Consider the following 66,642-nt stretch of genomic DNA (forward strand, 5'->3'; position numbering starts at 1 on the left):
CACAGTCTGATTCGGACCGCGATGCCGTGATTGATATTTGAACCTAGCGAAGTAGACCATCCGTTTGGGGCCACACGAGCATTCCGGGTAGCATTCACACATTTTCGCTTCATAAACGGAGGACTCCCCGGTCGCCGGAGTCACCGGGTCATCAGAATTATCCGCCATGATCGGACGCAATTCCGCCGTCGAACCTCAAACAACCGAGGCTTTCCATCCATTCCGCTCGGAGAATCCATCGCAGCCAGTCGAGACTTCTAGAAATTCTCCTCAAACCCCGGACTCGATCTCGCACCTCGGTGACTCCGGTTGAGTAAGACCAGGTGTCGATGTGCGTTCTTCGTCCAATCGCTCTCCGATTCCCTTTCGTTGCTCATCGCGGGCGATCGATGAAAGCGAGGATGACACACAGCAATGCTCGATGAAAGCGGAGATACAGGAAGCATTCCTGTCAGCGCTCGACGACAATGCGGTGCCAGCGGCGCCATTTTCGGCCTCCGCTTCGGTCCGTGGTAAGATCCTCGACTCTGGACCTCGATCTCTGGTCTTTCATCTCAACCAACTTTCGAGTACGCAGCGCGAATCATCCGCGCCAGCGGTGTCCGAACCTCCCCCCGACGGGACGGTGGGAAAAAGAGAAGTCCGCCGTTGGCTATCGCGAGTCGTCCCGCATCCCAGTCTGATTGTGAGTGATAAGTCTTGTGCGTGACGCAGATATTTCATCACTGAATAAAAAAACAACTCAGAAAGGAGGACTCGCTGAGATTTTTGCAAGTCAGGTTCGGCTCTAATTATAAGAGTTGTTCGAGCGGTACGACGCGCGCCGACCGAAGCATTAACAGGTCAACGAGTGATGAATCCGGCCGGATCACGATTTTCGACTGAAGGCTCCTCGCATCCTCGTCTCGCTGTCTTCTACCCAAGCGAGCTCGATGTGTTATTTAAGGATGATACTCCCACTGCCGCCACCGCCGCAAGAACGTCAGAAATTAATTCTGACTGAGGAACTGCTTTGCCCAACCCGCCTCTTTTACCCATCCGGTGTGTTTTTTTCTTCTTTCGCTCTTACTTCCTGCCTCCCTTCCTTTTTCTGCGTCCGTACCTCCGGGTTCGTTCCTGTGTACACCCATACAAGATACGCCGTGTACAACTTGATCAGCACGATGCTCACCGACTTGCCAATTAAACATCCATTCAGCTTACCTCTCGAAAAGAGAGTTCTTCGAATACCAACGCCGCCGGCCGCCCGCGTAGCTCCAATGCCGATAGCGAAGCGGCTCTGGGCAAGTCGGAAGGACCCGGTTAGGAATCTACATTCGCTTCGTTACAAAGCCGCAACTGGGATCCCCGGATCGGAAGTTGATTACAGGGTTAATGCAGTGTGAGAAGGGTTCACTTCCTCTCTCTGAGCAGACAACAAAAACACTCTCCGCTCGGGCCAGGCGTCGTCCCATCGTCGTCGGAGCGGCCTATACGACATGGTATATGTACGTAATAATTTCAATTGAGTTCGCTCCTAAGCGTCAGCCTTCTCTTACGGTCTCGGAGGCGGGAATTTTTCCGGAATCGCACGAGAACGCCGCAAAATCGCTTATCTCCCTGCTTGACCGATCGACCGACCGGCTGATTTGGCGACCGACCGACGGAAAGACGAACAAATGGGATGGACTGACTGACCGACCGACTGGTTGGTTGGGCGAGCAGCTACAAGGCACCGACGAACGAAGATCACCAGAATCAAAAAGCGAAGCAGAAGCTCTAAACGAGAAGGAGAATTCCTCAGGAGGCCCAGTCAAGCAAGAACGAGCAAGAAGGCAGGCCCGACCGGCAAGCAGGCAGGCGGGCGGACAGGCAAGCCGGCAGGCAGGCAGGCAGACAAATTAAGCAAGCAAGCATGAACCAACGGGGCGAACGAACGACCGAGCGAGCAATCGAGCGAGAATCGCCGATTGCCTCCCCCGCACGAGCCAACAATGATGACAACAAGACCAAAAATGCGATTCACAAACACTTCTCCCGTATTGAAAGTAATATATTTAAACTTTCGCGGCGCCATTTGAAGAAAAGACTCCCCGTTTGTTTGCGAACCTCCGGCGAGTCTCCGACCCGGAATCCGGCCTCGGGGCTCGAAAGAAAGGCGAAGGGCTCAACCGAGACCGGATCGGTGCGCTGTTTGGATGGGAACACCCGTGCGAGCCGAAGAAAAAAGAAATTCCTCCGGGATACGAATCCCGTATGCGCCCAATGCCGTCCTCAGGCAGCTCTCGGAGCTTCGTCTGAGCGATCGGCGTTCCTCAATGAATTGATGAGGACTCGCACGGTGTCGGATGTATACGAGTCTCTTGGATTGAAGACGTCTTCCGCCATAGATCAGGCGCCGGCGTTTCCTCCTGAAAATTCACGCTACGCGCGTTGGCGGAGCTTCGTTCCCCGAGTTCAGTAAGTCACTCGGTCTTCTTTGCATCCCGGAGTCAGTTCAACGCCTCTTCCTGACGTTGGACGTCGGACAGACTCAATCTCGATCGGTCGCTCTTCGCGACTAAAGGTTAGATTTATCGTCGGGAGAATGTTAATGCGACCCATTGCGATACAACACTTTCTGAGACAAAACAGAACTCTGACGTCTGCATCTTTTCTCGATGTCGCTTGGACTGAAGAGCCGTCCCGACGTCGTCGTTCCATAAATCTACCGATCCGTATAAACTTTAAATTTGTTTGCATCCAATCCTTTCTCCGACACGGCCACGAGACTCTGATGCGTATGTAGTCAGAACTGGAGGTCTGACGGGCTAGTCAAAGGTGTTGAGTCGAGTGATTCTGAGCCGAGCACCTTTTTTTTCTTCCCAGAATCCCCTCTTCGTTTCTCATGAAGACATGCCTCACGTTGGGATCGACTTCCGATATGGCCTGTCATCATGAACTCCGGTGAGTTTCGGGAAAACTACATGTAGGCGATGTGTGTTTTTCGAATTAGCGCTCCGTCCGCTTGTTTGTCCCGCGCGGATCTTTCATCACGGCGTCTCATTGCAGCAGATATGCAGAGTATGCGACCAGAATTTTCGGAGCTCATCTATGAGGTTGGTCACTGCTATCATTATTGTCGAATGCACGGGTTCGTCTTTGTGACGACTTTGAAACGGGTTCGGGAGAGCCGGTCTGCCGAGCGACATCGTCCGAGCGTGCATTCCATGCTAAGAATGCGAGCCAGCATCGACCGGTGTAGCTTCTTCGATCCCGGAGTGTCGTGCAACGTCCTCTCCCGAAGGCATTCTCATTGCACATTATTGTGTCGTTTCTGTGACAGCAGCCGTCTCGACGACGAGTAGCGCGCGCGCGCGGCAGGAACGACGATCGTCGTCGATAGAGATGATGTCTCCGATGACGGAGTCGTTGAACGACGCGTGGCGCCGCGACAGAACATGTGCGCGCGCGTACACTGCGCTCGTCTCCCCCCGCTCGCTCGCTGGCCCGTTCTCTCGGTAGTTCGCTCATCCAGTCAAGCAGCCAGCCAGCCAGCCAGCAGTTTAGGTCTCATTCGACGCTGGCTCGAGCCGGCTGCTAGTTCTGGCCTCTCGGGTCCCGCTGGTGTTTCTTTGCTTCCTTCCTTCACACGCGACCGGCACAGCGGCGGACGCTGAATCGGCAGCAGCAGCAACAACAACAGCAGCTGGTCGCCGCCTGGCGTCTCCAGTCTTGTTTCCATTGATCGTTTTTGCTGCTCGCGTTCATCTGCTATTATTGACCTTTTCTCGAACCCCTTCCTGCCCAAGTGACTCGATCGCTGGCTGGACACCGGATGCTGAACAGTGGTTGTCTTGTCGCCGCCGCAGCCACGGCGGCTCCACTCTTTCACTTAGTCATGCGTGCATGCATGCAGGCAGGCAGGCATCCATCTCGCGTACATACATCAATCTTTCCAAACACACATCTTCACGTACCGCTGGACCAGCCATTCGGATCTATCCATTCATCTAATCGGTCGTCGCTTCGTCTAACATTTCGCAAACAGACCTTCCTGGGAGAGCCTCACCTTATGTGCTGATGTTTCTCGAAAGAGTTCCGAAAAGCCAGCCGTCTCAGTGGTCGTCGTAGTCGCGTGCCACTATTCGGAGGCTCCAAAAGCCAATTATTCCTTTCTAGCATCGAGACGACCGATGTTTGTTCTGCGAAGCTTATTCGACTCAGCATTCGATTTCAGCACTTCCGGGATCGGGTACCGGACCTCGGTCGACCGTACCCGGAGAAATCTACAGAAATGTCCACGCCGAGATCACGGCGCATTTTCCCTAATGAAGAATACAGTAGAACCTCGATTATATCAACCTTGATTTTCTCAACTTTTTCCGGACCGAACACGATTACATCAACCTCTATAATTACAACTCTCGACAATATCAACATTTTTCGGCAGTAATTGGTTGATATAATCTACTGTACCTCGTTCCTCCTTCGCAGGGGAGTCTCCACAGAGATCCTGGAAGGTCCTCCGCACGTTGCTATTTCCACGTGGAAAATCCAAGCCTGCACGTAAGGGTGGGCCGCTCTCCTGGATAACCGGATTTGCATTTGTAGGTATTCCACGCTATGGGACTTGAATTTCCGGAGAGTATCTCGACTCCGGGAAGGGTCTGTTCGGGATCGGAGGTGTCTGAATAATTGAAGCCTACCAATAATAGACCACGGGGATCGGAAACACCCCGGCTTATTGTGCCGAATAGTAGAGACATTATGTCATAATCGCAGGATGCTGTCGGCGGTCTTTTGTTTCATTGTTCCGTTCGAATCATCCCCATACGGGTCGGATGTACATACAAGCAAGATGGTCGCACGTGACCGGACCAGGTGTGCTCGAAGATCGTCCGGACTCGTCGCATTTATGAGCTGCCTTGCGGCTTATGAGTATCTCCAGAGTGACAGCCCGACGCAAAACGTAAAAAAACTATTACAAGTCTCGACGGCCGGATGCTGAGATGGAGGGAAGCCACAAAAAAGTAGGGGGACGGAGACGACTGACTGTCCATTATTGGAAGAAACAGATCTTTTTTACTTTGTGTGTCGTCGAGCGTTCATCTCGATATCGACCGATTCTGAGCCGGAGCGACCTCTAAAAATAGGTTTCGAATGGCGACAAAAAATATTCTTGGAGTGTGCCTTAAACTTCCAGATGCTTCCCGCCGACGATGACGACGACGGAATATCGCTCGACCAAGGGGACCCCAGGCAGGCAGGCAACCGCCATGGAATCATCATCAGTCCGACAGCCGACAATGACGACGACGACGACGACTCCTCTCGGGAATAGTGGAGGAGACGCAAAGCCGACGCCATGTGTTCTACCAGCAGTGATGAGCAAGGCGACACCGTCTATTTCTTTACTCTTTTTTGTTCAAGAATCTTCAAAAAACGAACGGCGATGTTCGTCAACAGACCATTAAGCCATTTTCAAAGCACTCAACATCAACAACGTCGCCGGCGGTGACGACGAAATCAAGGAGAACAAGGAACGCCGACGGATACGGAAGGGTGCCCGCGCGCTCCAGCCAGTTCATTCATCGAGATTCCCAAAGTAGATTATTCATGTCGATAATCCTCCCGACTCGTCGCGTAGTAAGTATTGTCTCTGTCATAGATTATTGTAAAGTAGCCGTTTCACTGATGTTTCGATGATCCGACGAACATTTCGGGCCAGAAATCGAGAATAACGCTTTCGAAAACAGTTTTCACTCGCAATCGCGAAGAAGCGTAGCGAGCGGGAAGGCCCTGACCCCAGTACTCAAAAAAGGATTTCAGTCTGTCAGACACACGAGTGAAGGAAATGCTTGCACTCGGAGCCGTTGATATTTCACTGTCCTTGAACTGCCATGCGCACGGTGTCCTGCCTGCCTCCCTGGATCCCTCGCCAGGACAGGCAAAAAACTCCTCGTTATCCAGTAGACCCCACCAGAGGAAACGGTTCGTATGTAGCTTGCCTTGCAGCCAGCTCCGACTCGCAACCAACCCTGGCTCCGCTGGCACAAGCTTCGGAGCTCAGAAAGAGAGCAGGCAGGCAGATGTACGAACTCTACGGAGTGGAGGCTTCACCAGCTCTCTGTAACTTGTTCTCGGTGATTTGACTTCAATTGATCTACTTTTCCAAGGCCATTCCTCACGAGAGTGCGCCGCTCCGTGTTCTGGTTTCACCACCTGGAATCCAAGTCCTCGAGACTGACCCATTTATTTTTGTAAGAACGTTATGCTCCTGCGTAAGCGAGAAACTCCCCTTAGAGCGCGTCGAGGTATCATGTAGGGACTTCTATGATTATTGTCTTTGAGTATCTCCTCCTCCGAAAATGCGGCTTGAGCATGATGAGCTCGCAAACGGTGCCACGAATTTCGTTGCGATTGATCTTCTCTGGTTGAAATCGATCCGTCGTCCTCCCTTCCGGGAACGAGTTGGTGGAAGGAATTATTCCCGACAGGAATGGAACTCATATGGGTGGCCGCTCGAGTACGAAAGCCTGGCAGCTCCCGAGAATTTCGGTTGCGTCACGATTGAGGAAATCCGGGGAGGGGGCATCGCCACCTAGCCTCGTCTTGGCGGATGACTCGTGCGGCGAAGTCCGACGGAGACGAGCCCGACGAAAAATTCCCTCCTCCGTGGCATGAAAATGTCCGTCTCGAGAGTAATCCCATTATACACAGGAATCGCTCGATATTTGCAGCGGTATGATCTTGAGAGCTCTTTCATGCAGCTGCGAGTATCCACTCATACGTCCATTCAATAAAGAGCGAACACGAGTTATGTGTAATTCTCCATGGACTCGAAATGCGGCGTCGTATCATCATCAACGTCCATAAATCGTGTGCTGAATTTCAGAGTCCAACAAAGTACGACGACGCATGCAGCTGCTAAGACCTTATTGAGGTCAATCTCATTGACTACGGCCATTAACATTTTTTTCGCTCACTATTAATACCCAGCGTCTCCCAAACCAAATGTACACCCACTCCCCCGCAGCTGAGTGCAGTCACGACTAAGTCTTTAAGCTTAAAACAATCTCGTATTACGAGTAAGCTTTGCCTGTAAAGCCTTTTGTGTGCGCCCGTGATAAATAAATGGCTATCCACCAAGACTGGAGGCGTGCGCACGAACACCCGCCTGGGGTGTCTTTAGAGCTCATTTTGTAGTCATCAATTTCTCCGTTTGTGTTCATCGATCCATCAGTCTGTGCACCAAGCAAGTCATTTGCTGTGATTTCGATCACGGCGTTTGCACGCGTCTCGTCTATTCACACTTGAGGAAAACCGATTCCGATGAGCGAGCCTGATGACTCGACGAAATGTCACTGAAGCGCAGCCGTGGCTCTGTCAGCGTTGCTGAAATTTCTCGTGAATGGTTATCTCCCGACTGTTAGGTCGAGCTTCCATTGCCTTGACCTGAACGGGGCCTCCTGAAATCGAAAGTTCTCCCACAATGTACTAATTCGTATAGTCAGACAAGGCATTTTCGTCACGTCGTGCGTCGGCTCCCAGTGTGTTGCGCCAGTCGCAGGTCGAGCTCCGACGGAAGGATCCGATGACGGTAGAGGGAGGCCGAAGGGATTCCTGGTCTGTCTGCGCAGACGAGCCGTTGCGGTCATCTTCATGCCTGCTGTTAGTCTAGTGAAGGTGGAACTTGTCGTTCGTCCGTGGGGTCCGATCCCCAGCGTGTAATATTTGCTTTCGTTGAGCTGGTTGCCACGAGCAGTGCCTACTCGTAAATTGTCACATTACAAACTGGGTCCGTTCGCAGCGGAGGTGCTCCGCGAATAAAAATTACGGTGTCCTTGAGCTTGTTTCGTGAGTAGACAAAAACGAAGAAAGGTAGCTGCTGCATGGATATAGGTAGATTGTTTGAACGCATGCACGCTTAGGAAAGAAAGAAGGAAGGAAGGAAACAGATGGCGTGGGTGGGTGGCTGCTGGCTGCTTGAATGCTTGGTAGGCCCGTTCGTTCGTTCGTCCGTCCGTCGGGTAGTTGGGTGTCTGCCGGATCGTTCTGAGGAAGGCCGTGTGCAGCATGCAACGGTTAAAAACTTTCTAACCTCAAACACATGTCATTTTTGAGAGAACAATGCATGCGCGCGTGCGTTCGGCTGTGCACATGTAGGCGTTAGGTCTCCTTGAGACGTCTTCAACTCCCGCCCAACAACTGCTAGCCCAATCTCGCGTTGTATACAAAATACGAAAGTGTTCGGTCTTACGTCGACCGACCGACCGCTCAATCTATCTTCATGAAACTGAAAAATAGCAGCAACGCTTTTCGATTGTGATAGCGTCCAGATGTTGTTGCTGTAACTGTTCAATTGGAACGCTTCGCTCGAACGCCGGCAGAACGGCGTCGCTTGAAGATGAATTAATTGTCTGAAATTTCATTAGGGCCCGGGCAGGAGGAATATATTCTCGGTCAGCTGGAACTGGATCCTCCTAGATCGCCTATCGAACTTTCTATCTGGACTACTTCTGGCTTCGACGGACACGGAAAAAATCCCCATCATTCGATACGACGCGCGGCGTATGTATACGTCGAGATCGATAGCCTTAGTAAATGTTTCCGACAGTCTGGTGTACTCTTCTTGGCTTACTGCGGGAAGCTCTACGGATCTGCGAATTATTCAAATACGAATCTAGAGTCTGGGGGGAATCGGATTCGATGAAAGGCTCGGATAATGAATAAATCTGCACCCATTCAGAGAATCACGCTCAAGAAAGAGGATGCATTCTTTTTTTAAGGAAGCACTGAGAGACAGAGAGTTTCGGAAACCCTGCGCTGTTCCAAGAAGCTTCATATCTACCGCATGTATCTCTGAGGAGACCTGCTCATGACTTGATCACCAGAATGACAGTTTCCTGTCGGAGGTAGGCATCCCGAACGGCAGCCTATTTTTGACTCTTTCGATGTTAATCACGCTGTTTTTGTTTAGTTACGCGTTCCAATGATATGATCTCCTTAATGAGTTTGTCGACAGTTCGCCGCTCGCAGGCATCTTTACACGCTCGAAGACTTCTCCCAGAGCCCACGGCTCGGCGACGTTCCGACAAAGTTTTTATTTCCGGAGTTTCTCGGTGTTTAATCGCAACTTGATTGCTCGTGATCCTCATAAGTTATGACGATAGTCCGCAAGAGAAGAGATCTCGGCAAGTCACCATTATTTGTTTGTGCTCATTCAATTATGACAACGCTCGGCGAGAGAAAAAAACTTGGTCAACTACAGTTCCGTCGGTGGTGTCCAACATCTCATACTTCCTGCCATACTCATGCACTCGTGCAAATCAAGGCCACCGGAACAAGGCAGATGCTCTCCGCTCGCCGAGTTCGCTCGCCGTCCGCTGATTCTGCAACAACTTCATTAAAACACGTTTCGTTTCCGAATCGAATCTATTTTTTACTTTGTCGGCCGCTCCGATTGTCAAAAGTGACATCATCGAGAACAGTTCTCCTCGATGGTCGTCCGTATTCTGCCGGAACCCCTCATCCGTCGAGATGCCTCTTCCTTTCGAAACTCTCGTATTACGAATCCAACATCTACGTATACCGGAGATCGAATCTTCCTCCTCCATCACGCTCCGGAATTCAATTTGAGATTGCCTTTCCCAATGAGTAAAATCTGAGCCGGGCTCAGACTCTCGATCCCTGGAGTCTGGAGCTCACACCATCCAGCGGGATCCCTGTCGAATGTTGGAGAAATTTCAGTTTAGCTCATTATGCAACAAGTTCGATCATAATACTCATCATGATACGATGCGAATTATAGTTGATGCTGCATTTCCGAGGCGATAGCTGCATCGACCAGTCGCCAGACTCAAATATTGGATGACTTTGCGCACATTAAAGTTTGACCGTTGCAGCCGATCTGGGGATCAAAACGGGATGCAGAAAGCGACTCAACCAACATCTGCTGAGGTCAATCGCCTGCGGTAGTTCAGCCAGCCGCGATCCTCAGCAAGCAAGCCACCCTCAGAAACTCAGCAGTCCGAGCTCGGAGTTGGAGCTGAGGTTAGACGGTCATTCCCTTGAGGCCCTCGAGTGAAAGTTGCTTCCGCGATGCTTGCTTCTCATAATGTCTCACACATCCCTGACAACGCGTCGGTCGTCGCTGGCTCGTTCAAACAAAACTCAATGACAAAATCAACGACGACCCCTCTTCCTGCCTCTTCCATCGGGGAGCGAAATTCAAGTATTTTTTTAAACGATTTCGTTCGATGGTCGAGCAAGTGAAAGATACCGTGCCAACCCACAACAGAACTCTTACGATTCGATCGCTTCCTACTCCGACAGTTCCGGACCGCAGTTTCGCAATACTTACGAGCTCACGGACTTCTCGAAAGAGCAGGGATTTAATCGCACGGTCCAGGCACCCCCTGACAGTCTCTGGAGGTCGGGAGTATTTCGCCTCTTTCGCTGAGGGGCTACGGTTCAAGCTCTCTGAATGAACCGAGGTTGTGGGTTGATTCAGACGTTTCAGACGCACTACAATCCGGCCAGACCTTGTCCCAGTTGTTGAGAATGCCTGTTCATTCTCGTTCTGGGCCCCCCCTGAGAACGGCAGGTTGAAGTGACTGGAGTTTTTCTTAGTTAGCTAACCTCACTCGCCCGCTCACTCGCAAAAACTGCTTGCATTGGCTCAAGCCCCGTCATTGAAGGGAACTCGATGCTTGGATCGCAGGTGATCTATGCTCCCTAATTAGGCCTAAACAGAAGTTACGGTCAATATGTACGTCATCATGAACTATTATTTGGAGTCACGAGTTTGCTCGCCGATGGCATAGACGTCCACCCCGCCGAGAGATGATATTGCGCGGAACCGAAAACAAAGTTGACGAGTTTCGGGGTGGAGGGAACAGTCCTCCAATTCCTTCGTTTGCGAAATCTCCTGAGAAAGATATTAGGTTCATGTAGCACCTTCAATTTACACAGGAGACGAACTACCGAGAACAGCCAGTCAGCTCTCGTCGACAAAGAAGAAATTCCTCGCGCGCATAGCGCGAGGTGTCAGAATTCCAAAGCCGTACACTTTCGTGGCCCCGTCGGCCGAATGGAGCCGGGCTTGAGAATCGGAGAGTAGGAATCAAAATCGGCGGACTCTACAGAAGACCGTCTGAATGGAAGTATTCGTAGTCGCAACCTGTTGCTTGAATTCCCAGCCAGTGTGAGTGAGTTCGGACACTACGATGAAGGAAGAGAGAGTAAGAAAGCCCGACCCACCGCCCGCCTGCTTGCCGGCGTGCCAGCCAGCCAGCCAGCCTGCCTGCCTGCCTGTCGGTTCAGCAATCACGCAGGGGAGAAGGAATAACAACGCATTCTAGGCTGGCTTGAGCGGTGGCAGCAGCAACAGAAGCAGAAGAAGCTAGCACCAGCCGGCGTTCTGAACAAGCAGGTTTTCTCTAGGTGGCAGTAGCGGAGGGGCGAGCAAGCGAGCCAACGAGTGGGGGGGTTGGAACGCCGGCTGGTGACCATCTGTTCAGTCAATAGAGTGGGGCGAACGCCGCATGTTCGCCTGTGGCTGACGACGATGCGACGGCTACGGCGACGACGACGACTGACGTCGCGTCGCTGATAGCTGCGGACGTAGCTACAACGCTACTTACAGCTCAGCAATTTCCATTCTTTCATCCCCCGAAATCCCCGTTGCTTTTCTCCACTCTCTTGGTGCCCCATCGAAGATTCCCGAGAATTCTCTCTGAAAAATATCAGCGATCCCTGCATTACCGATTCGCGCAGCGTGAGCAGACATGATTCGCGGGGGTTATCGACACAAATTCTTGGGCACCATTGGTTTCCGGTTCGCCGAAAACTTCCTCGAATATTCTTGTGTCCTCCATCGAAACTGATGGGGAGCGTTCTCGGAGTTCCATTGGATGCCGGATCAGATGCTTCTCGTCATTCCTTTGATTCCCCGTCGGAATCTCTCGGGGACGAATGGAAAATAGAGGTATCCTATTGGAACGAACCATCATCGTCGCCTTCCACTTTCATGAATATGATGGACTTTTCGCGAGCATCGCAGCACGTAGACACGAGCGCTGCCAAACGCAGCGAGCAAGCCAAACAAATTATGAACCAGAAAAGACTCGTTCTGGAGATGAGAAGCGAAATGAGATAAATCCGCATGGTTTCATTCATCCAGCCGGACAGCTAGACCGCGGACCGTGGAAATAAGGTTGAAAAGAGAGTACCGAACGCACGTTCGACCCGGCGTCACGTTTGAGCATCATCATTAGAGATGAATTTCTTCTCGTCGCCTTCAACAGCTTTTTCCCTTCTTTCTGGTATTTCTACTACTTCTTGGAATACCTGAACCTCTGAAGAAGACCGACTCGCCGGTCGCTCGGTCCGTTCGTCTGTCCATCGGTCAGACGGCCGGTCAGCCTCTCTGTTTGTTTGCTTGCTCCTTCCTCCGTACGTTTGTTCACTCACTCACGGGCTAACTGACGACAGACCGCTCGTCGCTTATTCGCTTCTCGCTCGCGCGGTAGGAACGGCCGCCTCCCATCCGTCCGGCCTGCCGGTCGGTCCGCCGGTCGCGGAATCAGTATAGATCAGTATCTGGTATGCGGAATGAATGTCTTCGATTTGATAACTCACACTTGATCGAAACTGTCTCCTGAGAAAAAACAACGGCTTCCTCGCTGTCCTCTGTAATTATCGACTCGCCGATGCGATAACGACGAGTGGCGAGACGGAGACCCACCTTCAATGATTTATAACGAGATCGGCGGAATTCAACACGAGTTTCGGGCCGGAGGCCGGGTCTCACGGAACTTGGAGAGTTTTTCGGCTTGAGAGCGCCGATATGGACTCCTTTTGTGGAATCGGCAAGAGATGTCGTCGTTGAGCGAGGCTCCGGAACTCGACCATCGCTCTCTGGAAAGAATCATCTGTTCCTGATCCATTTATCCAGAACGTAAAAACAGGACGTTCCGCCGGACGGGCTTCGGTGCTTCGCGCAAATCCCCAATCGAGGATCGCGAGTACCGCGGATCGAAATGAACACACGAACGGCTCGGATATTGTGCGAGCGTTGGACAAGTAACGAACCGCTCCAAGAATGCGGAGTTCAAGCACTTTGTTTGACTCCGGCTCTTCGGGTGTCTGTCTTTGAATGCCTCAGAGTGTGTGAATGTACAGCCCGCAGAAGGAGCATTAGTACAGGCTACAGCCAGTCAATCAGTAGAGCCAGCTACTTCTCTGCTGCGGTTCCCATGATTTTTTTTCTCAATACGAGAGGCGATGGGGCATCGGTCAGCTTGCAAACCGAGATTCAACCAGTTTTTAGGCGAACCTCTCGCTTACAAGCTATTACTAACGAAGTGCGGCTGAGATAAATCAAGCTTCTCACAGAATGTTCCGCGCTTGCATTCAACACGTTATCCAATCGATATAAACCCGTTTTATGATCACTTTCTGCTCACCCAGCTGGAATCGGATTCCCATACGCAGGAGAACGAGTGATTTCAAAAAAATATTTCCGGCGCATCAGAGCAGCGGCGAACTCTGAAAATCGAGATTATTCCCCGAAAGAAACGCTCCTCTCACATCGCGTCGGCTTATCGCCTTTTGTGTTCCTTGGGCAGATTTCGCCACGTCAAAAAGCGCGCGAGAAAAGGAGAGCGGGGGATAGATTTCGAGAAGTTCTGAGCTTGTTTTTCTCTGATGTTCATTCGAAGAAGCAGGAACCATTAGGCTAAGAAGCAAGCGAGTCGCGAATGAATGATCTGTCATCGATTTGTTGTTAAGTTAAAAAGCTGCAGGCAGTCCGACCGAGTACGTCACCCAAAGGAATTCGTGGCTACCATCCTAGCGAGGGAGCCGAGTTCGCACCTACACCATGAACTTCTGCGGAAGTCTTCCGCGAATTCTCTCAGTGGGCGGTGAAAATGTCGTTAGGTGCTTGAGATTTCGTACAATGCACTCTAGAGGAGAAATTCTTCCTAGGGAGCAGATCAACCAGCGCGCTGGAAGCTCATGATCGATACCCCGACTGAATTTCGGGCACCATGAACATGGGTCTCGAGCTTTAGAGGGACATGGAAGCCTTCCATTTTCATGTCATACGGGCGTTTCGGACTTACTCTCCGTGGAGAAGCAGGACGCGAGGAGGGAAATAGACGGAATAGAACGACGAGAATTCAAAGAAACGAAGGCCGACATATGAACTGGACTAATTGCCGAAAGGATTCCAGTCGAAATGTCGATCCCGAGATGTGCCGCTTCCATGTGTCGAAGCGGAAGTTCCCCAGCTCTGGATCTTTTTTCAATTGAACCTATGAGCGAACTACGCACTCGATCTTAAAGGCGCTCCCAGTCTCATTACGCCGCCCGTCTCCGGCCAGGGAACGAGCGAGAGGTGCAAGATGTTCGAGTGTATGATGAGAATTGCGTCGAGATGTGAATGTAACTAAAGCCGCTGAGAGTGTTGTGGATCTATGGGAACGAGGAGAAGAGATTACAACAAGCGGCGGGTGCTGAAGCTGAGCGGTTGGTCGGTCGTTCACCATTTTGCACTCGCACAAGCTCGCCTGCCTGAATGCATGCTGAATACATACATGGATTCGTACAGACATATCGTAGCTACATAGAGCGCTCACACACGATCTCGCTTCGGGAGCTTCACTCGCTCGTCCAACGATGAACAAAAGAAGAGGGCGAAGCTAAAAAATAAAACGCCAGCTAGAAATGAATTCAAAGCCTTTTTTACACTTCGGGGTGAAGCCTGGGAGCGCTTGGGAGGGACCAGTCCGTTCAGATGAACGAACACAATGAGAAAATTGTTGAATCCCCTATGACGACCACCATTACGGTAACAAACGTTCTTACTCCTTCTTCATACACTCGTGATCACTTCGGGCTGCTTATTCAGACCAACTTCCCTACGCGATCGGGAACTTGGAACCGAATGGCGTGATCGGGTGCCGTCCGGAAGAGATTCCGATGCCCTCCTGTCCAGCGTCGGCCTCAGCCCTCCCCTGGCTGCTGCCGGACTAGTCGACGGTCCTTTTCGGAGAACTCGAGGAATAGACACGGGTCCATAGATTCCCACTTCTCGGAGCGCATTCCTGTGAATGATCTACAAAGGCGGAGCTGATTCGAATCCGGGGACTCACTCAGACTCTTCGAGGGACACTGTGAGCCGTCATGAGGGTTTTTTATTCCGATCCGCTTAAGCACTCGGTCACGCATCCTCGAGCTTTTTAGGAATCGGTTGATCTGATTTCCAGTTTCTAATATTGCTCACTTGACCGCAAGCTCTCCATCATTCGCCGAGTTGTCTGGAGACGGCTGGGATTTCGCAGCCTTCCTCGTGGGCGTCGAGGGCACGATACGAGGGCGATTCGACCGAATCACTTCTCTCCCCTTTCGGAGAAATCATGAATTCGTTCTCCCGAGATAGCCGGAAGAGGGACGCCGTAGACCTCAACGAGAGAGAGAGCGATCACCTACCTTTTAATCTCCGCCAACGTTCCGAATCCTCTTCACTCTTGGAGTACCTACCGACAGTTGTTAATGCCGGTCCTACGCATGTGGAAAGAAAACCTATTTTAATATTTTAGCCTATTTTCAGGGAGAAGCCGAGTCAGCGAACGAGCAAGCGGTGCTACTACTTTTGAAAAATAAGAAGCAGAGACAGGAAAAAGATGGATACGAATAAAGAAAGGAAATAGCACCAAAAAAGACAAGGTTGCTTTGAGCGGCAGCAGCGCCTAACAGGAAATGGAAGCTACAAATTCTTTGGCGGGGGAAACGGACAACGATTCTCGAGTAAAAATAACTCTTTCTTCTTTCTCTCCAAGTTTCGTCTCCACGAATAATCTGCATGAAACCCGAGCCGAGAGAGCCTTTCGAGGAAACTACGCTCCCGATGAATGCCAAGAGCTCGGAAGAAAGCGATTGGTCTGCTTATCTAGAGCGTGCCGATCGAATAAGATCTCCGAACGAATTCTTCGAGAACAGAACCTTCTCGATGGAGATAGCTTCTCCCTCCGACTTCCCCCGAGCTCCCGGCGTCCTTTCCCGCTGGTACGCGATGGGACGACTACTATGCACGGCGGAAGTCCTCGGGAAGCGGCTCTACGTAAACCCGGCTCACAACATCTAGCGCGTCAGTCTCCCCTCGTGTGAGGGACCGCTCCCGAGCTCGTCATGGAAGACTTCAAATTCACTGTGATTCAGATCGTCCGATCTGGAGCATCCATTCCGCCCAGGGATGGATTTCAGCGTCGCGAACATCACGCGACACCGAGTATTGCTCCGCTTCTCCTGTCGGAAACCCTGGGGGGAGGGGGGGGGTGAATGACGGACTCGCGATGCGGCAACTATGTTCAACCTGAACGCGAACAGATGACCCGCCAGGAATAGCCCGCTTCGGCCGAACGTCGTGAAGTACGCGGGAAGAGCGTGAACAAGAGAAACGGCGTCGCTGTTTATAATTTGAACGAGAGGGAGCGAGACGATTATTGACCGGCGAGTAGATAAAGCGGAATGCCGCGCGAGGAACACAAACCTCGGATCTTGATAAGGTGAACTCTCCCAGTCGAGACCGATATTCGAACAAGTTACGGTCGATCACCCATTTGCTTCCCCGCCGACCTTCGATACTGTCCTCGAACCTTGGAGCGATTGACAGTGACCTTGTTGGAGTTCGATGGATCAGAAACCTCGAGAAAATGCAAGACGTAAGACGCTCGTTCTCTTTTCCTCTTTTCGTCGCGAACCCTCTCGCCACAATTGAACCGGGTCACTTGGCGAAGTCAGTGGCTTCTTCAAATCAGAAGTTCACGGCGAAGCAATGGCTCGCGCGGTGGTATGCTTGGCGTTGAGCTCGATTCTCATCGCGACCGTTCGTTCTGCTCCCTCCTTTGCGATCAGCAGCGCAACGGGTAAGTGAGCGAAATTGGGAATCTATTGTCGAAAGAACCGAAACGCAACGAATTGAGGCATCGTGGATAATCCTCTGGCGTTTCTCTCCCTAGCGGCGCCAGTCGAATCTCCCTTAGATTTGATTTACCAAGCCGCGGACGATGACATGAATTCGATAGGAATCGACAACAGCGTCGAAAGCTCGACAGGAGCGAAAACTGAAACCCCGTCGCAAACAACCAGAATACCAGAGTCTGAGGATACGCCAACGACCACGACAGAACGTGAGTTTTCCATCGATGTACCTCGGCGGACGTACTCAGATTTACGGATCCATCGATATAGACTATCCTAGAGAATGTACTCTGGCGAGTTTGCGAATTGCCATTCGACGCAGGCTCGACATCGACGACGACGACGACACCGGCCGCTCCCGAATCGACAACGAGCTCACCCGCTTCAGCTGTCAGTACACAATCGACGACCCGAAAGTTCACCACTCCCCATGCCGTTCCTAGTGAATATGACGACAGTCCGGACGGAGCTGTTGTGAACATCAAAAGAAAACCCACCCCTCCGAAGCGGAAACCTCTTTCTGAAGTGATCGACGAAATCATTGAGAAAGAAATTCTGGTAAATATACCAATGGGAAGAGCCGTAATCCGCATTAACCAACTGTGTTCTGCAGACCTAGCATGAGTGTATCCTGAGCTCCGCGCATTTATTCTGGCCACGAGCTTCTTCCCCCGTGAAATTTTGACACAACCGCTCCCTGTTCCGATTCCTCCGCCGAACCTCAGGCTTCTTGTCTCTCATTAACAAACGAGAGCGTTCCCTTGCAGAGATTTTTCCAGGGAGCCTCCCAGAACCAAGAAAGGATTCGCAACAGAAACTTGAGACGGCTTCTGCATCGCTTTCAAGTACTAGCAATTCGCGCCGATCTCTCCTCTGACGAATTCCACAACTTCATGAAACTCGTTTCGGACTACACGCCATCGAGGTGGTTTGAGCACTTCTAAACTGAAACTAGAACACTTATGTGTAACGACTCGATAGCGCATTGCGGAGACTGTCTCAATTCATTCCTTCGTACAGAATTCCGTCGTTCCTCTTGCGTAAGAGTGAGAGAAGACAATTTCAAGAAGCGAATCGAATCCGATGGCAGCATATACGCGAGCGTATGCAGGACGTAGGACGGCAAACGAAGAGGGAAGCCGTCATTGAAAACTTCCTCGATATGGTCGAGAGGGACGGCGCCCTGAGCAGGCGGTTCGGCACTCGTCCCAGGTCGAAGCCCAGAACACCGACGTAAGTTAGTGGCTAAACTCAGTCCCGAGGACTCTCGTTGAAGGTAAAAGATTCTTCCCCGTTGAATACCCGATAATGTGTTTGTAGGCTGATAAATGAGGACCAACTGCGTTTCCGGCCAGCTTTCGTCAATCGTTTCCTCGCCTTCATGCCTTTCGAGGAGCACCCTCTACTGTAAGCTGACAACGGATCCTCGCCCAATGCATAATCGTCTAAAAATTATTATTTCAAATTATTTAATTAATAGATCCCGAGGCCGACGGAATCTTGGGATCCGAATCTGGCTCCGGGAAGTATCCGAATCCTCCTACAGAGTAATCGAATGGTGTCGTATTGAGATCACACCCTTTCAGGAAGCAGCTCTTGAATGGACGGATGGTGCCACCAGATTTCTTTTCTCAATGCTGCCGATTTTAAGGAGGAAGGATTGCAGTCTGCCTCCCTCGATATCCTATCATCTCCATCAGTCACTTGATAGATACGTAGGTATGAAGTCATCATCACACCCTCTATTTATTTCGGAAGAGCCGGCCAGAGACATTCCACGGCCGTACCGCAAACTGATCACTAGATTAGAGTCAACGGAGCGCGATATAACCTGAGATATGATCTAATAAAGTGATTCTCGTGGAAATAATTCCTGCCTTTCAATTCATTGGAGCGGCCGGACTCGATAATCACGGTGATCTCATCGAGAGGCCCGGCAAAGCAGATACGGATTTGGAAGAAAAACTCAAAATTTCCAACTCAAAGTCTTTCGATCTGACTAATCCAGCCGGGGAATCATTGTCCTGAGAAGAGGCAGATTGCTCGAACGGATTTCGATGGCCTCAAGCTACCAGCGATCGGTGCCTCCGGAACTATCGGATCGGATAATGCATCAGCCCGATGGTGAGGTCCTCTCACAATGGTACGGGGCTACGACGCTGTGTGTGGACTGAGAAACTTCGAGAAAGGAGCCATTCTCACCGCTTGATACTCGTCGCGCTGATCTGACCGACATCGCGCTACTCCGATAAGCTAATCTTTGAATGCGCAAAATAGCGGCGATGAGAGCACACCGGGAGATTCTTTCTCCAACACTTGTTCTCGGCGAAATGATCCACGGGATACGCTGCGCCGTTTCTAAGCTCGAACCTTATCTCAGCTCTCACCACAGACTTTCTCCAAACCCTCCCACGTTTCACGAATAGCGGAGTTGTGCACGTTGTCGGGATATCCCGCGGACAGGACTTATCGCGCCGGGAGAATGTTTAGAATCCGGTTGACCAATCGAGGATCGATAGGGAGATTTCAATTGCGCCCCTGCGGTATTGCGTACACTCGATACGTCAGCGTCCCGGCTTCCCACTCGCTCTAGATATAATCCTCCACGCTGGTTACGAGTATCTCCTGCTGGATTCCCCTCGTTGGAATCGTCTCCATTGTTTAGATGATGGACACCGGTAGTGTATCGCTTGTCTTCGAAAATTAACGAGAGATGCAGCTCGGGGAATCTTGACGCGCACCACGACTTTTGTGAAGAGTTCTCTTGACAACGGAATTCCACTTCGTTCTCAAGTCAGTACCGTGATCTCGTGACTCCGGAAAGACGCTCATTAACTCGGCGTAATGAGTTCCTCGAAAGAGCCCAGAGGAAGCGCGAAGGGTCGACGCGTCCTGCGGTACCTCTGTTACTCCGTAGTGGCAATGTTTCTGTCAACCTCGATCGTGCTCTATGATATCACCAATGGTGGCCCATGCTTGGAGTTGATAACCCCCCTCGTGGACTACGCGCTCCCAATTATGGACGATCCGGACCTCGGAAAAACTGTGGTAAGCTAGATTACCTGTCGATGGGTTCCTTCATGATACGAATGAACTCGATGCTTCCTGCTCTCTCTCCCGTGAATCTATTATTATACGCACTCGTCCGAAGAAATCGGGACATTCTTACCTAGAATGTCAATCCACTTGTGTGAGTCTGTTTCTCCATCAGTCTAGGAATTAAGAAATTCTCTCTGTAGGCCGATCTCGCCCGGAGCAAAGGTTTTCATTTCGAGTCTCACGAAGTGACCTCGGAAGACGGATACATAATCGAGCTCCACAGAATTTTCGACCCCAAATTCAAAGCAAGACGACCCCCAGTTGTTGTCGGCCTTCCACTATTCCTCAGCTCAGCGGCCATCATGTCGGACTTCAGGAACAACACGCCAGGTTATAATTGTGTTCTTTTAGAGAGCTATCTCTATCGAACAGAATGATATTCGATTCCCTCGATGGAAATCGTCGGGAATATTAGGCTCTTCGAACGTTTAGTTGCTCTCCCGTTCATTCGATTACCTCTTCGATTCTTTTCCACGCGATTCCAGCCTACATTTTCGCTGACCACGGTTTCGATGTCTGGCTCACGAACGCCCGCGGCAACAGATTCGCTCGTCGTCACCTCAGGCTCGACCCGGAGCGAGATAAGCTCGACTTCTACGATTACACCTTCGTCGATATCGGAGAGTTCGATCTATCCGCTCAGATCGACTACGTTCTGGAAGCTACAGGGGAGAAAAAGGTGAGACGGTCGCAGAAGCTATCGCTTATCAAATTACGGAAAAAATGCAAAATGCATCAAATCTCCTTTGCGGGAGAGCATAGTTCTCGATTCCCGGCAACGAGGCTCTAAGCCCGAATTTCCATACCCTTCATTTGGTCTGACTGAGTGAGTGCAGTGGTTTCTCGTGTGCCGCAATCGTGCGATATTCCGCCAGGATTCTTTCTGCTCGGGCTAGAATTTATGATCAAACAATCGAGCACGTAGCCAACGGCCAGACTATACCGAGTCTCATAATTTTAGGTGTTCTTCGTCGGAATGTCTCAGGGTGCCGCATCCTTATTTGCTCTGCTGAGTAGACGACCCTCGTACAATGATAAAATTGAAGCCATGGTATCGTACGGGGGATTCCGGAGCATCTGCTTCACGTTCAATCGCGCAGTGCAAGTCATTGACTTTCTGACGTGGCCGGTGACGGTAAGCGAGACACCTTTTTTTCGATCGATCAAAGATTTAGGGAAACGCGCTATCTGATTGATTGCACGGTGAGGTGTCACTATCTGCAGAAATATCTCCGCGCGTATAATTCACGGCTTAGTCATCATCAGACGTTCTGGAGCATGTCAAATTCAGGAATTAAGGGTCGTGGCCCTTTATCGGCGAAGTCCCAAGTTCTGTCGCGTAGCTTAAAGGGGTGATCCAAGTCGTTACCAAGCGGAGTGCACGAGGTACCCACGTCATGGCATTCATTCGAATTCTTCCAGGACCTACTTCTGAAGTTCGAAGCCCTCGCATTGGTGGGTCCTCATTCTTCGTCGATGGTGGATCGGGTTTGCGCTCGAGCGAGCACTCTCTGTGGCTTATTCTTCAATTACGCCCTCTTCAGCTCTCATCACTACCTCAATGTTGTAAGTTTCATTGCGCATCACGCTTGACGGGCGCGTGGATGGATCAGTTCTGACGGAAACCTCATATTCAAGACGCGCTTTGGAGTCTATATGGAGCACATGCCAGCGGGAACGTCTCTGAAGAACTTCGTGTATTTCGGTCAGGTCAGTATCCATACTCAACAGGAAACAGCTTTGTGATCTAGCTTTCGATGCGATCTCTCTGTTAGAAATAAGCTGCTCTCGCACGGGAATCTACAGCTCGTGCTCAAGGGCAGGGTCCTGCTCGGGCCGCCCACGGGAAGGAGAGCTCTGATGATATAACAAGTTTGACTTCCCCACAGAGTCGAGGAATGAACTGCGATGGCTCAGTGCGAGAGTTCGATTACGATCGTGGACTCTTCACCCGATTGCTTTTGTATCTCAATCTGAGGACCTCCAGGAACATGGACCGCTACGGCAGCGAGGAGCCCCCCGTTCTGGATCCGAACAGAATAAGAATCCCAATCAAGTTGTACTTCAGCGACGGAGACGACTTGGTTCCCATACAGGTCAGTCCCGATTTAGCCTAATGGACTCGAGAGAATGATAATTCACCTTGCGTAGAGTCTCCGTGATCTCCCACCATCTCACTCGAGACGACACTATTCGGAATTCGCCACCGATCCTATCGATATCCTCTAGCATCGAGCACTAGCCGGCTGATTCCTCCGATTCCAGGAAACAATGAAAATAGCAGAGGATATTGGAATACCCGCCGAGAACATCCATCGCATCGACGACGATCGCTTCTCCCACCTAAACTACATCTTCAACAAGAGACGCAAGGATTACGTTATTCATTCGATCGACTTCTTCAAAGGGATCAAAACTCCATGGCCCTTGGAGAATCCCCCTGGTCACAGCGACGGCGACCCGTGATTCCGGTCCGATCCGAGTCGAAGAGACTCTGTTGAGACCCCGATATACAAATGACGTGTCTGATCGTCAAATCACGGGGATTGCGTGATAGCATAAGTCGACCAATGATTCTGAACGAGGATGCTGGAAATTCATCTCAACATCATAAACCATGTAATTTATTTGTTTCCTTCACAAGGAGATCCGCTCGTTGATTCTCTCCTTACTTTCCACCCATACTGCTGCAGATCACAGGATAAAATGAGGCTTCCACTTCGAGTACCTGATTCAGTCAGCTGGCTTATGTACAAGATATCCATAAACTAATCGGCAGTTTTCGGCTCTATTTTCTTATTATGAACGGAAGCAACTCGACATGTTACGCAATCGACTCCCAGAGACATGAGGAGATGCATCCAGTATCTCTGTTTCGTAGAAAGAGTGTCCCCCGGTCCTTTCACCTCAATTACCTTCCACTTCCGAATTTGCTCGTTCCACATGATTATATCGGGGAAGCCTGAGCGATAAAATCTGAAATCCGTCAGGAGCTGGCGGAAAATTCCCACCAATGTTCCGACGGGAATGCAAGATAGGAGAGTCTCTGCTTCCTCTTTTGTCAATACCTCCCAGCTGAAAAGGGGATTGACCTTCTGGTTGTGACTTTCATAATTATTCGAAGCGGTCGAAATAATCTGATCGGTTGTCATCTGGCTCAACAACTCCAAAAAGTCGTCTACGGCTCGTCTTCTGTTGTGATAGAACTCTTTATAACCAAGATCAAGTGGGCCAGATTGGAATTCAGAAACATAGACCGTCTGTCGGAAGTCCTGACTCTTCGACGCCGGCGTGACGGACGGGAATTCGACAGGCTTGTAAAATCTGACACCGTGCTCTAAGGGCTTCACAGCTCGGAAATCGTTCTTCTTCTTTTTCGGTTGTCCACGTTTACGTTTTCTTGTCGTCGGCTTCTGCTCTTCCTCGGTCTCTTCGAGGTCGATGGAGAAAACTTCTTTTATGACTTCAGCTTCAGTTGATTCGACGAGGGCCACGTATTTCTCGGGCGACGTTGCGACAGGCACCGTCTCCGAGGGCGAACTGAAGATGATATCCCAGCTGACTAGGGCGAAGAGCATCAACATCGTCGGAGTCTCGCCATGAACGCCCCTGGAGAATCCTTCGTTCAAGTAATGCTGGATAGCGACTTCTTCCGGTCCGACTACTCTCTCTCCGTTGGCGTCGACCGAAGCGAACACGTTCCTCCTTCCGATGATTGCTCTCTGCATTAATTTACCGCTGATGTGTTCTATTGGCGCTTCGGCAGCGACGACGAACTTGGGCAGGGACGTTTTCACTTGGAATCTTTCGGAAATCCGCTTGGCTCTGTTGAGTATATCGTATTTTTGTTGATCGTATATCGAATCACGTAGAGCAATATGAGCTAGAGCCAGCGAGTTGTGGGGTTTCTTGAGATGAGCATCAACGTCAAGCAAGAGTCGATTCCAATGAAGACCCCGACGGTTGTGCATGAATGACGTCTGAGAGAGGACAGTGAAGTAGAGATCTACGGCATCCTCGTACCTCCGCTGACGCTCGAAGATTTCTGCTCCGGTTATGAGGAACCTCAAAAAGCAATAAGTGAACGTGAACCGATGGAGGTAGAGAGGTAAGTTGGCGTCCTCTTCGAATTTTTGGGTTGTGTAGTTCAATACGAACCAATCGAAGTTCTTTTCGAATTTCTCCATCGCCTCATCGAATCTATTGCTTTCCACCGCTTTATATACGTGGGAGTTGCGGACGCGCGCATCGCTATACAGCATGAAGTCTTGTGGCGTTTTGAATATATGCTCAAAAAGAGCTTGGGTCTCGTGTTCGGGAAATGTAAAGGCTCCCTTCAGGTACTGGCCGATAGTGAAAAGATGACAGCAGCCGTGATCATTACGATCGACAGCCGATGAGAAGGTATCGAAATGGCTTCCGAGCGAGAACAACGTAAGAACCCTCGTGACGGTTTCGGCGAATCGGGGCACGACGAAGTAACATTGCTCCAATAATTCTTGAGCACCTCTCAGAATACTCAGACGGATTCGTTGCGACCCGAAGAGAACATCTTTCCGTTTCGAATGAGCCAAGAGCGCTTCAACGGCACCGGATTTCGTCGAGGACTTGTGATCGCAGAATTTACGCGCCAGAGCTGAGGCATCCTTGAGAGGTAGCAAGTTCAATACGAGATCCAAATCGTCCACTTTTGACTTGTCATCAAGAAATCCCTTTGCGACCGCTTCGGCCAAGCTAGCCTCTATATCCTCCACTGCGTATGTGATTCTGGACCGGGGAATCCACTGGTGTTTTCGCTGATACAATCGGAGGCAAATATCTTGGGTTTGCTTGTTGATCTCCTTGAAGTTCCTCAGCAAATTGAGATCGTCCTCACAGAACAAGTTGTATTGAAGAGTCTCCTCCAATATCTTTGCGAAAGTATCGGCTTCGGGTGTCCAAATACGTTTTTTCTCCGGTTTGATGTCGGGCAGAGCTCCCATAATTTCATCGGTGTCGTCTCGATGGAAATCGATGTTCGGCTCCTTGATCGGAGACAGAACGACACCCTGCGGAATTTGCGTGCTCTGTGGCCCAGGCTCTTGTATCGACTCAATTTTCAGTATTTTCATCTCACCATCGGTTCCGACTGGACCGTTCACATCCGGAGAGAAATTAAATAAATTCTTCACAACTCTTCTCTTGTCCTCGAACTTTTCCTCAACGACGTCATCGTCACTACTATCGAATATCTCGAGGGGTGCGTTCTGACTCCCGTTATTTTGGAGAGCAGTTGTAGTCTCGGACTTCTCTCGCTGCTTCGAGAAGAAATGCTGAAGAGTTCTCTGCGTTCCGGCATTGCTCGTTTGAGGTTTCGAAGTCTGTCTCTTTCCATCGGAGGTTTTCTTAACTGGCCACCTGACTTGTTTGCGCGGAGAACGCTTCCTTGGCGAAGATTTGTCACTTGTTTTTTGTGACGACATTGACACATCTCTCCTCCGGCGTGGACTAGCAGACTGAAGCAATAACTGTTTTCAACGACATATCAAACCACACGGATCACCGGCATTGATGACAGAAATGCTTAATCCTGAAAAGTCGTTCGAATTCATTCGGCGGCTCGGCGATCAGCCGCTCGGTCGTCTGCTGCTCGTCCAACGAACATGGAAGCCTCATTCAGACCACGGCGTCACTCTTGTTAGAGCTCTCGTGAACAAATAAGTAGGGACACTCGTCCGAATATCCGGAAGGGAATTTTCCAGGTGTCCGTCTCCTCGATGGGAGGCACGAGTCGATTCCTTCCCCTTGTCGGAGAAACTTCTCTCCCGTCGACGAAGCTTCTATGGGAATCGGCAAGTCGAATTCCGTAGCAGTGCTAACGCGCGTTCCATTCTCTGAGGGAGACTCTGTGACTTTTGCTTCAAAACTCCGAACTCATCTGTTTGAGGATTCCGTGAAATGCCTGTATTCACGATCAACACAAACGTCTCGTCAGAGAAAATTCCCAAGGATTTCCTCTCGGCTTGTACGGATGCGGTGGCGAAATGTCTGAAAAAACCGGCATCGGTATAGTATATGAACCAATCGACTCCCGCTTGAGTTGACAATCATGCGGGAGATTGAAAGTCGGATCCGGAGATAACACCTCGAAACAGTACCTTTGGGTGGTTTCGAACAAGCGCTCGATCGCCATTCGCCATTGTAGAGAGCTAATCTCAAAGCGTGATTCACATCTCCTTGCAGTATGTGGCGGTTCACGTAAATGCTGGGCAGCAACTCTCTTTCGGAGGTGATGCCCAATTACCTTGCGCATCCTGCACTCTCGCATCTATCGGCAGCATTTCCAGCGCGGCGAATAAGAAGTCCTCATCGGAACTGAGCGCTCTTCTGGAGTCATCCCTGGGGATTGCACCGGACAGGTACGTCGACCACTCTCGGAACCGCGATTCCGGCTCGCCGGACGATGACCGGTCTTCGACTCACACTTTGGCATTTTCCTCAGGTCGTACATAAACTTCGTCGATCTTCAGCCGTCCAACGTGGGTTACAACGGAGGAACTTTCTAAGTTATTTATCTGTCGAAGCGAATAAAAGGCGGGCGTGATGCGCCGTTTCGGATCGTCCGACCCGATGCGTAGCCTGTGTTGGTAGAGACTGATTTTGCTAGAGTATTCCGGAGAGTAGAATCTTGGTTTTTCCGGGGAGGGGGGCAACTCCGATCTCGGATCTACGTGAGACACTCTTCAAGCGGGACGAGCCTACAGACCCCCAATCCCTTAGCGAGCGAACTACCATACAGCCAACCTCGCCGCGAGCAAGAGCTTTCGGGGCCGTGCTGGCTCCTTCGCGCAGAGAGATTCAACGGGGAGTCATAGAGGAGCACCTGAGAGTGAAATTCCACAAACGGAGATCAATCGCGGGGATTCTGAAAGCGGAAAGGGGCGAAGCGGCTTGGCGGCCGGGCTCTTGGAAATGCACCGTCCCCGCCAGTCAAGCGCTGCTGATCAGTCGCTTTCCCTCGTAGCGACCGTCCGACAGGATTCCAAAGAAACCTCGATGCTGGATATTCCGACGTCAAGAACAAATGGCAGAAAAATAGTTTTTCCTTCCACCGTGTCGTTTCCAATTGGTTCCTCCGGAACGGCAAAGCGTTGATGCGTTGATTCAGCTTCTGACGTCGCGCGACATTCCCCGTCAGTCGCGGCTCTGACGGCGAATGATTGGGTTCAACAGGATTCGAACTAGGGAGCATCTTGAGCTCGAATGACGGATTCAAATCCAGAGGGAGTTCCTTGATTGTGTCCCGAAGATTCCGGAATTTCTCGCCACTTCCATACGCCTGCACTTTCGATTGGTTTCCGAAGAGCGTCGGTTCCCTCATTCCCCGGATTGTCTAATGAACATTTCCTTCCTTCCCTTCTCAATCGAGTCGAACCAATCGATACCGCGGCGAGAACCCATGGCCCTAATCGAAGGGTGTTCGTGGGGAAGACCGCTGAAGTGGAGGCTCGACAGCGGCTTCAAGTTCAGCGAAGCTCAGTTCCCATCGCTTCTCAAGCAAATTACTCATTTCCGGAACGTAAGAGATCGTGGGCGAAATGCCCATCTTCTTTGAATGGACGGAGCGGAGGCAGATGTTCCAAGACTGACGACAGCAGCGTACAGATCTTCGTGATCGGATCTCTCGCCCACCGAGGCTTCGACTCGTCCCCGGATCAGTCGCATCATCTGTACCAGCTGTCGTCCGGATTCCTTATCTCGTACGAAGGCGTCTCTGAGATTCGGGAAGGTGTATCGGATGCTGTACGGCGTGCCAGCGGAACGCTTCTACTCCACTGCTCTTGTAAGTTTGCTCTTTGATCGTCCTATTGTGACGACCAGCGCTAACAGTGCCGTGTCAGAAAAGTAGGTGACTGGGTGAGGAGGGAAAACTTCGCTAGTGTCCATCCGGAAATCCAACACAAGTCGCAGGTGGTCTCGGCTCGTTTTCCCCATGCAAATCCATGCACACTCGGCACATATCTGTCAGCGATATGGCAAATAGTGAGTTAGTTTAACGAGTGTTCAACCACCGGGAATGTCAGAGGAGTCCGGAGGCCTGTCAGTGACTGCCGTGTTTCGGCAGAAGCGGAATGAGCGAGTGATAACGCCCCCAGTCGGCCCAACGTCAGAAAAGCTCGCAGGGAAGCCATCCAGGTCTTTCGTTCATCGATGGAGAGTGGAAACCTCCGCGGGGTGGCCTCCAGATATCTTTCATACGGATGTTGATAGTGTCGACTGGACGGAGACTCACCGACCGGCTTTGACAGCCGACCCTTCGAGAGATGTCAGGTCTCTTCTCCTGTATTCTCCCACGTTCCGCTTCTTGTTCGACGAATGATCAGGATCGTTTCTTTCCTCAGGAGATATGTGTTGCGATGACAAGGTGATCGTGAGTTATTACCGATGGCTCCAGAATGGACTCAAACCGGAAAAGATAGGTGAGTTGGCCGCTGTTGCTCCGTCTTGAGCACAGATCCACGCCGAGCTCGTCACGCTCTCGCTCCCGGAACCGTCAGCCAATTGTTCTCGTGCGAATATCCGGAAACTGACTCTAAGCTGTTTTTGTTTGTTCAAAGATGTATCTCTCATCACTCATCTCATCCTGGGATTCTGTGAAGTGCGAGATGACGGCCGTATCGGCGAAGGGGAACTCTCTGGAGAACAGAATATCAAGTCTGTAGTAGCTCTCAAGAAGAAAAATCCCTCACTGAAGGTCCTGATTTCTGTCGGAGGCGGTGGCAATGGTGCAGGCTTTGGCCCAATGATCAGAAGCGAAGAGAAAACCGAAACGTAAGATAGCGTGAATGTTTGATTTATTCCAAAAGCTAATCTATAGAAAAAGTTCCCAATCGTTCAGCTCGAATGACGTACTCGGCTCGAAGTCTGCGAGGAGGCCAAATTAATGAAGGAATCCTTCCTGCTTTCAGATTTGTCTCTTCTACAATCTCATTGATCGAGGAGTACTGTCTCGATGGAGTCGATCTCGACTGGGAGTTTCCCTCTGGCTCGACAGAGCGAGCTGGGCTCGTTTCCCTCCTCGAGATATTCCGAGAACGATTCGACAATCATCCGATGAAACCCTTGCTGACCGTAGCTGTTCCTGCCCAATCCCCATTAGTCAGCAAAGGATACGATGTTCCTAAGATAGCGAAGTGAGTCAGAGAACGTAGTTCGTACGAACAGGATAGACCGCCCGATGCCAGATGGAAGCAAACACAACGAGCGAAAGGGTTCTCGATGCGCGATTAACAACATTGCTCGAGAGGGTTGAGAATGACCGAGCTGTATACCGCTTCCAGGGCTGTTGATCTTGTTCTGATAATGACTTACGATCTTCACCTGTTCAAATGGTACCTACCCTTCACCGGTCACAACGCACCGCTGTTGCCTCGGCGAAAAGAGTTTTCCTACTTCAGAACGCTGAATATCAAACACAGGTTCGATTTTTCCTGGAGCGCAGCCCGCCCGAATTGGAATCAGCGCACGAAAAATCGTGAATACTGAACTTACCGACGAAATCCTCATCCTTCCCTTCCGATCCAATCGGGTGCCCTGGAATAACTACATTGAGTTTTCTGGAATTTCAGCGCAAAACTCTGGGCGAAACGCGGCCTGCCAAAGAACAAGTTAGTTGTTGGAGTTCCTACGTATGGCTTGACTTGGAAACTCCTCTCGAGCCGGTGGCAGAAACCCTTCTCACCAGCCATCGGCGCCGGCCCTAACGGTGGTTACACCACGTATCCCAAGGTTTGTTCTCGGAAACCGTACCGTGAATATCGGGGCCTCGAGCAATAATCATCGGAATCTGGGCGCTCAGAGATCATGGATCGGGCGTTTTCATGCCTTCAGGGACTGATCGGAGCTTTTCCCCTCTTTCCTCAGGTCTTGAACATTTTGTCGACGAATTCCGGACGGATGTTCTGGGACAGGAGCTCGCAGTCGCCATACGTGATCACTTCGGACAACATCTGGATTTCCTACGACGACGCAGAGTCAATCCGTGCCAAAGTGAAGTTCATCCGAGAATCCCAGTTCGCCGGAGTCATGTGTTTCAGTTTGAATAGCGATGACTGGAACGGGGACTGTGGGCGGGAGACTTTCCCATTACATAAAACTATATATTCGGAGCTGCTTCTGACCGACAAACTCTGACTGTAACTTGATGTACTCTAACGAGTTTGTCGTGTTCGTGATCTGGCTAGACCCTGCCGAACGTCGAAAACTGACGGAGTGTTCATTCTGAACGATCGATTGTCCTACGGTATACATTTCGACGTCACGGCGAGAATTCTACCGTTGTCGACTAGCGACGGAGAAGTAGAAGGAAAGAACTTCTCGATAGGATTTTCGTCGAGACGTTCCCGACGCGTGATATTTTACCAACGAGTATAAGCGACTCGCCTCCTTGAATAGCTTCGCAAGGATTATCAGAGTCCGCAGGAGAATGCTATTTGCGAACGAGAACAGCGGCGAGGCTACGTTATAGTTATGGAAGACTTTTTCCCAGCGATGTGAATCAAAGTGTGAATCTGAAATGTCTATTGGAGTTATTAATGACTTCGCTCCCGAGGTTTTCGACCAAATATTCTAAGACATTGACTGATACTACTTTGAGCAAGCATTTTATTCAGCCCCAGCCGATCCTGTTCCTCGGCGACATTCTATTGTCGACCAATGAGTTCGCCTTCTGGTAGCTTTCCAATATTGTTTTACCTTGAGTTTTCAATAATAAAATCCTATCCGATACATTTTTCCGGATAAGTTCCGCTCGCTTCTTCCCAACAAGAGGTCTGAGTTTGAAGGGCTAGAATCTCCCCCCAGCAGCACGATCTCAGCAGTCCACGGTGCCTCCTGGCTGACTTGGCAGGCTTCCCTTCAGTATCACAGTTCACCGCCCTTGTCCGAGACGATTTTGATTATTATCGACGTGGGCAGAGCATTTCATTCGGAAGGGCGACATTCTGTTCTCGCAGAACTTTTCGAAAAGCCCATGTCACCACGAAACGCTGGCAACACTCAGGCAGTACGCAAAGGAGTCGACAGACGAGAATGTAGAAGCGGTGTCCAGAATTATAAGCTATCCTTGGTTCCGCTTCGAAAAGTGCATCTTCGAATATCTTCAGAATTCCATCGAAATTTTCCATGCTCAGCTGGCCGGCCATTTCACTCGTCAATCGCTGATAGTCGTCGAAATAGTTTCCGTAGCGCAGCCTCTTGCTTTCCGATAGGTTCTGCCGCATTCGCTCCGTGTGCTCATCCTGGGCTGACATTATCGACGTAATCTTGGCGAAATCCGCAGGTCGCACTTTTATGACTCGAACGCCGAATTTCTCAAGCTCCATAGCGAGGGAATCGCTGAAGCTTTCAAGAGCCGATTTACTCGCGCAGTAAGCCGACAGACCGGGATAGGCGATTATACCGTTGACGCTCGTCACGTTGATTATACGGCATCTGTCGGCGACAATGCGATCCATCAGTAGCCGAATCACTCGCATCGAGCCTAGGTTGACCTTGAAAACAAGATCCACCTGTTGCTCTGTGAGCCAATCGAATTCCCCCATTACACAAACCCCTGCATTGTTGACCAGAGCATGGAGTCGCCCGGAATTCTTCTTAAGGAAATTTTCAACCTCACCCCCGAAAACTTCTAAATCTTTCTCCATCAGATCCAGTCGGAAAACTTCCACGCCGTGAGAAATAAGTGCTCGCGCACTTGGACCGCTGGGATGCAGACACGTCGCGATGACTTTGTAGCCTGACCGCGCGAGACGATCAGATAAGGCGAAACCAATGCCGGAGTCGCAACCAGTTATCAGAATCCATTCGTGTTCTCCCAGTGCTATCCTCGACTTCCTTCCGAGACGTCTCCATAAAGCAAAGGTCAGAATCGAAAAGGCGACGAACTGCACGAGAAGCCAGACCTGCGGGGTAGCGGAGAGTTTCTCGTCTTCAATTCGAATCAATAAGTTTTTCCTCCGGAGTGAGTTTGGCATGCTCTTGCCCGATATGCTGGATACAATGAATACAGGCGTTGCAAATCTATGTTTTTACCATGGCTATCTCGAGGGATCGAGGAGGAATTCCGGGTCTGACGAACGGTGATTTTTATCGATGAGCCGTCGTGAGAGAAAACGCGTTCCATACACTCACGATGTGCTCTGCCAGCTGCTCATGGAGACTCAGCGTCGCCATTGCTCCTTGAAGAAGTCGCGTTTTTACGCGGAGCGAATCTTCTTGTGGAGAGAGGACGCTGTGGAAACACGTCTATGGCTAGCAGGGATCCCGAGTCGAGGCACTGGAATTCCCGCTCCGGCCGACTGATCGCGCGGAGCCTTAGCGTAGTTTCCTCGCTCATGAAGAAAAACAGTGGGCCACCCCGCGCAAAATTACTTACCTAACGGACTTCCAACGATACATGGCCCGAAGATCCGTCCGGGAGAGGATGAATTCCAGATCCTTGAGGTATGCAAAGTACTGGGTCTGCCCGGGCCGACATCCCCCAGAATATGGATACCTCATCGGAAACAGAATTTCATCGGAGATCACATTAGCTGAATCGAATTCTTCGATCAATCGACAAGGGTCATCATTTGCTCTTCCATCCTGAGAAGTACTCTCCGACAAGAAATCGAGCACCCGTCAGACGAAGCAGCGTCCTGCGTGCTCAATTCGCTTGCCTCGAATACGGAATCCCGAGTTTCAGCCGTCGATCGCCGCTGAAGAACAAGTCAGGCGTACTACAAGGATCCGCGATAAGGAGAGGGAAAGAGCTTTATCTCCGCTGCCAGCGAGTCAGATCTGACTCGCGCGTATCGCGGGCTATCGACGGTTCTTTCCCGCGAGGGATTCCGCGCGGACTTCCGCGAAAACATTTCGTAGCATGCACATTAATCAACCCTTAGTCACAGTTATTGAGAACAGGCATGATGGTCGAGCGACTCGATTTGCTTATCGGAATCCTTCAAAAATTATCAGCGGATAATTTTCTGAGCCCATGGAACGGAACGAGCTCGAATCGGGCATTCGAGAATTAGCTCGAATATTGATCACTTAGTGATCGGGTTCGCCGTCGAAGTCCGGTCAGCCTGAGTTAACTTCGTTAGAGCCCAAGTCGATCTTCGCATTATGTGGTTTAGTTGGGTAGTTTTCCTTGAGATCCTCGGTGCCTTCCTCGGTGAGTGATGATAGCCTCCGCCTCTCTCGAAAGTTTTCCGTTCTCATGCGGAATTTTCCTGCTATCGGACTCGATGGGAATCCTGCCTCCCTTACTGCCCTCATGGTGAGCGTTTTTCGATTGGTATACTCCCACATGCTCTAACCTGAAGCAATCCCCGGAAACCGCAGTTCTAATCGTCTTCGGCTGCTGTTGCTTCGGGTGCGTTCAGTTTTGCCTTCAAATGAGCAGACCGAGGGGCAATGTAAGTATGCCTCGTGTCTCTGTTTTGTGCATAAGCAGAAGCTCTTCAGTCCCGAACGACGCATTTGACGGCCGAATTGCAGGTCGGTTGTGATCCTATCTCCCTCTGCTATAGGGTCCCAGCTTGGCCTACGTCGTCAATTCTCCAGCCGCAGCAGCAGCAGGGCATCCCACAGCAACGGATCAACCCGCAACAATTTCACCACTGCAGTACTTTGCGTCGAATCCGGCGTCTAAAGCACCGGAGCCGGATCTTCTAGTATGAAGTGTGATTCTCTCCATCCCGAAGGTTCAGGAACCATCATCGCACAGTAGAAGAACTTCCCGCGATACGTTGCCCTGACCCCTATCACATCATGTCCCTGAATGTGTTCGGCTAAATGAGCTCCTCGAATAAAGGAAAGGCTCCTCGGAAAGTCTCGATTGCGACAAATAAACGTGACGACTCCCGAACATATTGAGGATGATGTCAAGTTGACGAATCCCCCCGCAGTGTCCTGCCAAGCCTGCGCAGTCGACAACCTCAGGCATCAGGGGCGTCCGAAGAATCAACTCCATTAGTTGACGAAGCAAACGGATGCAGCTCCGCCTTCGGTGCTCAGAGCGAGAGGACCCTCAATGCTTACAATCCGAGAGACGAGTCGGAATCTTGGTTCTCGGCTTTTCAACTCGCGGGAGAAGTTCATCCGCCATTCTCAATCGTTCGGCCTAATGAAGTGGATTCGGATATGCTGGAGTTGTTCCACTTTGGTGAACTCCGCCATCATAGGGTTATTGCCCCGCCCCTGCAGAGTGCGTCAAGCAGCAGTTACAGAGAGAGTATGACATCCTATCAAGAAAAAACCGGTCTGAGCCTTATCAAGACCGTCAGAGGCAGGCGAAAAACTTAGACTTTCACGATGTTTTCGTCTTTATTATATCGTAATCTGAGATCTGGGGACGAGCACTCCCCGTAGCTGAACTTCATATCTCTCCGAGATTCTCCGAAGCCCATGTTTTCATCATTCTTCCCTGAAAACGCGAAGGTGATGATAGATTTCCCGATACCGTGAAGTCCGTCTGAGCTTGGATGATCCCGTGTCGTTCTGTGGGTAGCTCAGCTCAGAGTTCGGCTGTGGTGTGTTTCGAGAAGTATTTCAGCTTGTCGTTCGGATTCGGCACGATCTGCAAAACCGAAGCGATTTCCTTCATTGCTTGTCGGATCGTCGTCCGCCGAGTCGACGCATCCAGATATTCAGGGAAATATGGGTTTGCATTCGACACAGATTGGATGATGTGAGCAGACGAACCGTATCTTTCCCCGGTTTCCAGCCGGCGGGGCAGACTTCGCCATGTTTATCCGTGTATTGGAAAGCTTGGATTAGTCGGAGTGTCTCATCGACTGAACGTCCAACTGGGAGATCATTCATGGTGATCTGGCGCAATACGCCGTTTCCATCGATGATGAAGAGCCCCCGGAGAGTGTGACCAAGATCCTCAAGATAGACTCCGTAGTCCTGGAATTGCCCGAATGAGCTTATGATTCATTCAACTATGTCCATCGTAGACTAGACGAGTGAACACTTTGACGTAGTGCTCTCGATCCATTCGGATCGCTACGAACTCTATAGAGCTCTTGGGAGAGCGAGACTACTGACCTTCGAAATTTGGTGCGTGAGATCAGAGAGCAGGGGAATCTGGATATCTCCGAGACCACCTTTTTCTCGAGGCGTTTTCACCCAAGCCAAATGGGTGAATGCGGAATCCACAGAACAGGCGATGACCTCGGTGTTGATTTTCCGGAATTCCGCCACGCGATCCGAGAAAGCGATGATTTCCGTCGGGCAAACGAATGTACTGGAATAATAATTGACCGTCAGTCGCTCGTCAGCCTCTTGCCGTCCTCCCGAGGAACAATTTATCCACGATTCCGAAAACTCACAAGTCCAGAGGATAGAAGAAGAACACCACGTATTTGCCTTTGTAGTCACTAAGCTTCACTTCTCGGATTTCTCCATCGACTATCGCTTGAGCTGAGAAGTTGGGGGCTGGTTTCGAAACTGTAGGGAGTGAACGGGTCGAACTTCAGACTCATGAACAGTAGGGTCGCATCGTTGGAAAGCTGTACGAGAACGCTCGGAGGGGCTCTCCGGTGGTTTTTCGGGCGCACGAGCTACCGTGTCTCCTCGACATGCATATTCTCTGAGAGCCTCATATTTTTTTGGGGCTGAGGATATCTGACGTGGCATAAGGTTCCGGGAGAGAATGTTTTATCAAAGATTGGCTTATGACGTTTTGCCGTCGTGGCGCACAGTCACAATTGCTAGAAGCCGTCAAGCAGGAAAATGGATTATTCTTCCTATTCTCGAGGACCGCGCCGAGAATTCTCCCAAAATAGTGTCGATCGAGATTAGCTCGATAAACAGCCCCAAAACAAAAGAACACCCGGCCGTGTCACGTTCTCCCAAGAGGGAGTTGGAAGAACGGGATCTCGCGGGAGTTGTCTCCAAACTTCTTGCAGAACCCCGAGTGCCTGTTCAATGTGCATGAGCGTAGAAAAACGAGAGCAGTCGCACGGTATGACAGCAGAGTGGAAAGCGATCTTGGGAGAGCTAAAGGGTTCCATAAGAGTTCTGCAACTTACTTTGAGCTTTACTCCAGACGAGGTTGTGGGTTCCTCGGCGAATCGCCTCCTGAGGATAAACTTCACCCATAGTCGAACATGAGTGCTGCGAATCGCCCACCGGGAGCTGAATCGAGTACACAACCAGCAAGAAACATAGAGTCGTGATCGAGAATCTCGGAGATCCACTCCTCCAAGCCGGCGAAACCATGGTTGTCGTGTAGCGTTGGTCGCCGCTGTCGGAACAGCAGCGTGTGTGACGATCAGCAGCTAGACACGCGGAGCACGATTCCTCTGCGAGCCCGCCGCCGGTGCGGAATCATTCCGCACCTCGGCCATGAGAGACAAATATTTCCGCAGACGGTGGCGAGGATCGGAATGTCGATAAGAACGGACACAAGAGCATTTCGTTACTTTCTATGCTTCCAAGTCTCCGAAGTTCTCTCTGTCTATTGTTCCCGAGTCTCTCCCATGTGACGACGCGTCCCCGGAGCATCGCGTAACTGTAACGCCGAGTCGATGCGCCGCACGGGCTCGGCGCGAGCCACAATGATTGTTGGGCTGCTTCGGAATTCACGACGAAACTTTGAAATGCGAGACTGAGCTTCCGGGATCTCCAATGTCCTTCCGGCTCGATATCGGCGACGGTTGCCTGCGTGACACTATGGGACGGTTCAGAGCACCAATGGTTGGGAGCTCTGGCTATCCGATCCGAGCTCCCTCCTCGAGACGGACCGTTCGTGCCCCCCGATGACCGAGGAAGCATCCTCATCTTGCTCTGATTGTTTCAGATCGGCTGCTTTATAGTAGCCCCTTTGAGTCGCGGGAGCCGAGTCCCTCGTCTCCGCTGACCGAACAATGCTCCACACGGTGTACGTGGTCTACACAAGTCGTTCGTGTGATCCGCTCGGCAGCAGAAAGGCAACGCAACCTGTCCAGGGGAGTTATCATGCCTCGTTCTGTCCCGGAACATTGTTCTCAGACTTTAGTCTGACCCATGGTTCAATGAACTCGGTGTCGATTCACCAGGCGATCGTTTCGATGGCTTCAGGAATCCGGGGACCATAATAGGAGTTCCCCCGACTCCCGCTCTGGCGACGACGGGCCATGTCGACGCTGGGGGGATTCTCCGAAGATCCGCAATCTTGACGCGAGATAACTCGTAAGCTTCGGGGAGCATGGATTTCGGGGTCGGACATCTATCCGGCCCAAGAACGACACTCTGCAGCAGAGATGGGATCGAGCTTTCCGAAGGAATCCCCGAACAAAATGACTGCGGCGATGTAAGAATCGAACAAAACGTAACAAGTGTTGGACACCTGTGAGTTCGCATCATCCCCGCTACGCTGCCTGCTGGTCTCGTGCCTAGCTCGCCATGTCGTTTCCGAACATCCAGACTCACATTACGAGCTTGTTCAGCTCCACTCATGAATTGTGAGGGTATATGAGAGAGCACGATTCAGTAGAATAAACAATTGTAGATAACGAAGAGTCTTTACTGGCGCAGTCGATTTGGAGAATGGCTAGGTCACCGTCCGGATCTATGCCTACAGATCTGTGAGTCACGCAGATTCATTCATGGAGAGTTGTTGGAGAACTTCATATTTCAAGGATCCCGTCTCTGTCCGAGACGAGGCACTGCTCAAAGCTGCGAGTCGCTCAGTCTGGCACCGTAGAAATCGAGTGCTGGTGTAGGACGTCAAGAAAATCGGAGGTCGGAACGACCTTACACTACAGTCCGAGTGGGGTCCCCCTTCGAGAATCTCGGCCCGTTGGATTGAAGTTTTCCAAGAAGTGTCCGAATGATTCCCATTTTACGCTCAATCCCAGGAGGGATTGGATCAAAAGTCCGGGGGTGTGAGGGTATATGAGAGAGCACGATTCAGTAGAATAAACAATTGTAGATAACGAAGAGTCTTTACTTGAATTATTCTTTCGAGTATTGTTTTAGTCAGGTAACCTTCGTCTTCATTAGGGGTCCGCCGCTCGGAGAGAACGGGCCAAAATCGATAGCTGGGAGGGTTCTTGAGCCTTCCTTGAGTCATCATTGCTGACCCCGCCGATGCAGTGTGAAATGCAATGGCATCCTCCAGGAATCCTTTTCTCCAAACAAGCGAACAATTCTTAATCAGAATTTCGAGGTGGGCTTGAGAGATTGACGATTGGTCAGCGCGTGCAGGAGCACCCTGAGCGACTGATGTGCACTTACTCCGTGTCTTCGTTTAGCGGAGCGGCAGACCTTCGATACCCGGAAAGTATCGCCGGAGATTTCGACCGGGCTACGCGGGAGGTTTCATAGGGAAAAATCAAGCTCCGCTGCTGGCAAGATCAAAATGGTGTGCAGGTCCCTTTTTGATGATTGAGAGACGGCTCTTTCAGCCGGATCTGCAGATGATAGAGCTCGCTGCGCTCGATAAGTGCCCGGAATCATCAAGACACGTCGCGGATACTTCGAAGACAAGATCCGAGTGCACATTCCCTCGGAAGGAAGCGTTGCTCGTTGATCTCGGAGGCTAGAATCATCCACGGAGGGTTCTGAGCATCGGATAGCGATTAGACGCTGATCCGCAAAAGTCCTCTCTCGTTCTAATGTATCCGGACTCGGCGAAGTTCGGAGAGACTGTCCAACGCTGAGAAATTGCAGACGAATGAAAATCGATTCCCCCCCGAATCGAGTCGATATTCAAGTGGATGGACCAGCAGAGAATGCTATTCATTTCGATTGAAACATTTCGCGCAATTTCCTGCTTATGAGTTGAAAAACCTACCACTTTGATAGCATCCATGATGACTATATAGGCTTTTGCGATGTACAGCCGCAGAATCATGTTGAGCCTAGCTCGTTCACATGACTTGAGACCTACGCCTAGAGGCAGTCGGAGACTTGTAGTCTTTATAAGCTCCATACGGCGACGCTCATTACTTCCGCTCGGTTCAAGACTGACAATCATGGCAGCTAAGCTGATACCCTGCATTACTTTGTGTTTGGTCGTGGTCGTAGACCTCAGTGAGTATGATTCTTCTCGTCGACTCGCCTTCACATTCCGCGTCTGATGACCGAGAACCGTCCCCCGAATTCTCTCATGACTTCTCCCCCATCGCTCTTCATCTTTTCTCAACGAAATTGTGGCATCGATACCCGTCCTGATTCCTCCCAGGTACTGCCTACAAATTGGACGTGCTTGCTCCGGGAAACCGCCGCAGAGAATTCTACGATACTGCCTGTGAAGACCACGAGGGTCCACGCAATCCGTTGGATATTTCGGGATGCGACCATTTCTTCTGCAATGACAACACTCGGCAGCCTATCGATCCAGGAACTCCATGCAAAAGAATTGTAAGATTCGTAATTCTATCCTTGAAGAGGTTCAGGAAACGTGTCGGTCATTTGCGATTCCAGGACGACGGACCCTGCATGTGATCGACTGCTAGAACCTCTATCCGCATTTCAGATGAGTTTCGGACATTGTTTGAATGGAAGATGTTTAACGCCGCAAGAATACCTGGAAAAAACGTCCCGAGATTCAGCATCGAATGAAGGAAAATAATTCCGGTATGCTCTCCACGAGATGATTCGATCTGAGACGCGAATTTACGGCTGGGATCGGTCGGGAAGGAGCTCATACAAACTCACATATCCAGGATCTGACTCTGTGCACACCGTTTTGATAATGTTCGTAAAGTGTTCCGGTTGCTGTTCCGGTATCCGTCTCCCGTGTTCTCCGTTCTGAGAAGGCTCCCCAGATTTTCTGAGCATCACAGAGACTCTCAGAAACCGGACCGCGAGGGGATCCCGAGATGCTTCTACGCTCGAGTTGAGAGAAACTCTGCTTGCATCGATCGAGAGCCATGCATCCTCAGTCCGTATCGACGCTCATACAGGGCCGAGATATACCAGAGTTGTCTTCAAATTCGAAAAATTGCCAATAAATCGCGATTACATGATACACCCTCTTGAGGTGGCGTCCGACGTCTCGCTCCCGTCCGACACGTTGCGTGGACGGAGCACATATCCATTCGTTTATCGGATAGTTCAGGGAACGCGACGATTATTCGCTGCAGAAGATACGGCCGGCAAGAATACATTCGATGTTTCCGATAACTCGGCTAAGAGAAAAGGGAACATGTCTCTGATCACAGTTTGTCGTGCCAGTAAGAGGTATCTCAAAACGTTTCGGGAGAACGGAGCAAGTATGTGAGTTTAACGAGATTCTGAGCCTTGGGACTTCGGAATCAACTGAATTAGAAAAATGAATGTCGTAATCCGATCCGGCTCGATGGAGCATCGATAATTTATCGAGGTTTCGCAGATTCATATGTGATGCTTCTCGATTCTGTCAAGGACTTCGTGTTCCCTAACAGCGCACCATATCGGATACGAAACTCATTTGGATGTCACATTCTCTGGCACCTCGAATGTAGGTCCTCTGAAAATGCTCTCAGGATGAGAGGGGCATCGATCTGAGGCATCGTTATACATATAGGGGTAACCCATCTTCTGTTCTGTTCGGTGTGCCGTGGAGTCAGACCGCGCTCCAATAACGAGGTAAGGATCCCCGGAGCTTCCAGATAAACACCGATTCGCTCGACTGCATCGGGGTGCAGAGTCCCAAGCTTGCCGCTGGTTACACTACCTTCTGCTGCAACGCGTCTCTCGCTTCCCTGGATTTCAATCAACTACCCTGATTCCTTAATAGCAATCACAAGTATAGAGAGTTATACTGAAGTCGGGGAATTCGTCCGACTGAGAACCCAAACACGGTAATAGACTCTGAGACGGGCTCTCAGCGACCTGAGTCAGTGATAGGAGCTGCGGATACGCAATATTTCCACCCATCTGCAAGTGAACAGTCCCGATCCGATCATGTCACGAGGCCCATGAAGCCGGAATCTAACAGAAAATATTCCGCAGAGATGGAGGGCTCGCGCGCGCACGGCTTCGATGATTACGATTTCTACGATGATCCGGGCTGCCTCCTCTTCGGCGGTGTGTACTCAGAATATCGGTATCGTTATGCTCGAAACTTTTTCTCTTATACGAACGATATCCAACGATTGATTCGATAAATTCGTTTAAGGCCGCTCTCAAAAATACGGGGGGATGTTCTGCCTTATCCTCTTCCTACTCTGGGCCTTGAATGTGACCATTCTGGCTTCCTACTCTCTATGGCATTCTCGACCGCGTCGCTATCCTGAGGCCACAACGAGCTTCGAGCTCTCAAGCGATTCATTCCACGTCAACTCACAATCGGCTCGGGCTCGGAAGTAAACGAAGGAAGAAAATCAAGTAATTCATCGGCCTAGAGGCAAATCCGGATGTTCACTCCACTGAGCTCCGATCCTTATACGAATCGGCGAAGATGGGTAGACGGAATAAAGAGATGGACTAGGTGAAAGACAGGAAGAACTTTTCTGGAGGCTGCGCCCTGGAGCTTCTGAGCCAAGGCCATACAAGCTTACACCGATTCCATTTGAGCCCCGGAGATTGATGACGATCTTCAAGCCGGAGCCTTCGGATCTTGAGAACAATATTCGCCTTCCGCAGATAGTGAGAGCAGGGACCCTCCGAGCATGCTTTTGCAGCATGGAATGGGGAGACGGTGAGGGGATGCCAAGATAATACAATTTCGCAATCGTACCCGTAATTGGCCTAGGTATGGAGAATGGAGACCGATTAGGGAGAAGCAGGGGGGAGGGAAATTCGAATAAGAACAACGAGGAGAGCAGTCAATTCTGATTCTGACCGAGGATCTCCCTCCCGCGTAGAACCTCTATCTCCCCATACAAGGAATCCAAGCCGTGAGCTAGACCTGTACGACTCCCCGCTCCCGCAATTTCTACGTCGCCGGCGCTTCCACCCTAAGACGCTCTTCCTCTCACGTGCTGGGTAGCATCCCGGTGATTTTTGACAGATATTCCGCTCTCCTCTTCGTCGTGTCAAAACATCGTCGTCACGGAGAGCGTTCCGATTCCGATGAGAATTTCCGTCCTGCCGTGAGGTTTGAGTTCTCCCCAAAGCTAGGATACATTTAGAGTCGGGGAAACGTCGATCTCATGCGGTCCAAGTGCTCGCACTCACGAACTCAAAAGCGATCTTGTTTCTGCCCTCGCCCTCTCCGTGGCCGCGAGCAGTATGTACCGCCGTGACCAGAACTTGTCGTTGTCATCTACCGGGCTCTCCAACCGTAAGTTTTCCGCCAAATTCCTTTTTCTAGCACAATGGGTGTCTGAGCGGTTTAGTCGGAAATTACGTGTGCAGCCCCCGCTACCTAGCGAAGTACCACCTTAAGTCGACAGAACATCCTTCGGAATCGTTTTTGTGGGGAAAACTCGAGCGTTATACCGTGCAAGTGGCTGTAAACAACGGCTCGTTGGTTTTCTACTGTGGTCGTTGTCGAGCTCGTTTTCCGAACGCGACATCGGTCTTCTAATCTCAGCGCTCAGTGATTCGATTGATCTCGTTGACAGTTCTGTAGCCATTCCCGGAATCAAAGACGATGCCACCTAAGAGAAAGGCTGTCATACTCCCTTCGAATAACACCGTCCGTGACATTTCAAAGAAAAGCTGGAAAATCGGAAAGAGAATCGGTATTGGTGGATTCGGTGAAGTTTTCGTGTGTCAGGAAGATGTCGGGAAGGCGGTCAGTCCTTCCGCGTCGTATGTGATCAAGATTGAGCCGTCGGGCAGTGGTCCTCTTTTCGTTGAGATGCACTTCTACATGAGGACAGCGAACAAATCGAGCTTGGACGCTTGGATATCCCAAAAGAAGCTCGATTATCTCGGAATGCCGACTCTGCACGCGAAAGGACAGTACGAAGTGGACGGGACGACTTATCGCTACATAATCATCGATAGATATTCCAGTGATCTCGAAGCGTACATCAAGAACGGAAAACTGCCGCTGAAGACTGCTTACACGGTCGGGATCAGAGTTCTGGATGTTCTCGAGTACATCCATTCCAACGGTTACATCCATGCCGATATAAAGGCATCAAACATAATGCTGGGTTTAACGGACAAGAATAAAGTTTACATTTGCGACTTCGGCCTCGCTTGCAAGTTCACCAGAGACGAAGTTCACAAGCAGGAGAAAGGAGACAAGAAAAAAATGCACAACGGGACGATAGAGTACACCTCGCGAGACGCTCACAAAGGCATGGATTCGCGTAGAGCCGATATCGAAATACTCGGTTACAATCTCCTGCATTGGCTTTCCGGAAAACTCCCCTGGTTGGGTTTACTCAATGATTGCAAAGCCGTCGCGGAGTCAAAGGAGAAATTCATGGCCGACGTCACGGGTCTAGTGTCCGCTTGCTTCGGAAAATCCGGAAACAAAGCCATAGAGGCTTTTTTAAAATCTGTGGCCAAAATCGGCTTCCAAGACGAGCCGGATTATAAAGCTCTGCGAAAGATTCTCGTCAAAGGACTCGAGGCTGCAGGCAAGAAGTTCGATAGGAAACTGGACCTGTTCTCCGATCGTAAACGACAATCAGATGAGACGTTGTTCTCATCCGAAGATAGCGAAGACGAGCCGCCGAAGAAGCCTCCTTTGAAGGGGTTGAAACAAGAATCGAAGCGTAAGGCACCCGCGAAGAAGAAGACGAAAATTCAGGAGTCAGACACAGAAACAGAAACGACTGAATCGATCTCGGTACAGGAAAATCTCACCCCTGCCATGAAACATGTCCTAGAGTTGAAGAAGAAGCGCGAAGCTGAAAAGGATGCGAAAAAAACCAAACGAGCTCCTCGAACGCGGCGGAAATCTCCACGAAAGCCCTGAAGTGATGTTCTCACGCTCAGTCAATCATCGATCGGATTCTCCGAAACAGGGCTCGCTGTCTCACAATCCGCGCATTTTGTTTGGAGTTGCGGAACCCGATTAAGACGCAGACAGTTCTTCGGACCGAGTCGTATCCTTTCACGATCAGGAGCCATTTGGGAGAATTTGAATTGCGATTCCTTATCCGAAGGCTTTTCGAGCCAGCTCCCTTGAGGAAGATGGAGGTGCTCCCGAAGTACTCTTGTGCCTGGTGAAATGAACAAGAATATCAATCACGCAATTATCTCCCTGTATATAGAAAGATATCGAAATCCCTTCTCACCGTCTCGGAATTAAAGCTAATAGAAGTTTCATCGAGGAGCCGTCAATGTTTCGCGACTGGAATTCGAAATTGTAATTTCCCGTTCGTGACCTTTCAATAAACACAGAATCATGGGACTATGCTATCATCGAGTCACTTAAGTCAGCTTCCGATAGCAGGGGGCAGTGGCGATATATGAAACCCCAAATCCTGCACAATCATGGGGTAAACTATCGAATCAGAGATCCCAGGCGAGCCAATGAATCGTCGAAAGCTCAACCACTGATCCCATGCGGGGACTAGATGCAGAGATCGCTCGGTGTCCAGGAGCCAAGAATTGGGGGGATGACTCAAATGCTCAGGAGGAAGCTCGATTCCCATTCGATATGTGATTGATGAGACGTTCCCGGTGAGAACTTAGAGCTGTTATCAAATCGCTAGAAGGATGGACGAGAGAAGCTGGCTCGAATCATTTATCGGAGGCTTATGGAGGACGACTGACCTTTGAAAGAGGAATTACCCTCGACAGCTAGGCAGCCGGGAGCATGTCAATCGTCGTAGGTCTGTGGTCGCGGCGGTGTGCCGTCATGGATTCTTCATTGGTAAAACTCTATCTGAAATGACTATTGCCAAATGTGACGTGGAATATCCGATGTTCCCCGGGAGGCGATCTGAAACTCCGACCGCTATCAAGTTGATAATCAAGAGTCTGCTCATTGTATTCAGGTGAACGACATGTTCGGGTACAGCTCGGTCGAAAGACCGCTGTGGGATGAAATCCAGCAAGAATTGGACGATCTCCGAAACGTGTATTGGCCGACGGACGGCAAAGAGCTGGTGAGTGACTCCCCCGATACTCGCCTCTGCCTATTTCGAGCGCTCGCTCAGAGTTCCCGTGTGGAGCTCAATTGTAGTGCCTAGAAATCGATCCACAATAATGAATGTACGATTTGATTATCCTCCATGAGACGAGGCTCAAAATCAGTGTTTCCCCTGCAGGCTGACATCGGAATGCTCGTCGGAGAAACGTTCTTGCGATGCGTCGGATTGATTCGACATCGAATCAACAAGGAACTCGAAGGAGTGGAGCCTCTCTGTTTAGTCACGGCCTGCTTCCTTTTCTTCTTATCGCTGTGGGTTCTCAAGCGACTCTTCACATACAACAGTGAGTTTTCTCCACTCGGGATTTGGAACGATCTCCTGAAATCATACGTAGATCTTCTGCATCGGTCTTCGCGTGTGCGACGAGGGCGAGCGGCAGAGCCCACCGATGACCGGAGTCTTCCGCCGTTATCGGCGTTATATGCTCCGTCAAATCTCGATCCACGATACAGACTGGCCCAGGCGGCTAATCTATCGATGAATCGAATGCGCAAACATTCCTCGAACCGAATCGGTCCAATCTGATCCCAGTCCCGTGAGGGAATCTTCACCGGCTGATGAGAAACTAAAAGTCGAGGTTCCGTTTTCTCAGGACGCCCTGACCTACTCACTTGTCTGTTCAAATGTCCCCCGACGGAAGCAAGTGCCATGAGCGGTCCATGCTTGAGCCCGCAATGCACGCTGTGTCGTTTACTAGAGGCGACTTGCGTCATCCCGAAAAGCGAACACACTTTGGTTCAAGGAGTGTTCAACTGTCGATCATCGAATGTCGTGTACTTGGTGCACTGTAAACTATGCCGTCAGCAATACGTCGGCGAAACAGGGGTCAAGCTCGTACAGCGGTTCTCCGCTCATCTGAAATCTGTACGGCAAAACAAAGGCGCTCTGGGGGAGCATTTCGCCGCTGTTGGGCACGATTGGAGAAAGCACTTGCGCATCGTGGTTCTCCAAGGGAATTTCTGGTGGACTCCTGCGAGGAAGAGAGCGGAGCGGGAATGGATTAAGTCCTTGGGAACCTTCCATCCTGCAGGGATGAATCGAAATCGAGGAACCACCTCAAGAATGCCCTTACTTTCTCTCTTCCGATAATGTCTGCCTCTTTGGTAACATATCGTTGCGTCCTTGTGACGCGGATTTTCTACATTTTGCGAGATGAAACGCACAGTTGAATATCTCAGTTCCCTCATATGATTGCCGAGAGCTTCGGCAGAATCGTAGGAGTCATAGACAAATATAGGCAATAGGAAAGAAATTCTACGGGCCCCGACACGCGGAAACGATCGTTAGAGAGGTCATGGGAAACGTGCGCCATCGGGACAGAAATTCGGAGTTCCAGCTGGGGCTTGACAATCTCCGTTCTTCGACAAGAGTTCTCTTGACTGCTCTCTGACGCCTCAGGTTTCGTGCCTTCAAACAAACGGCTGAGCTTGCTCGAGCGTTTTCGAAGATTGCCCATCATCAGGAGCATCTCTGCAAGCAAGATGAGGCCGGTCCTGAAGGATCTAGAGCGCGATCTCAAGAAAGACTACGCACCTGGCTCCTTCAAGAAGGTCCTTCCTGAGGAAGGCCACAAGGCAGTGAGTACTGACATATATAGAGCTCATCCCCATCCATCGATTGATTATCCCCTCCTTCAGGGGAATTATCCCCCATCCTAGAGATTCCAGTTTTCTGCGCGCGACGGCATATGCCTACAATGAATAGAATTGTCCCAGGTTAACATCGTGGAGGAGGTTCAATCCTATCTCGACCTGTCGAAAGCCGACTGGAAAGCGGGCCGGGTGTCCGGCTGCATCTATTCCCCGAACGACATTGAATGCGAGAAACTCGTTTTAGACGTGAGTGCACAGCCCGTGTGAATTGATGCAGCTCGAAGGTGCTCGATGACACCTTCAGCCTTAATCTCGTCATGATGAGTTTCGTTGAGCTGAATGGATAAAATATGTTTTTCCCCGTTTCCTCGCAAAGGTTTTCCACAAGACTATGAAGAGCAACCATCTCCACGCTGATATCTTCAGCGGGGTTCGTAAAATGGAGGCTGAAATAATTCGTTGGGTTCTCAATCTCTACCACGGCGATGCGGACGCCTGCGGCTCGGTACGTCGGTGTTCTTGTTTTGTCCCCCTTGTGTGCTCCGGAAAGAAGGTTCCGTCCTGAAATAAGCCACTCCATTATAGATCTCATCCGGCGGTACCGAATCGATTATGCTCGCTTGCAAGGCGTACCGAGACTTTGCGTTTGCTACTCGAGGAATCACCGAACCGGAGATCCTCGTTCCTCATTCGGCCCATGCGGCATTCGACAAAGCTGCCGATTGGTTGAGGTTGGAGATTCGCAAAGTTCCTCTCGATCCGAAAACTTTGATGGTAGATACAAGGAAAATGCGGAAAATGATCACCAGGAACACCATTCTCGTAAGTCTTCGGCATCATTCGATCAGCGAAACACAGTCCCCAACCGGAACGATCCGAAAAGAACGAGCCCACATTGCGCCGGGGCATCCACAAAGGAAGGAACTTCGGTAGATTGTTCAAATCTCCGTTTTCCAGCTCGTTGGGAGCGCACCCGGCTATCCCCATGGCATCATCGATCCGATCGAGGGAATCGCAGCCCTCGGATGCAGATATAACATTCCTGTGCACGTCGACTGCTGTCTCGGTGGATTCATCATGCCGTTCTTGGAAGATGCCGGCTTCGGAAAATTCAACTTTGACTTCAGCGTCAAGGGTGAGTGAGATCATCCCGCCTTAGATCTAATCGAATCAGGCTCTCCATCGAGGGAACTTATGTATTGAATACGATAAATCACATATTGTCGTCGTCTACAGGAGTGACGAGCATCAGTTGTGATACCCACAAATATGCTATGGCGCCAAAAGGGACTTCGCTCGTCATGTACTCATCGAAGAAATACCTCCATCATCAATTTTCCGCAGCCGGTGATTGGCCGGGAGGTGTTTATATCACTCCTACCGTGGCCGGTGAGTTTTGAGTGCGATTCTGTAAAAGACCGTGTGGTGGTTTCGGTACTATTATTTTCCCCTCTGTTAACGCGCCCTTTGTCCCTCAGGAAGTCGATCGGGAGCTGTTGTGGCCTGCTGCTGGGCCACCTTGCGTTATTATGGAAGGGGAGGCTACGTCGAGGCTTGTCGAGATATTCTGACTGAGGCGAGGAAAATCAAGGACGGCATAAAGGAAATCAAAGGTCTCCGGGTTCTTGGAGACCCTCAAGCCACCGTGATCGCATTTGATAGTGACATGTAAGTAGAGAAGCATCGATTCGCTCGTTGTATCCATGAATTTTTGAGTAACCCATTTGCACTGGGTTGGCATGCGAATCTAACTCGGCTCGGATCATCGCTCAGCATCAATATCTTCGAAGTCAACTCCCGGATGGGGAAGTTGGGATGGCATTTGAATCCCCTGCAGTTCCCGAGCGGTATCCACATCTGCTTGACGAAAATCCACGCCGAGAATAAGGTTACAGAGACCTTCTTGACTGATCTCAGGACTATCGTTGAGAAAATGCTTCAAGAACCCGATAAGAAAGTCTCGTCTCAGGTGCGTGCATCGAGAAATATCGACCGGCATAGAGAATTTCCCGAGCGAGAACGATCGTTGGAGAGCTGGTATAACAGCGAATATAACCCAACTCCACAGGCTGCCGTGTACGGCCAGGCCCAAACATTTTCGGACCGCTCGATCGTGAAGGATCTGCTGCTGAACTACATGGATATTATCTACAGTACTGAGGACTACGTAGACTAATGAACGTCATCTATCTATATCGATAGCTGAAGCCGCATTCCGCATAATCAAACATGTACTACTTAAAGTGATCGATGTAGCGCAGTGTTCGCTTTCGATTGGAAACATCGAAGGATATACCACCAATTTTATTATTGTTCGGAAAGCTCATGAAAATAATAAAAAGGACCAATCTTCAAAGATAGATTTGGATTGTTAGTCGTTTAAGCTCTTCTCGGTACTCTTAAAGATCCTCCGAGAAATGCTTCGGGGGTACTTACGACCTCAAGCTGAAATGGGAAAAGAGCCAATGAAGTTGCGAGATAGCAAAATGGACCGAAGTCCTAGCTGTTCCACACAGCCTTTTCAACTTTTATGGTACTTGGGCTCGGTGTTGTTTAAGAAACCGTGCGCGCAATGTTATCATAAACGTTGAAGTTGTTTTTCGAGAGGGTCATCTCTGAGTGAGCTCAAGCGATTCCTCTTGCATGTCTCTGGCGCTTCTACCGCACAGTCGTCTGATCAGTTCAGTGAGCTCACAGCGCGACAGGGTCGTGTGAGAGTCTGTGCTGCCTGCCGGCTTTCGGTATGTGCCTCCGAAGAGACATCAAGTATCGTGGGCACAAGGATATTTATACTCGGAAAGGAGCGGAAGTCCCGCGGCACAGTTGTCTGGGACAAGAGCTCGCAATTTGCAGCGTTAGTTCTTGTTTTTACAAGGCGATTGATTACAGGCTGGCATACCCCCGAGCAGCTCTGAGTGTTTGTAACAACTTTCGAGACTATACGGCCCGCGTACGAGCCGTACAGCGTAGCAAATCGCCACAGGCTGCTCGAAATTTCGCAGTGGGTAAGGCAACGACTCTTTCCACGACGCTTTCGTCTGCTTCGGACGTCGACGCTTTTTCAGCGGCAGCAGTCGCCAGTGCCTGTGCGCTCGTCAGCCGGCGGCAGGTTCGGGACTCGCCGCCGGGATCGCTAGGGCGATTCCGCGGTTGGCCTGGTTGGCGTGGTTGGATTTACGAGAATCGCGGTAAGGGGTCGACGAGAAGGAAAAATCGACTTCAATCGAGCTGTTCTGTTTTGACCTGGGATTCTCGAACAACCCCCATGTCGGGTTCCAGACCTACTCAGAATTCAATCGACGGAAATTGAAGATCAACACGAGAGTACCATCAAAATTGAAGGAGTCGGACCGGAGTGCCGGGTATTCAGTCCAGAGAAGCTCATGAGTGAATTCCACTGCAGGGCCTCTATTCAGCTTCACGCAGACCGGCGCGAGTTCAAAGACCTCGGAAAAGAATGTGAAGGGTCCGCATAGATTCCTGAATTCATCTTCTGGGTTTGAAACACTATGTGGCGCAAAGTCTCATCGAGAGCAGCGGGAAAAGCATTCAGATTGCTGTAGAAGAATCAATTATACCCCGGAGACTGGGACATATCGAACAGCGATCGAGATTCGCCCGTCGGAAGGGACCTGCCGGCTTACGGAAGAAGACCTTGGAATCATATGGACTCGCGTAAACTAACGGGGAGCCGGGCGATTGGAGCGCTGCGCGAATCGCACTGGGGGTCGGATCCATCCCACTGAAATTGTTTCGCGCGGAGCTCCGCAGATTCACGCCAGAAAGCCTCCAGAGAATGTATTGTAAACCGGATGAGGCCCGGAGGGTAAAGCGGGGGGCTCTCGTTTGTGAATGAGAAATATCGAATGCTGTTGTGCTGTCGGGTACATATGTAGACGAATTTATTTCAAAATGAGCATAAAATCAGGGTTTGATTCGGGGCTCGTATATTGCGCTCCGAGCTCCTCAATCTTCAAAATTTCACTTTCTTGTAGTACTCGAGAGCCCTTTCGTAACTCTCTTCCGGGGTGAAGCATGGATAGTATTTGAGGCGCAGAGTCGCTTTCTGTCTGTTGAAGAACACGGATGTGCAAGCGTAGGTGACCGTTGCAGGCGTCGGGAAGAGCTTTCCAACCTGAGGAGAAGCTCGTCTTATCGATGATATCGTCATTCATGATCGGAATGAGGCGCGATAGAAGGCACAGGAACGTCTTGATTAGAGGGGGAGGGGAACAACAACGGAGAACATGAGTGTTCCTCACCTGATAGATGGGACGGATGATCCTCAAGATGACGCTAATCAGCGACATGATTAGGATGGCGAAGAGGTAGGGCAGACTCCAATCACTCAGTCTCATGTCTTGAGCCTCAACAAAGGGTTTGATCGCGACGTAGAGTTCCTCGAGGGGAGTGTCATCGGTGATGTAATAAATCTCCCCCGCGCAGTCGCTGTTTTCGCGGAGACGATCTTTCGCGATGACGTGAGCGTAGGCGGCATTGCCCGCGTAGGTGATCTGTAAAGCGCAGGAATGGGGAAACCGCGATCGCCTCCCGAAAGAAATATTATAGTCTCTCTCAGGCGAAACACAGACTCTTGGCTGGGAGCTCGGTCCTCGTACCTGGAATCTCTCGTCGACACTCTTGACTTTCTGTACTTTACCCCTTCCGTACAACTTGGCCACGGACATCAATCTGGGGATGAAGTGTTTCTCTTCCTCCCCATAGACTACTGTGGGGCGTAAGACGCAAGTACGGAGAGTCGTGACGCCATCGCTCAGCACACGGGTGTTTGCCTGAGGAACAGGGAAAAAATGATATCAGAAGCTGCCAATCGGATATTGTATTTTCCTCGTCGAAGTTTTCGAGGGCACATCGAGTGAATTTACCTGGAGCACGAGTTGCTCGGCTCGATACTTCGTCTCGGCGTAGGATCCCATCAAGAAGTTTTTCGGGATGAAAGTCGTGTTCTCAGCTCCGTAGAATATATGATTTGAGCTGACGACAGTGTCCGTTGTGGAGGTGAAGACGAGGTAAGGAACATTTTGTTTGATGCACGCGTCGATGACGTTCCTGGTCCCGTCGACATTGGTGGCTTCGAGAGCAGCCGCGTCAGGGAACATCGAGATGTCAACCAGAGCTCCGCAGTGGATCACACAATCGACCCCTGAATTCAATTCGCTTCGTGACATTATTTCTCCGTTCAGTTGGTCCGAGGTCCCGGAACAAATGCTCAGAACCGAAAAACCAAAGCGCTCCCGCAACGAGTACCCACCCTCGCAAGCATCGAGTACGTCCTTGGCGTTTGTGAGGTCGCCCTGGATCTCCTTCATGGGCTTCGGAGTCGCATGCTTCAGATTGTTCCTGGAAGCACAAACGGGATGAAAGGGTGGGAGGGGAGGAGGTTCGATTCAATCGGATGGTTCTCATCGAGGTCTGTCAAGCGATGGATAGCGATTCCCGGGACTCACTCATAAGGCAGTAGGTCGAAAAGGATGATTCTCTTGCTGTTGTGATCCTTTTCTTGCAGCATTTTCACGATATGCTGGCCGATGCAGCCGCTACTCCCAGTGACCAATACGGTATCGGTCGACCGCATGCCGACCGATGGCGCGTGCCAGAGCGACTCGGTGTCATCCGCGCAATCGGCACTCAACGCTGGGGCCATATTCCTCTGAAATAGGGTAGAGGCAGGGCATGAAATGCGGAGTTCGATCACTAGCTCATTCCTCGCTGTCTCTTGCCATCTGTCTCCAACACGATTCGTCTGGGTGGGAGGGCGTCGGCTCCTCCCGGATGGGTTCAAGCCTCGACTCTCGTACCTTCGGGAGCTTCGCATTATCCCGGCATTCGTCGAAGCTCATGACGCTTAAGAAGCCAAGCAGTCGATGAAAGACGCTCCGCGCCAACTTTATTTCGCTTCGATGGCCTCTACCTCGCAACGTGAGCGATCATTCGGTTCAGACACAAATGCTGTTTTTATCCGACAATTACTCCTCGTCGAGGCTATACGCTCCGCTTGAGTCCAACCAACAACAAGGATCCAGCGATCCCAGAGCGCTGAAAAATTCACGCGAGAATCGCTTTTCCCCAACAACCAAAAGAACAAATATTCCACCCGAAGGATTAGAATAAGCCGAAATCGTGAAATTTAGAGCACTGATGTAAAATTCACGAATCCGGCTCGAGCTCAGGAGGGGAATGATTAACTGTGGTCTGACAGAAAGGAGAGCCGCGTATTTGCCGTTCTGGACCGCTTACGTCTGCTCGAGTTGAACCCAGGTCGACGCTCGCAAATGGCAGATTTGAAACTAGAGACGCGATCTGCTTCTTTCTGTGGGGGCCCCCTGAGGGCCAGTCACTTCGCTACACCATATGATTCTCGATCTTCTGCGCGACTTAGGGAAGTCTACTTGCAGAGAAGACGCTCGATTCTCGGATCATCCTGAATAGAGCCCCAAGGCAGGATACCGGACGAGGATTTACGGTCAGTTGGAGCTATTTTTTCCGGTTCCACTCAGCTGTCATTGACGGCCTTTTCGCGGACAATATTCCCGCAATGGAATACTTTGGTGTTGACGTCCTTGAGAATGAATATCATTATCGCACGTCCGAGTACTCGCAATGAGAAGAATGCCGATGGGTGCTTCAATCGAAAGACTGTTTCCTCAACACATAACCTATCCCGAAATATCCTCGTGGCGGACGCGGAAGGACTCCAAACTTGCTCCAATCAGACAAGATCGGGAACTTCCGGCAGAGCATAGAACAAACCGACTATTTCTGATCGCACTTGATGAGAGTGGATATCTTTACCGGAATATTCATCTATCGGCAGACCTTGATGAAACATCTTACATCTCTCTGCTGGTTGAACCTCCGAGGAGAAGAATGCTCTCAGAGAATCCTTAATTATCAGAACAGAAAAAAAAATTTGGCTCTCCTGACTCCAGAAAATTCTCAGACGAAAAATCCTGATCTCTGTACGCGAAAGGTTTCGACCGAAAGCAGTTCTGGGAGTCCCAGGCTCCAAATGCTGCAGTCGTTTCTCGTTTTCGTCTCCGCCACGGAAGAGCAGGATCTTCGCCGAAGCTACACCATGGTTGACGGATTGCCTGTTTCGGGGTCGGAGGGCAAAGCGATTCTTACCGTGGAGTTTGGCTACTGCTCACCTTGGAGATCTTGACACACCACACTTTTCACTTTCTCGGGCTGATTTCCGCTGCCGTCAGTGAAGTAATGCTGGATTCTGCAATGAAAAATCCCTGCCAGCTCACCGAGCAATGTTGGTAGCGGGCCCTTACCCACAGCCGTCAACCGGCAAGCCGTTCCTCTTGCTGGTCGCAGCGCATGCGCGGTACTTGTCAATATTCTCGCCCAAACTTCCTGGCCGTCCATTTTTGTTAGCTCCTGACAAGGAAGTTCGTATTCCCCGCGGTCATCCCGCACGGGATTCGCTCAGTAGGTGTGACGGGAAGGGAAACGCCACCCTTGAGAAGCCCTGAGAATATGGGAATCGATGCCTCAATCGTTAAAAATGTTTCGATGCTCGACCGGGAGGAACAACGGAGGAAAACGGCTCCCTCGCGATATCAATCTCGAGAACCGGATGGCGCACAACGTTCGCCCGGAGGCTCTCCCCGGAATCCGAAAATCAGAGATGAAGATCGCCCGAAGCGAGTACATACTCCCTTGTCTGGAGATCCCGAGAACTGTTGAGAGCAATTGTTATCGCTGTCGATTATCCCGAATTCCCCTTCAGGAGGGAGCATTTCTAAGCGCCCGATGTCGCCGAATTTCTCTCGAAGTCTTGCAGATCGGTCGAGGCACCAACCAATCCGGCTCTATTCGGTCTAATCAGGGCGCCGCATGGGACGCCCGTGATGTTATAGTTCCCGCGCAGTAGTTCCTACGTCGACAATCGTTCCGAATTCAAGGGTTCGTTGTCCGATCGAAGCTCCTCGGCAGTCCATTTGAGGAATGTATTCGGTACAGTATGTATATCGTTCATCCAGAGGCCCTCCGATGCAGCACGCCTTTGAGGAAGGCAAAGCTGTCAATTGATGATACGGCGTCCGGGAACGAACGAGGACGGGGTTTGTCTCCGACTCGGCTCCCGAGTTGTCCTCTCGCTACTCGGGTATTGTCTGCCACACGGTGAATGTCGCGAGTGACGGAAAAGCAAAGCAAGAGAGTAGAACGCGTGAGAAGAGCGAGGAATTGCTCCTTCTGTTCTTCTCAGGGAACCCCTTGACCGGCTGAATGAGCTCGCGAACCAAGCTCAAGCAGCAACATCGAGATGATTCTTTTCTCATTCGAAAGGACTTGTCCTCGGGCGCTTCGACCTAGCTTCGCCTGTTTCGCGAGGATCGGTCTGGAACGCTTCCTGTCTGCCCGGACAAAGAACTGTAACTCCGGCATTTCGGATCGAGCCGGCAGCCTCGGACATATCAGATGATTCCGATCCCCTTAATCAAGGAAGATCCGAGGGTAGACTCTGAGCTCGTGAGAAGAAAAATTCATGGGAGTCAGATTCTTGAGATCGCGGTGGGATCTGATCGCTTCAACTGCATAGATTAGGATTCACGCTAACATTTCTCTGGGATGCAGGCTCCTATCCCATGAGACGGACGTCTTCTCCCCTCCCACCCCCATTTCTATGGTTGAAGAATCGAATCCGCTGGCCCTTCGACGGAATGAGGAAAGAGACCATCAAATTCTCTCGTACTGCCACAATGTCTTTATTTGGCTTCCCATCTTTCTGCAGTGTCCGCCTTGCCTCATTTAGTATTATCATTATCATAATTATTATTTTCATCTCATCCCCTTAATCCGCGTCGCCTCCAATATAATCCAACTTCTAATCATCATTGACCCGATAAGCTTCGGTTCCGGTCTTCTTGAACAATTGAATTTAACTTAATTTCTCGACAAAAATCGGAGTGAATTCATCGTCTTAAAAGGGACTCGGTCCATCGAGCAACCGACTCCAACCTTCTCCGAAAACTTTGGCTCCAGCTTCAAGATTCGAAAACATTCGACATTCTGGTTTTAGAACGAACCAGTCGTGTGGAGGAGGAATCAAAATTAAAAATAAAAACTTTCCGAGGAAAAAACATCATTGGTGACACCTTCGAGCATACAGTAAGATGCTGTTGCAAGTTCTGCTTTGGTTTTCCATCTCTGGTGAGTGATTACGAATAAATGCAATATGAATGAAAGCTGAGTCGATGAACCATTCCATGAACATAAGACGCAAGAGCGGCCTGAAACATGGCCGGAGATTTCTTGAAATTCACGCCTTTTCACAATCTCGTTCGAGATGAGGAAAATAAATCCATCAAAAATTACAGCTTGCGGAAGCATCCCAACGACTCTTTCTCAACGCGACTAATGAATTGTTACGGATGGACGGTCGACGGGTAGATTTGTGGCCCATGTTTTCTCCGCGCGGCGTCAATTTCGATTATAAAAAGTCTGGGATACAAACGCTCTGCCTGTTTTCGAGTCGCCTCCAGCCTCGTCGACACGGACTCATCCGGAAGAGTCAGCCAATCCTTTCCCAAGCAGCCCAGGGGAGGCTGGATTAGAGTGGCTCAAAAATATATATCGTATGTATATAAGTGTGCATTATCCACGAATACAATTCAAAATAATCGTTATTCCACCGTTTTCGTTGTCGATGATGATCATCTACACAACAGGAAAATTTCGTGACGGGAACTTCGTGTTTTTTCTCATTCCTCTGCAGATTCAAAGCTCTACTCCGGGAAGGGATCGGCGTCTGAGTATTCAACTTTAACCCTACTGGCCATAATCGAGCCAGCTATTTGCGTATATATTTACGACAATCGTTTCATTAACATCTCCGATGCTGATTGAAGTCACAGTAGTTTCTGTTTCATGTCTGGAAAATCTTCCAGCCACAGCTGAACTGTCTCTTTATACTATAAGGCATCTAGGTAAGAAGGTCAGTCCAATTGTGTTGTGTCTGTGTTGGGGGTGGGGTAGCGTGGCCTCGTCTCCCGAAAGCTCAAGGCGCACAGGAACTTCAGAAGCGCTCTCAGGGGCTCATTTCCAATCAAGGTTGCGGGAGCGGACGCAGCCCGTCCAAAATGGCACGACGCACCCCCACCGCTCTGAAGCCGATGCATGAGGAGTTGCGGTGTCATTGGCAGCTTTCTGATTATACTCGGTGTAGTCTGATAGATTGCGTATAATTACGAGAAATGGATCGGTGTTGCAGATCGCTTGCGTTGGTTTCGAGTTCCGTTACAGTATGTTTGTGAGCTTGTGTATGTGTGTTTGTGTGTGCGCGTAAGTGTGTGTCGGGTGGACGACCCCCAAAAAGCCATCGCGAGTACGCCGTCGAAACAGAATGGCAAGTAGTAGTAGGTATGTGGATAGTCAGTAGATGGTATCGTAATTATAGTTTTCTAGAATATCTTTGGAGGGCCTTGGCACAGACGAATCCGAATATGGCTTGGCCGCCTGTCTATACAATCCATTCATATATATACAACAAACGGGCTAGCCATAGCCTATGTTATCCAGTCTATCTAGAATAATCCTTGTATACTTCATACAGTCGTCAGTGAATTCGTAATTGTCATCGACTTCTGCTCGCAGGTGTAATAACCTCAGATAGTTTAGCGTAAACGAACCATCGTTTTCGTTCGACGGCCGCTATCTCCTGCAGTAATAATAATTGGTGTAAACTAGAGCTAAATCTTTGGCATTCTAGCACCGATCGATTGATCGATCGACCAATCGACTGACTTTCCGACCGAGCGATCGACCGATCTTCCCAACGAACCTTCCCCAACCACAAGTATACTCTACAGTTATTCCCGTTCGGGTTGTACAGCAGGCTTGAGCGTCTAGCTCTGGCAACTAATACAAGTAAGGCACCTTCTCAAAATGCAACTAGTGACTCTGTTTAGAACAACGCCGTCCTCGATTTCCTTCGCCGCTCGCAGCTGTGGGTTTGAATTTGTCGTTTCAAAGTTGCTGTGGATGCCGCTGTCGTCGTCATCATCATAATTTTTGTAATCTTCGCGGTTTTGATTCCTGTCATTGATTTGAGTTCATTTATCGTGATCATTTTCGCGCCTCGGGAGCTCCGCCCGAGGCGACCGTGACCGATGTTCGGCTTTTTTTAGTCGATGCCAGATTTTTGGGACTCTGTATACCGGTTACGCTCGACAGATCGAATGCATAAATCGACGTATGATCGAGATAAGTTAACTTCAACGAGAACTTTTGAGACCATTCGCGAACCCCTCCGCGCTCAGGTACACTAGCTATGTATTGCTGGAGTTTGTCGCTCGCTTTCCACTCCCGGAATCAGAGCAGCACGTATGACAACAAGTGTGCTCGCTTTCAACATGAACACGTGTATGTGGTGGGGATCGAGAGGAGTGGGGAACCGGCGCGCCGCCGCTGCCGCTTCGATAATGTAATGACACACTATTTCTTTTGATTTCGACTCCTCGCAAGCTTAAATTACTCAACGGAAAATGCACGCTTGCGTCATTGGCGGTCAAGGCGGCACACCTCGAAAGACCGTTACAGCTCTGAGTCAGTGAACTCGCGCGTGGTTAGTCCCTCCGGTCCGGACTGCGATTGTATTCATTGAGGGTTTCGTAAAGATCGTTTTCTGCTGCCATGGGCTTTGGCTTCCCGAAATCTTGTTTCGCTTCGGTCCTTAGGATTTTCTTCCGCCGCATTGATCGTATGGACGACGAATTTTAGTCACATCCGCGAACTTTGGCGTTCATGTCATAAAACCAGAGTCAACTCCAGAGGGCTCGATTGAAGATGTCTCGACTACGATCTATCTCGCTCAGAACATTCCGCTGTGCAAATGACCAGCCAACTCCATGGAAACTGGAGAAATGAAAGTCTTGTTGTGTTGTCAAATGCCGTCGTGTTTGGCGCTTCGATTGAGTGCCGTATTTGCTGCTGCCGTGCCGTCGGATGCTACGCTGTCACCGGATACGCCTATTTGACGATGAACGCAATGACGACGGCGATGACTTCGACGATGTGGACTCGCGCACGAGCCTTGTTGAATTCCGCTTCAATTTTCTGAGGGCAGCCACTCCGGACATTCATCCTGCTCGACCTCCTTCAGCATGGTCTCTTGAATCATCTTGTGAATACTGTCCGCGTTGCTGCGGCTGCGGCTGTCGTTGCTTCTGTTGTTTGTCTCGCGAATCGTGTCTCGCGGACGATTGCGATTAGTCTCACAAATGATTCTTAGGTTTACTCGGAAAGTGCAGAACTCGCTTGAGGGCTTGGAGCCGAAGCAACGGGCGCTATGCTCGCGCCCCCCGCCAGGTTGTGTAGATTCGGGTTCGGTGTCGACGATGCGGCGCTGCACGAGGCGGCTATAACTCCTAAAGAGTTTTGATTGGCGAACGAACTCAAAGAACTCAAAGAGGGACCGAGCAGCGAGAACCCGTGGTCCACACCGCCGCCTGCTATGGACCCTGTCAAATGCGGCAACGGCGGCAATGACGCCAACGCTGCAGAAACCGCCGGCGATAACGAGACACCACCCACATTAGTGACTGAGATACCAGACGGGGGGACGGCGGCCGTAGCTGCCTGCTTCTTCAAATGCCACGACACCACATGCATCTTCATGTTACCTGCGAAAGACGAGGAACAAATCACATTGATGCCTTTGATGCTCGTCGCGGACTTCGACGGAAAGCTTATTACGGAACGCATGGGCTGGGACGTGGGGCTGGGTTCAATGCGATAGAATACGAATCGAAGTGCAACTACCTTTCTGGGCAAACCTCTTCCCACAATACTCGCACTTGAATGGTTTTTCGCCAGTGTGCACTCTCTGATGATTCACGAGATGTGATCGTCCTGGGGCTATGTAACCGCAAACGTCGCATCTGTACCGAGGAGGCTGACCCTGCGACAGAGCATTCAGAGCTGCGACGCTTTTGTTCCGCTTGCGATTGGAGCTCGATACTGTGAAGGAATCTGAGCGGGTCCAGAGATGATGATCGTTATCAGCATGTGCTCTCAGAGGGGTTTCCAGTCCCCGATTTCAAGCTCATCTCGCCATCGAGCATGAGGCGTCAATCTCCGCTTGACACAAACGATGGGACACTTACCGACGTTGAGGGGTGCAGAAGTTATGGCGCCCGCCGGCAAACCAGCTGAACGGAGGCTGCCGTTCGGATCATTGGCTTGAGCCGCCGCGATCGCAGCGATTATCAACGGAACTGCGGATTCCACGAGAGAATACACGAATTAGGCGGGCGTTTGATGGAAGTTCTCGACGGAGGCCGAATGACATGCTTTCATGCGACCAAGTCTCTGATGAACGTTAGTAGCGCTACGAGTTAAAAATTTGATCGAGTTGCATACAAACTATTTCGACTTCAATCATTGCTACACTACCGCAAGCGGTTGCTGTTAGTCCTACGGAGCGAGAAGTAGAGGATTCGGGACTGGGGTAACTCGGGACATGAGATTCTAGCGAGCGTTTAGCTGCTGCTGTTGCTGCCGCTACGGCGACTGACTGCAACCTTCTGCCAGCTATCACGCCTGCAGCAACAGCTTCAACAAGCGGTCATCTGCAATGTACAAGGCACGGATGAGTGATGCTCGGCGACCAGTCTCTCCGAAATCTCTTTCAAAGTGTCTCGTCAAATTTGGAGACGTCGTTGATCACGACCACCATCACCATCTGAAAGAAAGGCCCGTGTTAGAATCCGCTCGTCACCATCACCAGTGCCAGAACACCAACGTGCAACCCCACTACACCTGTTTCCTGAGTACCATGGAGAACGTTTCCACGAGGCGCCACCGCGGGCTGCGAGTCCTAAGGATGGGATCGAAGCGAAATGAAAACACCACGGTATGATACAGAGTGAGAATAACCAAACTTTATTCGTACTTTCTTACTTATCCGACTCATATCCATTCACATACTCATTGCAAGATCATCGTGATTTTCATGCGTCATCATCATCATCGCAGCGTCATAATTACCATCTCAATGATAATAATGATAATATTATTATTATAATAATAATAATCGTGTAATAGTAGCGATGTAATAGTGGATAATCCAGTAAAAAATCTCTATGCGCTGTACACAGGGTAGTTGGGATCGAGAGAAGCTTCAGTCGACAATCGACACATCAATCTCGAATTATGTGGATAATCAGACTGTCTGTCAGCCATCTTCCGATTGACTCTCGGAAATCGACGAAAAGACGTCATCGTTCGTGACGGAAATCAAAATAGAACTTCGCTCTCGTGTTTTTTTCCGTAATTGCAGTTTTTTCCATAGGAATCACTCGCCACACGTTTCTTTCATCTCTACGAAGTTTCTCAAGAATAAATGCTCGAGGAGTAAATGCCTAATGATCATCTGTTCGTTATACAATCGAAAACAGTCTTCCGATCGGTCGTTCCGAAAATAATGAGCAGTGTTTTTGTGCCAGTACCGCTTCAGATACTAGTGTAGGATTCGGATCTGCTTCACTCACAACTTCAGCCGATCATTTTTCAGAGCACCTCACGCCGAGAGGGGACGAGGGCGGGGACAGGAAGCGTGGTAGCGTCTGCGTCCCGCTCCCTCTCCATATTTCGTCTTTTTTTGACAGACTCTCGTCGGTCGGAAAAGGAAAACCTCATGATTGTTATGTAGCCTCTCTGTCTCCCTATACGGTTCATGGCCCATCACCAAATAATATGGCACGCTGTATACAGTACAGTTAACGGAACATTAAAAATAGACTTGTCTCCTCCATTTGTTGTGTTTCGTTTGTATGCTCGTCTCCTGCTCAGCTCTTCATCTTCTAGCAATTTGTGTGTTACGACAACCTCATCATATATGTGCACTTTTTTTATCAATGTATCAAATCATACAATTAGTTGTAGGCAGTATCAGGCAGCGAAGGGAACGCAGACCAGCATATGTATCTGCTGCCGCCGGTCAGCTAGGCTTGCTCTCGGAACAAGAGGAGCTATTGCAACTCTTCGCGTTCGACTTTGTCGACTTTGCTCTTCACGGAGACTCCGACTCCCCGGCAAACAAGTCGTAGTCTTCGCCAGCAAACGAACAAACGTATTGCAGGACAATTGCAGATGAAAAACGAGCGATTTGAGAGAAATGCTCTCTCGGGAAAAAGAAGACACCGTTAGAGGACGCGCTTCGACTTCTCTTCCTTCCTTCCAGCAGGGGAACGCCGCCCACTTTCCGGTTGATTTTAGCTTGTCTCCTCTCTTCACATCATTTTCCGTATGTCTTGCTTCTTTTCGTAATTGCTCGGTAAGTATGTAAATAGATTCATTCTTATATGGTTTGGACAGCATATTTGCGCGTTTCGTTTCCGTCAATCAACGATAGGTCGGACTGAGTGATCGACAGATCGCGACGCTACGTCCCGGAACGGCGTCTGTGGCTAGGAGTTAGTGTTGAGCAGAACTGAGTATGGCGGTCATCACCACCGCCGATCTTGCTTCGTTTTGGAGTAGTAAGTACTCTGACGACAATACTGTGCAATGCAAACTTTAGTCTACTCACAAGATCACTATAGAGCACCCTAACCAAACCCCGTCAGATACGCCTGCCTGCGCGAACGGCAAAAAGCAACAGAGGCCGCGGAAACAGAGATGGTAGAGGTCACGCTTCGAACGGGGAACGGGAGGGGATATAGATCATGCCATGAGGTTGGAAGAGGGGGAGAAAGAGGAATGAGTATTCTCGGAGACTTTTGCGAGCTCTCCGTGGGTGTTTTGCTCGCGCGATTCTGTTTGAATGATCGGCGCGCACGCTCGTGTGCACATCATCAGTGAGTCTTCCGCATATCGTCCAGGTCGAAAAACGGTGCTCGGCCTCGTGAAAGGAGAAAGCTATCCGTGGCGCACCAATCGCTCGTATCGGGTCCAGTCGGCGAATGTGCCATCCGGCAAACCATTGGAAGCACTTCCCGTTTGCTCTCAGCGCGATAGATTTTGTCTTGTAGAAAAATGAGACTATTACGTTCGGGGGAAGAAGATGCTCAATAAAATATCATTTGCGTCGCATCGATGAGTTGTTGAGGTAGTTGGGTCGATCGATCGATGAGTCAAAGTGATGAAAAATCATCCGGAAAATCCATATTCCTCTGGCTGCTAGTGTTTCTCGAGTGAAGCATCGAAATATACGCAGAAGATCTTAGTAGCATGAGCGGATTTTGGGAGTTCTCTGTGGAAGAACAGAGGGTCCTCTCCGAGGAAGAAGATCTGGTAATGATCCAGAACCGATCGCGGAAGGGTGAGAGATTGAACAAATCGATAACGATTGACTCGTTTGAGCAAGATTTGGCGACCTTTGGGCAAGAGCTTTGACGCGTTACGGAGTCCCGCTCGATCCGAGTCTCTTTCCATCTCGTGAGGCCTGGCCCTTCTCCATTTCAGCGGAATCTCACCCATCAGACATCATTTTCCGTTTTCTGGTCGGAATCGTCGACGATCGATCGGCTTAGCGTAAGTAATGGCGATAATGCTCTAGGTATACGTGAGAGTTAATTGTTGTTGTTGAGAATGTTCTTGAGGAGTTTAAATAATCTCTTCACCATCATCATCGTGACAATGGTAATGACCGAGTTGTCGCATAATAGTGGTGTCAATAATATAGATGATGATTCACGGCGTCGTGAACTTTGTTCTCATCCATGTGGTGTGTGGTTGTGGGTGTGGTTGAATAATTGCACTATATTCTTCTAGGTTCTAGACAGACAGATACATGTAAGCATGTATATAATATATATAATATATATCAATCAATTTATATGTATATCCGCAATGTATATATATAATAATATATATTCGCCATATATCGATACGGAAAAGGTTTTCGAAAAAGAGGGATCGAACAGGAGGGGGCGACAAGGGTCAGCGAAGAATGGAGTGTGTATGTGTGACGTTCCTACAGTGTTTCAACCGAACGGCTTACAAGATTGGCTTGAGAGAATTTTCCTGTCGGCACGTTCTCGGCTGACCGTACGATCGGTCGGTCGTTTGTGGTCGTAGGATTACCGGAAACAAATGCTCTTTGCTTCACGAATTCATCGGCACCGCATTGCACGAGCCGTCACAAAAATAGAGTCGACATATGTACAAAAAAGATCTATTCTAGATCATCACCGTAATCGTCATGCTTGCTCTTTTCAGCTCCATCTACCAGCGGCAGGATTTGAGATTTCATCGCAACGTAACAGCGAGGAATCGGGGAATACATTCGAGGCTGTCGCAGATGACCCTCAACAATCAAACACCATTCACACTGAGGACGTAGTACATCGCTCATCTCGGGAAGCGTTCCCTCCGACCGTCGTCGAACGGTCGAAGCGAGGCTTTCCACGGAACGCGCTTCACGAAGACGCTCACGGTTGCACGTGCTCACGCACACACATACACGCTCGGACGCGGCGAGCACGCACAAAAATAAATATCCTCCCAGCATCAATCTATATTTCATCTGAGTGAGAATAATGTCCGAGATCGAGGCCGACGGCAACTGCTCACGTCTCCAGCGGATGTGGATCGCTGCCGGCGGCGCAGGAACGACCCCGGTTTTACAGTACTGAAATTACTCGTGGGTGTTCGTAGTCAGAGTTTGTGTGTAGTTCGATCCTGTGATTTTTGAACGCAACGGCGCTTGTTGCTCCGATTCTTAGCTAAATTGTTCACCGAAAAATATACTCGAATGCATTTGCGATCTGCCTGCCGTTCGAGGGAAAAAAATCTGATTTTGAATCTCAGATCCATTCTTGTATTTCTCGTTCGCTGTCCTCCAAATGGGTGAGGTCGCACAGGGCAGGCCAGACCGATGAGCAGTCCTTGCCGACTTGTCTTTGTGGCATCGTATCAAGCCGTGGTGTCTGAAATGATTGGCACGCATGTCCAGATCATTGAGAAACGAGGACGAGATATATCCTCCAACAAGATGCTCCACTCATCCACTCACTCAATCAATCAATCAGCCAATCTATCAATCGGCCAGACAGTCAATCTCTCAGACATTATTCCGATTGATGCCCGGTCAAGCGTCTCCCGAGACTTCAGGCTCCTCACCTGAATGTCAAGGAAAGCATTCTCGGGGACGAGAAAAACAATGCCGATACAAAATATTGAATGCCTCTTACTACTATGCCCAATGCTGACACCAATACAGACAGGACTCGTTCAGGTATAGCCGTTCGCAGAAGGTACTTGATTGTTGCGATAATTATTCACCAGAAATTTCGCAGGAACGACTCCCCATGATGATGACTTCGGGATCGATCTAATTTGTATGTGCTTTATCGATTTGGTGCGTTTTGCGCAGAGTAATGCCCTGATCGCCTGTCGGAGTTTCTGTGAATTTCCTTCGTCTCCTCCGAAGGGAATCTCATCGTCGTGTGTAAAACCGACACTGCCAGCCGAGAGCTTTTTGACGATTCCCCGTCGGACGCAGACATGTAAAATGAGTTTTTCCGAAAAATTGAGTGTAGTCGGAGCCGTTCGTAATACGCTCGATATTTCTGCGGTACTGATCGTACATTGCACGAAAAATGCGTCTCCGTTCCGTTTGAATCGGAACAAGCGAATTGGATTCGTGAGAGACAGCGATCAGCTCGATGGAATGATAAGGTAGAGATTCTTGAGTGAGTAGAAACATGTTGTACTTGCTGCTTCTCCTCTACATCGCTTATTGGAGTAGGTGTCTTGTGGCAATTGCCTCCGTTAATCTTGTTGCTTTTCTTTACGATGTTGATCGGTTCGCAGGAGCGGTCAGCGTTGTTGTTGTTTACTCTTATCATCGTTTCAACTTTTGTATGTTGTAATTGCGCGCTATAAGTGTATAGACAAACTCATGGGTAGACATTCACCACGACACAGACACACCACAGTTTGTATGCCGAAATCAGAACGACACACTTTTTTTATCCGTGACTCTTTTCGCTTGTAGAAAGCAAACCCGGACGGCCGCTGCGCATCCGGGCTGCACACATACAAATACACACACCAATCACGCACACACACGCACGAATAATACGCAGCACGGACTTTACAATTAGCATGTTAGCACATAAAATCAGTGTTTGTTCATCTGCTGCTGTCGCGAAATGTATATCAACCAATGTATGGATGTATGTATGGAGTAAATGCACCATGGAACCTGCCAGCCAGGCTGCTTCGTTTCGAGCAAAAAAGGGGAGATGAAGGAAATGCCTTGTGAGTTCAGACGACTTCAAATGGGACGAGGAGAAGTTTGGACTAAATAGTTTTGATTTGAGTATACCTCGATGATATCAATATAGTAATAATATCGTATGAACATCGCCTGCTTCTGGGATATCGTCTGTCTGCGTCTCTGTCTGTCTGTTCGTTTGTTTTCCGTCAGTTTATATTATCACTAAACGAGCTTACAGGGTTTTCGTTTCTACGTTGGGTCAACAATTCACCGGTTGTGGTCACCATCGTCTTGTCATCATCATCACCGTCATTGACTCGTTTGTCGAAGTCGTCCTGTCGATGATGAGGAGGGAAGGGGAAGAAACAGCTCCCCAGTACATTGCACAACCGTCGCGATCTCGGCTCCGGAAAAAACATATTCGGGAAGTATGACAGAATGTTGGATCCATAGGAGTTTTCTTGCAGGCCTCCTAATTGTTGTCTCTCCATTGTTAATCTCAGCATCCAGACTCGCATTTGTCCAGCAGACAGCGTACGTGAAATCGCACGCACGCAGGTGACCACACTTTCGTCGACAACGGGGTGTGGAAGGTTCAGAATCTTCGGAAGGCGCCTCTTGCTCGAGCACGGGCGTCGTGTCCCTCGACGAACGACAGCGAGATCGGAATGATGATCAGAGCAGCACCATAGACATGAGATCAGGACGTCATCTGGCTTCATTTTTCCTTCATGCCAGCGGGAACTTGTTTGAAGTGGGAATGTGAAGACGCGGTAAACGGTGGCGATACCTTCGACAA

General features: G+C 50.1%; 10 protein-coding genes across 11 annotated transcripts; 6 read left to right on the forward strand and 4 right to left on the reverse strand.

The window, feature by feature from the left end:
• Positions 1–16,804: 16,804 nt before the first annotated feature.
• Positions 16,805–18,702, forward strand: LOC100897597 (uncharacterized). The gene is made up of 7 exons (XM_003743404.2): positions 16,805–16,895; positions 16,989–17,159; positions 17,273–17,340; positions 17,730–17,875; positions 17,971–18,183; positions 18,271–18,357; positions 18,537–18,702. The coding sequence occupies exons 1-7, from the start codon at positions 16,805–16,807 to the stop codon at positions 18,598–18,600; spliced, it is 840 nt and encodes a 279-aa protein (XP_003743452.2). The 3' UTR covers positions 18,601–18,702.
• Positions 18,703–19,510: 808 nt separating this feature from the next.
• LOC100905533 (lipase member K) lies at positions 19,511–22,822 on the forward strand. Its single transcript, XM_029111527.1, has 9 exons — positions 19,511–19,628; positions 19,745–19,998; positions 20,190–20,379; positions 20,535–20,728; positions 21,011–21,184; positions 21,472–21,615; positions 21,688–21,759; positions 21,939–22,145; positions 22,315–22,822. Exons 2-9 carry the CDS (start codon positions 19,795–19,797, stop codon positions 22,513–22,515), a joined length of 1,386 nt encoding a protein of 461 aa, XP_028967360.1. The 5' UTR covers positions 19,511–19,628; positions 19,745–19,794; the 3' UTR covers positions 22,516–22,822.
• Positions 22,652–25,511, reverse strand: LOC100905678 (fanconi-associated nuclease 1-like). Its single transcript, XM_003743457.3, has one exon. The coding sequence runs from the start codon at positions 25,509–25,511 to the stop codon at positions 22,818–22,820; it is 2,694 nt and encodes an 897-aa protein (XP_003743505.1). The 3' UTR covers positions 22,652–22,817.
• A 376-nt stretch (positions 25,512–25,887) lies between these two features.
• LOC100897888 (chitotriosidase-1) lies at positions 25,888–30,632 on the forward strand. The gene is made up of 8 exons (XM_018639594.1): positions 25,888–26,094; positions 26,272–26,447; positions 26,531–26,571; positions 28,647–28,860; positions 28,998–29,222; positions 29,370–29,507; positions 29,658–29,817; positions 29,953–30,632. Exons 1-8 carry the CDS (start codon positions 25,987–25,989, stop codon positions 30,220–30,222), a joined length of 1,332 nt encoding a protein of 443 aa, XP_018495110.1. The 5' UTR covers positions 25,888–25,986; the 3' UTR covers positions 30,223–30,632.
• A 357-nt stretch (positions 30,633–30,989) lies between these two features.
• LOC100905973 (retinol dehydrogenase 5-like) lies at positions 30,990–32,262 on the reverse strand. The gene is made up of 2 exons (XM_003743459.1): positions 32,221–32,262; positions 30,990–31,991 (listed from the first exon to the last, which is right to left on the reverse strand). The coding sequence occupies exons 1-2, from the start codon at positions 32,260–32,262 to the stop codon at positions 30,990–30,992; spliced, it is 1,044 nt and encodes a 347-aa protein (XP_003743507.1).
• Positions 32,263–34,379: 2,117 nt separating this feature from the next.
• On the reverse strand, positions 34,380–36,337 carry LOC100898177 (peroxiredoxin-2). 2 transcript variants are annotated; one of them, XM_003743408.2, is made up of 5 exons: positions 36,111–36,337; positions 35,409–35,526; positions 35,125–35,323; positions 34,777–34,983; positions 34,380–34,651 (listed from the first exon to the last, which is right to left on the reverse strand). In XM_003743408.2, exons 1-5 carry the CDS (start codon positions 36,298–36,300, stop codon positions 34,589–34,591), a joined length of 777 nt encoding a protein of 258 aa, XP_003743456.1. In that variant the 5' UTR covers positions 36,301–36,337; the 3' UTR covers positions 34,380–34,588. The 2 variants fall into 2 exon arrangements, with proteins under 2 accessions (XP_003743456.1, XP_018495107.1); XM_018639591.1 differs by having other exon boundaries at positions 34,632–34,983.
• Positions 36,338–38,990: 2,653 nt separating this feature from the next.
• Positions 38,991–40,029, forward strand: LOC100898319 (uncharacterized). Its single transcript, XM_003743409.1, has 3 exons — positions 38,991–39,096; positions 39,248–39,426; positions 39,542–40,029. Exons 1-3 carry the CDS (start codon positions 39,039–39,041, stop codon positions 39,635–39,637), a joined length of 333 nt encoding a protein of 110 aa, XP_003743457.1. The 5' UTR covers positions 38,991–39,038; the 3' UTR covers positions 39,638–40,029.
• Positions 40,030–42,425: 2,396 nt separating this feature from the next.
• On the forward strand, positions 42,426–44,179 carry ball (nucleosomal histone kinase 1). The gene has a single exon (XM_003743460.2). The coding sequence runs from the start codon at positions 42,587–42,589 to the stop codon at positions 43,868–43,870; it is 1,284 nt and encodes a 427-aa protein (XP_003743508.1). The 5' UTR covers positions 42,426–42,586; the 3' UTR covers positions 43,871–44,179.
• A 545-nt stretch (positions 44,180–44,724) lies between these two features.
• On the forward strand, positions 44,725–49,003 carry Sply (Sphingosine-1-phosphate lyase). The gene is made up of 12 exons (XM_003743407.2): positions 44,725–44,773; positions 44,898–45,008; positions 45,171–45,336; positions 46,452–46,630; positions 46,769–46,891; positions 47,022–47,150; positions 47,231–47,467; positions 47,603–47,780; positions 47,882–48,034; positions 48,124–48,313; positions 48,419–48,614; positions 48,714–49,003. The coding sequence occupies exons 1-12, from the start codon at positions 44,759–44,761 to the stop codon at positions 48,819–48,821; spliced, it is 1,785 nt and encodes a 594-aa protein (XP_003743455.1). The 5' UTR covers positions 44,725–44,758; the 3' UTR covers positions 48,822–49,003.
• A 1,512-nt stretch (positions 49,004–50,515) lies between these two features.
• On the reverse strand, positions 50,516–53,955 carry LOC100898467 (3 beta-hydroxysteroid dehydrogenase type 7). Its single transcript, XM_003743410.1, has 7 exons — positions 53,815–53,955; positions 52,114–52,316; positions 51,918–52,006; positions 51,532–51,809; positions 51,265–51,438; positions 50,908–51,159; positions 50,516–50,780 (listed from the first exon to the last, which is right to left on the reverse strand). The coding sequence occupies exons 2-7, from the start codon at positions 52,308–52,310 to the stop codon at positions 50,619–50,621; spliced, it is 1,152 nt and encodes a 383-aa protein (XP_003743458.1). The 5' UTR covers positions 52,311–52,316; positions 53,815–53,955; the 3' UTR covers positions 50,516–50,618.
• Between the last annotated feature and the right edge of the window lie 12,687 nt (positions 53,956–66,642).

The sequence above is a fragment of the Galendromus occidentalis genome, unplaced genomic scaffold (assembly GCF_000255335.2).
Source record: "Galendromus occidentalis unplaced genomic scaffold, Mocc_1.1 scf7180000077446, whole genome shotgun sequence".
Taxonomy (NCBI): Eukaryota; Metazoa; Arthropoda; class Arachnida; order Mesostigmata; family Phytoseiidae; genus Galendromus; species Galendromus occidentalis.

What these genes read in the sequence shown, in the direction of transcription:
- LOC100897597 (XM_003743404.2), top strand. Translation starts at nt 16,805, where the DNA reads ATGGCTCGCGCGGTGGTATGCTTGGCGTTGAGCTCGATTCTCATCGCG. An exon ending in TGCGATCAGCAGCGCAACGG is followed by an intron (nt 16,896 to 16,988) that starts GTAAGTGAGCGA and finishes TTCTCTCCCTAG; the next exon opens with CGGCGCCAGTCGAATCTCCC. An exon ending in CGAGCTCACCCGCTTCAGCT is followed by an intron (nt 17,341 to 17,729) that starts GTCAGTACACAA and finishes AGATTTTTCCAG; the next exon opens with GGAGCCTCCCAGAACCAAGA.
- LOC100905533 (XM_029111527.1), top strand. Translation starts at nt 19,795, where the DNA reads ATGAGTTCCTCGAAAGAGCCCAGAGGAAGCGCGAAGGGTCGACGCGTC. An exon ending in CTTCAGGAACAACACGCCAG is followed by an intron (nt 20,380 to 20,534) that starts GTTATAATTGTG and finishes ACGCGATTCCAG; the next exon opens with CCTACATTTTCGCTGACCAC. An exon ending in CTCATCACTACCTCAATGTT is followed by an intron (nt 21,616 to 21,687) that starts GTAAGTTTCATT and finishes CTCATATTCAAG; the next exon opens with ACGCGCTTTGGAGTCTATAT.
- LOC100905678 (XM_003743457.3), bottom strand. Translation starts at nt 25,511, where the DNA reads ATGTCGTCACAAAAAACAAGTGACAAATCTTCGCCAAGGAAGCGTTCT.
- LOC100897888 (XM_018639594.1), top strand. Translation starts at nt 25,987, where the DNA reads ATGCCTGTATTCACGATCAACACAAACGTCTCGTCAGAGAAAATTCCC. An exon ending in CTGGGGATTGCACCGGACAG is followed by an intron (nt 26,448 to 26,530) that starts GTACGTCGACCA and finishes CATTTTCCTCAG; the next exon opens with GTCGTACATAAACTTCGTCG. An exon ending in ACGCTGAATATCAAACACAG is followed by an intron (nt 29,508 to 29,657) that starts GTTCGATTTTTC and finishes CTGGAATTTCAG; the next exon opens with CGCAAAACTCTGGGCGAAAC.
- LOC100905973 (XM_003743459.1), bottom strand. Translation starts at nt 32,262, where the DNA reads ATGGCGACGCTGAGTCTCCATGAGCAGCTGGCAGAGCACATC. An exon ending in AGCAGCTGGCAGAGCACATC is followed by an intron (nt 31,992 to 32,220) that starts GTGAGTGTATGG and finishes GCTACCCCGCAG; the next exon opens with GTCTGGCTTCTCGTGCAGTT.
- LOC100898177 (XM_018639591.1), bottom strand. Translation starts at nt 36,300, where the DNA reads ATGGTTTCGCCGGCTTGGAGGAGTGGATCTCCGAGATTCTCGATCACG. An exon ending in TTCTTCTATCCTCTGGACTT is followed by an intron (nt 35,324 to 35,408) that starts GTGAGTTTTCGG and finishes TTATTATTCCAG; the next exon opens with TACATTCGTTTGCCCGACGG. An exon ending in TCACGCACCAAATTTCGAAG is followed by an intron (nt 34,984 to 35,124) that starts GTCAGTAGTCTC and finishes GGGCAATTCCAG; the next exon opens with GACTACGGAGTCTATCTTGA.
- LOC100898319 (XM_003743409.1), top strand. Translation starts at nt 39,039, where the DNA reads ATGGCAGCTAAGCTGATACCCTGCATTACTTTGTGTTTGGTCGTGGTC. An exon ending in GGTCGTGGTCGTAGACCTCA is followed by an intron (nt 39,097 to 39,247) that starts GTGAGTATGATT and finishes GATTCCTCCCAG; the next exon opens with GTACTGCCTACAAATTGGAC. An exon ending in GAACTCCATGCAAAAGAATT is followed by an intron (nt 39,427 to 39,541) that starts GTAAGATTCGTA and finishes TCCGCATTTCAG; the next exon opens with ATGAGTTTCGGACATTGTTT.
- ball (XM_003743460.2), top strand. Translation starts at nt 42,587, where the DNA reads ATGCCACCTAAGAGAAAGGCTGTCATACTCCCTTCGAATAACACCGTC.
- Sply (XM_003743407.2), top strand. An exon ending in GCGAGAAACTCGTTTTAGAC is followed by an intron (nt 46,892 to 47,021) that starts GTGAGTGCACAG and finishes TTCCTCGCAAAG; the next exon opens with GTTTTCCACAAGACTATGAA. An exon ending in TCACCAGGAACACCATTCTC is followed by an intron (nt 47,468 to 47,602) that starts GTAAGTCTTCGG and finishes TCCGTTTTCCAG; the next exon opens with CTCGTTGGGAGCGCACCCGG.
- LOC100898467 (XM_003743410.1), bottom strand. Translation starts at nt 52,310, where the DNA reads ATGGCCCCAGCGTTGAGTGCCGATTGCGCGGATGACACCGAGTCGCTC. An exon ending in TTCGACCTACTGCCTTATGA is followed by an intron (nt 52,007 to 52,113) that starts GTGAGTCCCGGG and finishes TTGTGCTTCCAG; the next exon opens with GAACAATCTGAAGCATGCGA. An exon ending in GTGTCGACGAGAGATTCCAG is followed by an intron (nt 51,160 to 51,264) that starts GTACGAGGACCG and finishes TGCGCTTTACAG; the next exon opens with ATCACCTACGCGGGCAATGC.